General features: G+C 37.6%; 6 protein-coding genes and 1 long non-coding RNA gene across 7 annotated transcripts in view; 3 read left to right on the forward strand and 4 right to left on the reverse strand.

Annotated features, from left to right (window-relative positions):
• LOC103960840 (ATPase family AAA domain-containing protein 3) overlaps positions 1 to 174 on the forward strand; it is a 5,649-nt gene extending 5,475 nt beyond the window's left edge. Inside the window, exon 8 of the mRNA XM_048589319.1 lies at positions 1 to 174. This exon is cut by the window's left edge and continues 514 nt beyond it. The gene's annotated coding sequence lies outside the window, so the exon portion shown is untranslated.
• Positions 175 to 24,838: 24,664 nt separating this feature from the next.
• LOC103960870 (late embryogenesis abundant protein At3g53040-like) lies at positions 24,839 to 28,863 on the forward strand. The gene is made up of 3 exons (XM_018650792.2): positions 24,839 to 25,047; positions 27,424 to 27,539; positions 27,698 to 28,863. The coding sequence occupies exons 1-3, from the start codon at positions 24,839 to 24,841 to the stop codon at positions 28,861 to 28,863; spliced, it is 1,491 nt and encodes a 496-aa protein (XP_018506308.2).
• A 1,674-nt stretch (positions 28,864 to 30,537) lies between these two features.
• LOC103960839 (zinc-finger homeodomain protein 6-like) lies at positions 30,538 to 32,841 on the reverse strand. Its single transcript, XM_048589325.1, has one exon. It carries the CDS (start codon positions 31,751 to 31,753, stop codon positions 30,818 to 30,820), a length of 936 nt encoding a protein of 311 aa, XP_048445282.1. The 5' UTR covers positions 31,754 to 32,841; the 3' UTR covers positions 30,538 to 30,817.
• Positions 32,842 to 38,391: 5,550 nt separating this feature from the next.
• LOC125476347 lies at positions 38,392 to 39,839 on the forward strand. The gene is made up of 2 exons (XM_048582306.1): positions 38,392 to 39,490; positions 39,802 to 39,839. The coding sequence occupies exons 1-2, from the start codon at positions 38,392 to 38,394 to the stop codon at positions 39,837 to 39,839; spliced, it is 1,137 nt and encodes a 378-aa protein (XP_048438263.1).
• Positions 39,840 to 44,184: 4,345 nt separating this feature from the next.
• Positions 44,185 to 45,294, reverse strand: LOC103960868 (alkylbase DNA glycosidase-like protein mag2). Its single transcript, XM_009373361.1, is given in 5 exon segments — positions 44,185 to 44,731; positions 44,734 to 44,949; positions 44,952 to 45,038; positions 45,041 to 45,246; positions 45,290 to 45,294. Coding segments are annotated over 5 exon segments (828 nt in total). The 3' UTR covers positions 44,185 to 44,417.
• Positions 45,295 to 47,083: 1,789 nt separating this feature from the next.
• On the reverse strand, positions 47,084 to 53,464 carry LOC103948870 (epoxide hydrolase 4). The gene is made up of 4 exons (XM_009359955.3): positions 52,648 to 53,464; positions 47,815 to 47,904; positions 47,631 to 47,698; positions 47,084 to 47,460 (listed from the first exon to the last, which is right to left on the reverse strand). The coding sequence occupies exons 1-4, from the start codon at positions 53,296 to 53,298 to the stop codon at positions 47,310 to 47,312; spliced, it is 960 nt and encodes a 319-aa protein (XP_009358230.1). The 5' UTR covers positions 53,299 to 53,464; the 3' UTR covers positions 47,084 to 47,309.
• Positions 51,544 to 52,542, reverse strand: LOC125479668. The gene is made up of 2 exons (XR_007260160.1): positions 52,099 to 52,542; positions 51,544 to 51,993 (listed from the first exon to the last, which is right to left on the reverse strand). It is a non-coding gene; the product is annotated as an uncharacterized LOC125479668 (long non-coding RNA).
• Positions 53,465 to 72,089: the final 18,625 nt, after the last annotated feature.

Here is a 72,089-nt window from a genome sequence, read left to right on the forward strand (position 1 = left end):
GCTATGGAATTTTTTACCCCGGCTCAGTTGATAGAGAAGTAGGAATCCTGCATCTATCAAAATCCCATGCGGTAGAGATTTTTGACGTGTGTAACTTATTTTTTGCATTCGCTGTATTGAAATATGTCATTTTAGTCACTAGTCTTTTAATTAGTAGAAGCATGTTTCCCAACAGAGTTAAACAGTACTCACTCTCTCATTTTCCTTCAACTCGATATAATTCATCCCCCAATAAGAAAAGATAAAAAACATTATGTTTGGACGAGGAAATTTAAAAATTTTAAGAAATTTTTAAATGATGGAATTTAAAATTATGAAAACTATTATAGGCTTAATTTACTGAATAATATACAAGAGAGAGAGGGGGCTGGAGGCATAGAGAGTGAGGTGCTACAACAAAAAATTATTTGTTTAAATTTTCTATTTTTTGTTTGTTTGGCTAATCTTAAAAGAATAACAAAATTTAAATTCGAAATTTAATGTGTATCTAGAGTTATAAATATATATGTGAGAGGTGACAGTTGGGAAATGTACTAGTGGAGGTGATGGCAGCGGTGACAGCGATGGTGATAATATGTGGTGGTGGTAGTAGTATGGTGGCAACGATTATGATGGTAAGTGGTGGTGGTGGCAACGATGATGTTGGTGGAGGTGGCGACAACGACAACGATGATGGTGGTTGGAGGTGGCTGCGGCAGCGGTGCTGATGATGATGATAAGTGGTAATGGCGACGATGGTGATGATGGTGGGTGGTGGTGGTAGTGACAATGTCGGCGACATCGATGATGATAATATTTGGTGGTGGTGGCGGTGGTGGCGTTAGTACAGCAGCAACGTTTATGATGGTAAGTGGTGGTGGTGGTGGCAACGGTGATGTTGGTGGAGGTAGCGGCAATTACGGTGATGATCGTGGTTGGAGGTGGCAGTGGTAGCAGTGGTGGTGGCAATGGTGATATTGGTGGAGGTAGCGGCAATTACAGTGATGATCGTGGTTGGAGGTGGCAGTGGTAGCAGTGCTGATGGTGATGATAGGTGGTAATGGCAACGATGGTGGGTGGTGGTTGCAGTGATAGTGTCGGGGCTTGTAATGATGGTATGTGGTGGTGGCGGCATCAGCAATGATGATGGTGGGTGGAGGTGGCGGTGGCGAGGTGGTGGCTGGTAGCGGCTACATTATGGTGGTGGCTGGTGGCCGCATTTGTGGCGAAGGTGATGATTGTATGTGGTGACGGTCGCGGCGATGATGATTGTGAGTGGCGGTGACGACGTCAATGATGATTGTCAGTGGTGGAGATGGCGGCAGTGATGATAGGAAGTAACAGTTATGGCTGGTGGCGGTGGGAGTGACAATGATGGCTACTCATGGTTGAGTTTTTTGTTTTTTAAACTTACTCATAGAAATTCATAAATGATAACTATTTACATGGAAGTTTACTTAGAAATTGGAGTTCCCGAATTCTAAGTTTTTTGTCCACGTGGAAATTATAAAATTTTATGAATTTAAACAAAGGCATTGATGCATGTTAATTTATAAATTCTAACTTTTGTTCAGATTTCAAGTTTATTTTTCTCGTCCAAAGATAAAAGAATGGGTATACTATCATACTAAAAGGTTCGAGGCCTGCGTTTGATATGGAATTTTCCATGTCTTTACGTGGGGGAAGTGAAATGCAAAATTTATTTTCCATGTTTGGTAACATTAGGAAAGTAAGTAGGAAACATAACCTTTTTGTAGGATAAATGGGCATTTTCAATTTTCATTGGGAACATGTTTTTCATAAAAGATACCAATTAATGTTTTCATTGTAACTTAACATTCATACTTTATTTCCACTCAGTACTACGGTCTGATGATATTCTTTTTCACTTGAAAATAAGAGATCTTGAGTTCAAATCTCGTAGATGGCGAATTCGATACCAAATTAGGCTTCCCATTGTGTGGCTTAGTCGAACTCCCTCTTATCTTAGTGTAAAAATATCAATGTACTAAAAAAAAACATTCATACTTTATTTATCTAGTTTTTTTTTTGTCAAATATCATTCATACTTTATTGGCAATGCTATTTGTATAAGAAAAAGTGACGGAAAAATAAGTGTTCAGTCTCTAGTTAATAATGTTCATTGATTGTGACTTTAATTTTTTTTTTTTTTTTTAACAAATGTTATCTACACAAAAAGAGAGGGGGTAGACTTAGTCTCACAATGGACTAGCAATAATGTGGTTCAAATTCGCCTTTAGTGAGAATCGAACCTTAAGTCCTCTCACTTAATTACAAGTGACTACTGAGAATTTATTAGTTTTTAGATTTTGATTGAAGTCCTTAGCATTAATATTGTCAGTTACATAATTTTTTAAAATAAAAATTACTAATTGATTTATGGTTTTAATACTCACACATTTATTAAACTCCTAACTAATTTTCAATTCAAAACATTTTCAAAATAAAAAATTAGAATTAAAATAAGCTTGTACTCATTAATTTTTTTTTTATAAAAAGATTTCAAATTTTTAATCTTAAATGTACCAGTTCATATAATTTTTCATTTTTTTTATTCTTAAATGTATCATTCTTAAATATACCACTTTAATATATGTAAAATTCACCCTTTTTTTTTTAAAATACAAAATGCACATATATTTTTTTTTTTATATATAAAATCCATTCAATTTTTTTTTAATCCATATCTAGTCTTATATGAGTACATTCTTTTTCTTTGATTCAAGAATGTATCCATGTCAAATTTAATGGAAGAAATTAGCTAATATTATTAAGCTTATTATCTATTATATTTTCTTGTGTGTGGTTTTGAAGAATGTACCCATGTTTATATATATATATGACAATATATTGGAGGGTATAATTTATCTTTTAATATTATTCAATCAATCATGAGTTTTATTTCAAATATCATTAATATAAACAGCTACATATCAATTTTTAATTTTAAAAAAAATATAATAACCTACATAGAAATATATTATTTAAATTACCTATTAATAGAACCATATTTGTCAACAAGAACAGGGTGAAAATATTATTTAGTCTTCTATAACAAAAAGAAAATAATGGGCAATAATGTAATTTTACAAAACCAAATTTTGCTGTTTTTTTATTGAAGCCTCATATGTATGTGATTTTAGCATATATCTAATATAAAAAAAAAAGTTTTCATACACAAAGTGTGTAGGCATATGCTAATTACATTAATGTTAGTACTTTGATAAAAAATTGAAAATCAACAAGGTTATGATCAAAGAACATTGATAGTTAGGAATCGCACCAAAGTCTCCCAAAAGTGAAACAGTAGTTGACACTCTAATATATAAGTGGGTCACATATATCATGGTAGGGTCTATTTGTGCCATTTAAATAGTATGTGTTCACTACCGCTATGACATCATGGATTCATGTTCACTGCCGCTATGACATCATGTGTTCAATGATACAACATCATGGATATTTTATCATTAACCACGGAACATCATGGTAACTTACCTTGTATTCATACCATGCAAATTACTCTCCTCAAAAACGCCTATATGTTCTGACAATGTGATAGTTTCTTATTGAGTGATTACACAAACTTTACCACATGGCGCTCCCAAGAATAGTGGCGAAGCCAGGAATTTACAGCAATAGGGTCAAAAAATAGCTTTCAAAAATTGATCATACTTTCATTTAAAAATAGATTTCAAACTCAAATCCCAAATCCCACATACACCTATAGCTCTCACTCAAACAAAGAACAAGTAGATACGAAAATACGTAACAAATTTCTCTAGCACTAATATGAGTGATTGCTCAAAGGAGAGCAAAAAATGAAGCAATCCACTGCTGCCTTCTCTAAATAGTGCCCCATGTTTTTTTCTCACTCTCTGTGTTTGTTTCTCTCTCAAAATGTTAGACCCGACCGCACTCTTTTTCAAATGGATGAGTCGAATGCTCTCCCTGGTGTGGCTCTCATCTCTCTCTTCTGCTCACAAATTGGAGTTGTCGACATACAACTTTTCTCTGTTTTGCTGCTGCTCAAAACCAAAAGGCATTACAAATGCCTTAATATATATTGGATGCTGCCAAAACAAAAGGCTCTACCTTCTCTCCCATTATAAAACCGAAGTCATCAGCCTTTCTTTTTTTTTATTCTTCAAAAAACCAACGCAATGCCTCTTCCCATTTTTTCTCTTCTTTGCACCAAAAGAAAAATAGTGGCCCAACAAACTTATTGGGGTCAATGAATCCCATTGCACCCACCTTGGCTCCGCTAGCACCCAAGAAGAAATTTTTTCAAGTATATACAAGTCGATACTTCGCGTGTATACAAATCAATACAAGTGGAGACGGGATATACCTTTCCACGTCCACCATTTGTGTTCCATTTTCCAAACCAATTGAAGTAAGACTCGCGGACAACGAAGTCGTCAATTCTCTTATCTATAAAAAAAAGGGTCATTCACAAATGTGACACTCTCATATTTTCTTGTCACAAATACTGAAAATCCTGTCACTTTTGACCCTTTAAGCCCTTGGTCTTTTGTATTCACAGCTGCTTTTGCGGCCATCCTCTTCTCAGACTGCAAATTAAGACAATGCGAGAAGGATGCGGCGACGCGCGGCGTATGGTAAAACCAACAGGTGAGGGAAGGCAGCAAATTCCATACGTTGGCGCCCTTTTCTATCGGTATGAATATCTGCCAGTATGACCCGATTATACTATATTCAGACCAATGTATTACAAGCGTGAGGCGTGGGCAAGGCGTCCGAGGGGAAGCCCGGCCTAGGCGTGAGGCATGAGGCGAAGCCTCATGGAACCTAAAATTTAAATATATATTATATGTAAGTATATTTATAACAATATAATACTTTGTAAAAACAAATATAACTATAACTAAATCAAAGATAATATCATCTTCTTTATTACTAAGTCTCGTTGTACTTGGAAACTATGTCATATAGTCTCAAAATGTTATAATTATTTATTTTATTGTAAGCAATTACAGAGAACTTCAAGGAAAATAAGGATGAATGGTCACAATTATAGGAAAATTTCAAGCAAAATAAAGGCTTAATGTTGCAATTATAAGTAATTTAAAAAGAAATAAAGGCTGAGTGAAGTAGTTATAGGGTATTTAAAATGATATAAAGCAATAATTATGGGAATTTGTGGAAAATAAAGGGTTGAGTGAAGTATTTATAGGGTATTTAAAATGAAATAAATGGGCTGGAGTATTTATAAGGTATTTAGAATGAAATAAATGACGAAAATAAAGAGTTGAGTGGAATATTTGTAGGGTATTTAAAATGAAATAAATGGGCTGGAGTATTTATAAGGTATTTAAAATGAAATAAATGACGAAAATAAAGAGTTGAGTGGAGTATTTATAGGGTATTTAAAGACAAAAATTAAAAAACAAACTCAGCCTAAAAAACCCTAGCCGCTGTCTTCATCTCCATCTCCATCTCCTTCGCTAGTTTCTTGGTCTGCAACTCAAAAACAGCCCTACAACTAAAAGAAATCCAGATTTCTGCAACCTAAAAAAGAAAAAGGGGCGCCTAGTTGACGCCTCAGGCGCCTAGATGCGCCTCGACGAGCCTAGGCGAGTATTTCGCCCACTCCCACAAAACAGAGGTGAAAATGGTGAAGCCCCGCCTCCTAGGGCGCCTAGGCGCGCCCCGAGGTGAGTTTTTTAAAACACTGATTCAGACAGACATTTCATCTAACATTTCTTGGCGCCAAAAATAAAACTGTGTTTTCGAGACAGAAAGAGGGCAACAGAAACTGAAAGATGAGGAAGAGAGCGGCGTTGCTGCTGGTGCTATGGCTGGCTATGTCGATGGGGTCTTGGGGCCAAGATAAACTGAAAGGGTAAATTTCATATATTTTTTAGAAAACTTCTTCCTTTTTTGAATCACCTGCTCCTTTAATTTCTTGAAAAATTAATCCATCATGCATTTGCGTTTATGGAAATATTGTTCGGTAACGAAGAATACCAATCTACAGAGTTTGGTACATTGTCAAATTTTTCGTCTATGCTGTGTTGATGTGGTATGAATCGGTTGCTTTTGTACTATAACTTCTACCTATTGGAAGTGAAGCTTAGATTTTTAGATATATTGAATCAAAAGTAGCCCGCATTTTTTATGTGACATGTACTAAGTATTGTAGATTGGTACGTAAGGAACCACTTTTGTTTGTTCATAGGAAATCTTATATGAAAACAACGAATACCAATATATAGAATCCGGTGCAATGTTGATGTTAATTATGTCAATTCTGTGTTTGTGTGGTAGCATCAACCAAATATGGACAATGTACTAGTATTGTAGTTTGGTACACGTTGCGTATTTATTTATGTATTTTTGCGCCCTCTATGCGTTTGATTTCTTTCGTTGTTTATACTTACTACGAAGTGTTACACATCCTACAGCACTAATAGTCTAATAGTTGAAGATCTGCTATTTTTAACCACTTATCTTTGCCTTCCAATTCACTATATCTTAAAATTAATAGCTTATGAAAATATTGGTTGTTTTATTTTGTTCTTTTATATGTTGTGTTCGAGTATATATGTGTGTTTGCAAATGTGAATAACTGTATGATTATTTACGTCGTGCGAGGTTCTCTTTAGGGGACTTGGACTCAAAGGTGGGGGTGCAGCCTCTAAGCCTACGGAAAGAGCAAAAAAAGTAGCCTTAGTTCAAAAGTTTATGGACGGGGCTTTATACTCTCTCGCAAAACATCAAACAGCCAAAGCTGAAGAGTTGATGAAAGGAGCTATGGAGTACCTTTATAATGATAACACAATTAAAGATAAAGCACCCAAACTTGAAGAGTTCATGAAAGAAGCTATCAAGTTCCTTGAACAAGATATGATTGAAAAATCTGAAGAGATGATCAAAGGAGCTACGGTGTATCTTGAAAGCGATGACGAAGCCAAAGATGAAAAGAGCGGGAAAAGAGTGAAGTATCTTGAAAATGATAAAGTAGCAGCAGGAGTAAATAAAGTACGCCTGGTTGATGACTTTCTAAAAGAAGCCTTGCAATATCTTGATGCAGAACAAGAAGTCAAAGCTAAAGAGATCATTCAAGGAATTCGACTGTATGTTTCTCAATGTGACGAAATAGAAGATAAAGCAGCCTCAGTTGAGGAGATGATCCAAGCAGCTTTGACATTTATTGAACAAGACAATTTAGACGAAGCTGAAGATGTGATCTATGGGGCAATGACGTATCTTGACAACGACGATGATGTGAAACAATTATCGAAAGCGGGTCATGCCCAAGGAGTGAAGTATCTTGAACAAGTTAAAGCAGAAAGAGGAATAGAAAAAGCAATTTTTGTTGATGAAGTTTTGAAGGGAGCTCTGAGTTATATTGACAAGAAACAAGTATTGCAAGCTAAAGAGATTGTTCAAGCAACCGTAATGTACGTTGCTCAAGATGACACAATGAAAGACAAAGCGGCCACATCTATGGAGATGATGGATGGAGCTTTGACGTTTCTTCAACAAGACCAAATGAACAAAGCTAAAGAGATGATCCAAGGTGCTATGGCATATCTTGAAGGCGATGAAGATGTCAAAGAAGCAGATAAGCTACTCAGAGGCATGGATGTCAAAGAGCAAGATAAGTTAGTCAAAGACGTGAAAGATAAGGCTAAAGCGAAAACGAAAAGAGTGAAGTATCTTGAAAATAATAAAGTAGCAGCAGGAGTAAATAAAGGGCGCTTGGTTGATGACTTTCTGGAAGAAGCTTTGACGTATCTTGATTCAGATCAAGCAGCCAAAGCTAAAGATATTATTCAAGGAATTCGACTGTATGTTTCTCAGTGTGACGAAATAAAAGATAAGGCAGCCGCAGTTGAGGAGATGATCCAAGGAGCTTTGACATTTATTGAACAAAACAGTTTAGACGAAGCTGAAGAGGTGATCCATGGAGCAATGACATATCTTGACAACGATGATGATGTGAAACAATTATCGAAAGCGGATCATGCCAAAGGAGTAAAGTATCTTGAACAAGAGAAAGCAAAAAGAGGTATAGAAAAAGCACTTTTTGTTGATGAGGTTTTGAAGGGAGCTCTGAGTTATATTGACAAGAAACAAGTAGAGCAAGCTAAAGAGATTGTTCAAGCAATCGTAATGTACGTTGCTCAAGATGACACAATGAAAGAAAAAGCGGCCACATCTATGGACATGATGGATGGAGCTTTGACGTTTCTTCAACAAGACCAAATGGATAAAGCTAAAGAGATGATCCAAGGTGCTATGACATATCTTAAAGACGATGAAGATGTCAAAGAAGCAGATAAGCTACTCAGAGGCATGGATGTCAAAGAACAAGATAAGCTAGTCAAGGACGTGAAAGAAAAGGCAGAAGCGAAAGCGAAAAGAGTCAAATTTCTTGAAACTGAGCTATAACAGCAGTAGTTAGATTTACTTACTTTAGCATTTTCCCTGTTTTTGTCTTTCTTGGATATTAAGTTTTGTGCGATGTGAATAAAGTGTTCTAGTTAATTTGTTTTGGGCTAATAGCATTTTATTCCATCCATAATTAGTATACATTTCAAAATAGGTCATGTTTAAGAGTTTTTGAAGTCATTTTATTTAGGGAAATACTCAAAAATTGGACAATTTTTCAATCTTGGGACAGAAATAGGACATTTCGAATATGCACACGCCATGCACAACAATGTGATTTTTCCTACATCTTGAAATGACTTAATTGCCCTTTATATAAATGGGTTATTTCCTCCAATTTTCTGAATTCTCTCTCACTCCTTCTCTCTCTTCTCTCACTTTCTCCCTCACGCACTCTCTCTCCCCTTCACATTGTGCAAACACGGTGCACTGTCATCCCGACCAACACCTTCCAAATCAAAGCCACCACCAATTTCATCTTGTCTTCATGAGTCCAAAACATCTAGCCTTGTCACGAATCTCATCCTAATCGTTGGGGATCAAAACTCAAGCAGACCGCGAGTTTTTCGACCATTTTTCAACAACACGGCGAACAACCGAGGCTCTAGACCACCACCACTGGACTCGCATCGAGGGTGGGAATAAAACCCAGTCATTAAATGCTGGTGTTTTGTTGGATAATTTTTTTCAAGATTTTCTCACTGTAGGTACACAACATGCACATGATATGCTCACAAATCTGAGCCAACCCAAAAACCCAGAGCTCACAGTTCTCTTTTTGAAATTAGAAAAATGACGTCATCACCTATGACGTCACCACCATATACACTATAGGCACACCACATGCACATCATATGTACATAACTGGAGATCGAGAAACGAGATACTTTTCACATTAATAAGAAATTTTAATGGCAACCTATTGGTATAATGGATACAATCAAAACATAATTGTTACGTATATAAGGTTATAGTGGCAATTTGAAAAGTCTTGTTACGTATATCAATCACCGCTTAACCGTGCACGTGGAAGACATGATACTCGTTGTCGTAATTTCATGGACACGCATGATCCTTAATGTCCTCTAAGCTTTTTCTTAATTTTGTTTTTCGTCGAGGCCAACTAGGTTGTGGTCATACTTGCTAAATTCTAGGGCATAACATTCGTGCATCATAACTAGTGAATATTCTCGCTTCTCATATTAAGATGTAGCCATGCACACCATATGCACACCACATGCACATTACGAAAAAAATTTCACAAATTTTTGTAATTGGACACTTGAACCAGAAATTGTTCCATCCCAGTTTTGTAGCACGTCAAAACTTGAAATTTATTCCACAATCCATAGGCCCCAACATGAAACACAAACCCGCCCCAACATGAAACACAAACCCACCCCAACATGAAACACAAACCCTAAGTTAACTTCTAAGTATTAATTCATCTAATTTCGAAGAGAGTGAAGTCCAAAGATTGAGAAGAATGAGCCCTCATACATCTTATTTCAAACATAGGGATGTGAGAGAGAGGTGAAAAGAAAGCTGGGTTTTGTACCCTATTTTCTGTTTTAGTCGGAAAATTCTATTTTTTTTTACTACGACTGAAGCTTCAGCAGGCATAATAAGATAGGGTGTTTAGTTCCAAGTTCCTTCATTAATGATTTATGGAATAAATGAGTTGTTTATAAGATGAATTAATACTTAGAAGTTAAATTAGGGATTGTGTTTCATGTTGGGGCCTATGAGTTGTGGTATAAATTTCAAGTTCTGACATGCTACAAAACTGGGATGGAATAATTTCCGGTTCAAGTGTCCAATAGCAGAAATTTGTGAACATTTTTTCGTAATGTGCATATGGTGTGTATGGCTATATCTTAATATGAAAGGCGGGAATGTTGACTAGTTATGATGCACGTATGTTGTGCCCTGGAATTTAACGAGTATGACCACAACCTAGTTGGCCTCGGAAAAAAAAAATTAAGAAAAAACTTAGAGGACGTTAAGGATCATGCGTGTCCATGAAATAACGACAACAAGTATCATGTTTTCCACTTGCATGGTTAAACGGTGATTGATATACGTAACAAGACTTTTCAAACTGACACTATAACCTTATATACGTAACAATTATGTTTTAATTGTATCCACTATACTAATAGGTTGTTGTTAAAGTTTTTTATTAATGCGAAAAGCAGCTCGTTGCTCGATCTCCAGTTTTGTGCATATCATGTGCATGTACTGTACATATGATGTGTATGTGATGTGCCTATAATGTATATGGTGGTGACATCACAGGTGATGACATCATTTTTTCTGATTTCGAAAAGAAAGCTATGAGCTCTGGGTTTTTTGGTTGGCTTAGATCTATGAGCATATCATGTGCATGTCGTGTACATACATTGAGCCAATCCTGAAAATTTCATCCAACAAAACACTAGCATTTAATGACTGGGCTTTGTTCCCACCCTCGATGCGAGTTCAGTGGTGGTGGTGGTCTCGAGTCTCGGTTGTTTTCCGTGTTCCTAGAAAACTCGCGGCCTGCTTGAGTTTTGATCCTAACGGTCAGGGATGAGATTCGTGACAAGGTTAGGTGTTTTGGACTTGTGAGGACGAGATGAAATTAGTGGTGGCTTCGATTTGGACGATGTTGATTGGGATGACAGTGCACTGTGTGTGCACAGTGAGAAGAGGAGAGAGAGAGTGCGTGAGAGAGAAAGTGAGAGAAGAGAGAGGAAGGGAGAGAGAGTAGATAGAGAAATAAGAAAATGAGAGGAAATAACCCATTTATATGTGGGTATTTTAGTAATTTCAGCTTTTTGCATGGTGTGCATGGCCGGTTTATCATATTTTTGTTCCAAGATTAAGAAAGTGTCCCATTTGAGGGTATTTCCCTTTTATTTATGTCTTTTGTCTATTTGACCGTTTGATCATCCTTTAAACGAATGCCTTAATGGACTTAGAGAGATCCGTTTTCAAGTTGCGTATAAACGATATATACTTGCACAATTATGACTAAATTATGTATCTAGTTGTCGTTCTGAGATATGTAACATCGATTAAGAAGAATTCAAAACCTATTTTTAGTCTATGTGGTGCCATTGTCTTTCAAGTCAACCCAACAATGAGTCCTACGTCCTATGAGTGTTTAGTCACCTAATTAACGACAGACTAGAACTTCAAACAGTTAAAAGGCATAAATTGATATAGTTTCTAAAGATTATTGTACAATTTGGAAAAATTAAAATCAGATAATCCATTTTCAAATCAATTATTTCATATGCAAACACGGGTTAAAAAATTGAATTTTGACTAGTTGTTTTTCCATCAATCAAAAGTTCATCCCCACTACTGAGTTCAATTTCTCAAAAACATGATGTTGATTTTTTTATATTGTATATATGCGCCCCGACTTGTATTTTCATTCTGATATGGTTGTAAATGCAAAACTAAAATCAAAATCCGACTTATTAAATTGTCACTAGATAATAAACTTGTGTTAATTCAATCTAGAAAAGGTTGTCTTCAAAAAACGTCCCCTGACACTTTAAAAGTCAAATCGCGTTTCACTTGGCCATGTTAGAGGTTTCAACCTTTCTTTATTGTATAACAGCTCAGATCAACTGCCTTACAATTTCATGTGAATCTTGTGGTAGTACTTTGGGGTCTGGAGGCCACTATTTGAAAAAGCGGTATGGACAGCTGCGTAGGCGAGACTTAAGCGCTAGGCGGAGGAGGCTGAACGCTCTGATTAGGGTCTGGGAGTTTAAAAAATCGATAAAGTCTTTAGGGTGTCCTAGGCAGCTTTAGGCGGTCCTAGGGGGTTCTTTTTTTTATTTTTTATTTTACCTTTTTTTAGGTTAAAGGTTTGGAAATTTTGTAAAATTACTCTCGACTTTCAGTCGTATTACTTTATTATTTATATATCCTTCTATGTTGCATTTATATTTCCAAATACAATTTTATAATATATAAATATATTATATATATTTAAGTAATTGTACAAGTAATCACTTATTTATGTTTTATTATTATGTTATAAATTTAATATAAAAAAAAACTGCCTAGGTTCCTGCCCTAATTTTTTTTGAACAAAAATATTATATGCATTAAGTGGGGGAGTGGACTACACTTCACAATGGGCTGGTAATAATATAGTTCAAATTTACCTTTGGCGAGAATCGAACCTAGGATCTCTTACTTACAAGTGAAGAGGAATACCATTAGACCATAGTACTAATACTTTTTAGAGCATTCAATTTTATTTATGGGTGAATGAGTAATTAAATCTTTCAAAATGTGGGAATCACATGCTCTAAACTTACAAGTAATCTTTTTTTAGCGGTTATAATTAACGTCCAATGCAACGAGTTTCAAGAAAAAAAAACTTATTAAAGAAAATCATGGAGAATTTATCATTAATAGTCAAGATATAATAATTCATGAATGTTAATTTTTGTTAAATCTTTCTAATATGACCTAAAATTGATGTCAATTGACCAAAGTACCCTTAAAGTAATAAACCAACACCAGATGTAGATGTGGTTTTCTTTTCCTGTTCTTTCTTGCTTTCTCATTCGTTGTTCGTTTTATTTTTTAGGGTTATGATTTTTCCATATCTCATTCCGAGAAAGCAGAAAGAAAGAAAGAAAAGAGATTTGATACAACAAATTGTCTAATTTAAATATTAATTGTCGAAAACTTAGGCCCATTTTCTCTAAGCAGAAGTATTGTTAAAGCCCTCCTTAGAGGTACTGCTACCAGTAAAAACTCTTGATAATAAGGCGTAAGAAGGCTTTACGTTCGATGGAATCCCGTACTTACTTTTAGTCCCGAGATTATGATGAACAGTTCAAAAAACTAATTTCTGTATAGCCATGTGTGATAATCAATTGGTATTTTTTTTTCCATAAAACTGCAGCTTCTGCATTTTTTTTTCTTTTCTAAATAGTATTATTCCAGTATTCGTGTGGATGGAAATTGACAATACGAACTCATGACATTCGGCACATATGATCCGAATTTAGAGTGCACACACATTTGGATCAGTTTAATGGTTTTTCCATGACTCCCCATCAATTAATAATTAATAATGTATTAATTTATTCTTCAACTTTCATACTTAAGAATATTTGCAATGGGCAGTTGACATATATTCATGGTGCTCGGCTTGTTCGACGATGCTTGCAATGATTCCCGTTTGCAGCTTTTTGTCTCGTGGCCTCCTCCTTTGCGCGATGCATAAGATTCAAAAGCGTGTTGGCTTGTAGTTGTAATTAGATATTATTTTCTAGGGCAATTGGGTCTATTTAAGTGTCTTTTTGATCGCCACTCAATATTACGGTCTGGTAAGATTCTTTTTCACCTAAAAGTAATAGGTCTTAGATTCGAATCTCGTGGATGGCGAATTCGATACCAAATTAGGCTATCTATTGTGTGACTTAACTGAACTCTCAAATATCAATGTACTAAAAAAAAAAGTGCCTTTTTGGCCACATTTGAAATTTTTTTTATAAAAGTTGACATTTATAAATACATGCGTTACATTTTGGCTATAAATGGTAGAGCACATCACTTGCTAACCTGAAATCGTAATATCATTGTCGTCTCTAACTAATCAAAACTTTTGAGACCTATCCAACTCAAACTAATGATTTTTAGGTCTCAGTTTGAGACCCCACAAATTTATATTGTTTAGAAGTTAGTTGGTAGACTGGATTGAAGAGTTGTGTAATTTTACTGTTTAGAAGGTACCGAACTAGGAAGGGCTCTTTGCATTTTTATCTGAGTCCTTAATTAATTTTACTGTTTAGAAGGTAGGAAATTAGGAAGGGCTCTTTGCATTTTTATCTCAGTCCTTAATTTGTATTTGGATGACTCTGAATAAAGATAAAGGTGGCTAGTACTATGCCAAGACCCGCAAAGACTAATGATCAATGAAAATGATAATACGGACAAAACGAAATGTCACGAGCATGAGTAGAGTCTACAAAATTTGGAATCGTAGACCACCAGTAATAAGCAAAAATATTTGTCCAAATGAAGCTAAAACATCTGCAACCTGAATTGCTTCTTTATAAATATGTGTACACAATCTCATTTGATGAAGTAGCCAGAGACAATTCTTCTAATCCACCATAAAAAACCACAAGACCGCATTAAGAGTCTTAAAAAGATAGTGAATAAAAAAATGGAGTCTGCTTCAACTGATAAATGTTTCAAATCTCTGACCTAAGCTATAAGCACAACCTCAATGGAAGCAAGAATTTATGAAACAACTGAGCTTGCAAATTTTGCATTCGATTCAAAAGTACCAAGTGCCCCACCTACGATAAGCGAAAAATTACCCCAAACATAGCACGTTCATTGGCACAATACACAATCAATGTTAACATTGAGCCACCAACCATTGACAACTTCCAAACGACTGGAATAAAGGATGGGGCCACAATAGAAAATGGCAAGATATCCAATAAAAAGAATTGAGACTGAGCCATTGGCATAAAGCATGACCTCCAATAGAAAGGGTTGAAACCCAGCCACATCGAGGAGTTTTCATAAGGGGAAAAACAAACCAATCCTCTATGCGAGAAGCGAGCACACATGAAGATAGCCACTAGAGTGGAAGAAGTGACTAATTTTTCATAAATGATAACCTCCAATAGAAAGAGTGACTACTTATATAGTTATACTTAGTATATATATATACACACACACATACATACACTCACAAACTTGTATTGGGAACCATAAATGCACAATAGAAGGATTTATACATTAGAAAGTAGTACAATTGATTGAATACATTAAATAAAATATGTATTCAGAGTTATTTTACAAGAAAATTATCTTTGAATTCTTAATATTAAAAAAAAATTAAAAAAGAACTGTATAGCCACCTAACGACTTCACTGATTTTCTAAACGTGTAAACCTTAATCGTGGCAATTGGCCTACACCTAGCGCCTAGGCCCTGCTTAGGTAGCCGCCTAGACCACTTTTTCGAATAGTGCTCCAGCCTAACTTAGGGTTGAACATCATACATCGTGTTTCAAATGCACAAATCTTGCATTTTAGGCCTTCAACCGACCGATAAGCCGGGTCTCAACCTAACCATAACCACCAATACAAGCCATCCTCAGATTTTATCTCTATTGAAATTGTAGTAATCAATTAGGTGCTACACTTTAGTGACATTTCTATTTACTTGTAAATGAGAGAATTCAAATTTATAATTATGCTGAGTTTGATACTTAGTAACTAGCTGGTTGTTTTGCTTAACCAAATTCCTGTCTCTGTAATAAAATAGGGGTTTTTGAATTTTAATCCTTCAAAAAGATTAAAATTCAATAAAAACCTTGTGTTAGATTGGATATTGATTTTAGTCCTCTAATGTGTACTTAATTCAAATTCAAATTCATATTATATTTTTGTTTACTATTAATAGATATTACCTTAAAATTAAAATTTATTATTATACACATTTTAATTAATTAATTTTATTTTACTTCCTCTAATTATTGTACCTAAACGTCGGTATTATAATATATTTTAATACATTAGTGTACCGAAATGTCCATACTTAAATATATTGTAGGGAATTAGTGGCACATAAGAAAATATGCAAAAAACATAAGTGTACCAAAAAATTTTGTACCTAAATATATGATACTAAACTATTGTACCGAAATGTTGGTACCTAAATATATTAATAAACAGTGTACTGAAATGACCGTACCTAAACATATTATACTAACCTAGTGTACCGAAATGTTCGTACTTAAATATATTGTAATGAATTAATGGCACATAAGAAAATATGCAAAAATATAAGTGTACCAAAAAATCTATACGAAAATATTTTCTTACAAAAGATACTTACCATAATGAGAATTAAAATTTATAATATTTTCATACAATTTGTTATAGACTATTTTATCTGATAAGGGGAAGGGGGCCGGCGGCAAGGAGAAGAGAGATTTGAGAGAGATGTATTTGTAGAATTGTAGGGGAATGTGTGTGTTATCCCTCATACATAGTGCCCTTATTTATAGTAGTAAAGGAGAGAAGAAATTCCTTTATCCCCAAGGAATACAAGTTGTAATAAGAAAGGATAACTAGAATCAAATCTAATCTAGGATTTACACAATCACACTTAAACTAGGAAAGTTTACAACACTCCTCCTTGAGTGTGTAAATACTCAAGGTAGATTTAGTATCATGCAAAAGTTGAGGAAGTTGACTTGTTGGCACTGATTCTTAAGGAACAATGCTTATTCTCAATAAGGTAGGAACTTGCATAAGTAAGTGAGTCTCACTAAAAAAACCCTAAGGCTATGGCAAAAACCCAAGGAGGGACAAAATCCATAGTCTAAGGAAAAATATATGAGAAATGCAAAGCCAAAAGAAACGTCTACGAGACGTCATCAAGGATATGAACAGCCCAAGGTGGGTGCCTCGTTAAAGCCTAGTTAGGTAGCAAAAAACCAGTGGGAAAAATGATCCTAATCGTAGGGAAAAAGAGTACATTAAGATCAAGCAAGTATCTTCAGGATACTCCCCCTGAGTCTAACACAATTCCAAAGAGAAATAACATTGTTACAACTTAGAAAGTTTACGTATACCAATTCCATGAACAAGCTTCTAAAATGTCATCTTTGGCAGTGATTTGGTGAAGAGGTCGGCCAGATTGTCTTGTGAACGGATTTGCGTGACTTCAATCTTCTAATGCTCTTGTTGTTGATGTGAAAAGAAGAACTTCGATGCAATATGCTTGGTGTTGTCTCATTTGATGTAACCTTTCTTGAGTTGTTCGATGCATGTTGCATTGTCTTCAAAGATTGTCGTCGGGACATCAACGGTGGGGTAAAGATCACAAGAGCTTCGAATATGGCCCATAACTGCTCTCAACCAAAAGCATTCCCGAGTTGCTTCATGTAAGGTGAGAATTTCAACATAGTTAGACGAAGTGGCAACTAAGGTCTGTTTAGTTGACCTCTAGGAGATTGCGGTGCCTCAAACAGTAAAGACATAACCTATTTGAGAATGTGCCTTGTGCGGATCAGATAAGTATCCTGCGTCGGCATAACCAACAAGGCAAGAATTGACTCGAGAAGCAGGGGGTGCGGCATCACTCGAGGATCCGTAGGGATAGAACAAGCCTAAATTCGTAATACCCTTAAGGTAACGAAAGATGTCTTTCATGCCAGTATAATGTCTGCATGTAGGTGCATTATTGTATCTTGTCAAAAGATTAACAGCGAAGAAGATGTCGGGTCTAGTGCATTAAGCTAAGTACAATAAAGCGCCTATCGCACTTAGATAAAGAACTTCAGGCTCCAAAATCTCTTCATCATCCTCTTTAAGATGGAAGGGATCTCGTTTTGCATCTAGAGATCGAGCGACCATAGGAGTACTTGAAGGCTTCGCTTTATCCTCATTAAAGATACGCAACATCTTCTAGGTGTAGTTCGATTGATGTACTAGGATTTCATCCGAACAGTGTTCCATCTCGAGACCAAGACAGTATCGAGTCTTACCTAGATCTTTCATCTTAAATTCTGACTTCAGGTGCGTGGCAGTTCTCGCGAGCTCTTCAGGAGTTCTGATGAGATTCATGTCATCTACATATAGTGTAACAATCACAAATCCGAAATGTGACTTCTTAATGAACATATAAGGCCATAGTTCATTGTTCATATATCCTTGACTAGTCAAATACTCACTCAGACGGTTATACCACATTCTTCCAGATTGTTTCAAACCGTAAAGTGAACGCCTCAACCGAATTGAGAGCGTGTTCCGGGATTTGGAAATATTTGAATCAGTCAATGTAAGTCCTTCGGGAACTTTCATATAAATTTCCATATTAAGATCCCCATATACATATGCAGTTACTACATCCATCAGCTACATACTCAGTTTTTTGGAGACTACCAAACTGATACGTAGCTAAAGGTAATCACATCAATAACGAGTGAATAAGTTTCGTCATGGTCAATCATGAGGTGTTGTGAGAAGCCTTGTGCAACAAGACAAGCTTTGTAATGCACAATTTCGTTCTTCTCATTATGCTTCCGAACGAAAACCCACTTGTAGCCAACGAGCTTTACATGGGGAGGAGTAGGAGCTACAAGTCCAAACACCTTATGTTTCGCAAGCGAATCGAGCTCGACTTGGATTGCTTGTTTCCAGTTTGACCATTCAGTTCTACGTCGACATTCATCAATGGAACGCGATTCAATGTCATCGCTCAACATGATCTCAGTAACTATTACATATGCTAATGCATCGTCAACAATCATCCCATTTATACGCCACACATCATCTAAGCTAGCATAATATACCGAAATCTCACGATTCTCGGGAGGAGGATTTGTCCCTTCAAGGACGCTTCCATAATCTAGAATTTTCTCATGAGTTGGATAAAATGAGTAAACGATAGTTGAATTCACGGTAGGCTCTTTGGGACCTTGTATTCTAGGTTTCCTCTTCCATGGGTGTGAATCCTTTGAACCAAGAGGTCTGCCACACTTTTGTGTAGAGGCAAATGATTGGCTAGCTGCTAATGTACGTGGATCACCAAGATTGGCGCCCCGGGCCTCCAGGAGGGAAGTCCGTCGTACATTTGGTACATCCATCTTTGTAGGCGTATTTGCAGCTATAATATATGATATTGTCACTCGCGTTAGATCGGTGAAAGTATCTGGCATGCTCTAAGCTATACTCTGGAGATCTAATATGCGTTGCACTTTAGTTTCAGACTGAGCAATGCAAGGATCTAAATGAGACAAAGTGAGGGTTCACGATAATTCACGACGTTTTTCAGGAACGTTAACGTTCTTATCTCCCCCTAACAACGGGAAGACTGTCTAATAAAAGTGACAATCCATGAAACGAGCGGTAAACAGATCACCTTTCAAAGGTTCCAAGTAACAAATAATCAAAGCAGAATCATATCTGACATAGATTCCCATCCTTTGCTAAGGCCCCATTTTTGTACGTAAGGGCGGTAAAATTAGCACATAAACCACACAACCAAAAACGCACATATGCAATATGTCGGGTTCGTATCTGGTAACCAACTGAAGGGCACTGAATGGTTGTGTCGCAACAAGCCTCAAGCAGACCAACTTTGATGCGTGCAATATTGCATGGCCCCAAGTAGCAATCGAGAGCTTGGTACGTATGACCAATGATCGAGCAATTATTTGTAAACACTTAATGAAAGCTTCTGCCAGGCCGTTCTGGGTGTGAACATGGGGTACGGGATGTTCAACCTCAACCAACATGCAATAGTCATAAAAAACTTTAGATGTGAATTCTCCAGCATTATCTAATCGAATAGAGTCGATTGGATAATTAGGGTGGTGAGCCCTGAGATTGATAACCTGAGCCAACAATTTGGAGAATGCAATGTTCCTTATAGGGGTGCAACTCGGTCAGATTGGGCGGGTTAGAAGGTCAACCCAACCCTAACCCAACTTTTACAATTCGGGTTCGGGTTTAGGTTGGGTTTTAATCGGATTCATTCGAGTTCAGGTTGCCTAACTTTTTCAAGTTTTAATCGGGTTCATGCAAAGTATGAATTAAAATACAAGAAATACCAAAGCTAGTACCAAGAGGAAAAAAAAAAAAAAAAAAAAAAGAGGAACACTTCATTGTCCAAAGCTAGTACCCAACTCAAGTCTTGTCTTTCGAAGCTCATGTAGAAAAATCAAAGTGTGGTTGCCAGAAAAACAATTGTTTTCTGCAACTCTATGCATTTTTCTATCATAATCCATCAAAAGTCACTAGTGAATCCTCCACGAAGGTGTAAAGGTCATTGAGAAACATGTTGCACAACTCAACCCAATCGGGTTTAGTTAATCCGGTTGGGTCGGGTTGGACAAATGATTAACCCAACCCAACCTAACCTAATCAATGAACGGGTTGAAATCAGGGTTGGGCTCGGGCAGGTTATAACTAAAAAAAAACCTGCCTGTTCGAGTTTAAAGTTGGGTTAAACATGGGCGGGTTCGGGTTGGCCCAACTAAGTTGCACCCCTAGTTCCTTGTGGACAATAAGCAAACGTGTGACCAAAGTGTGGAAGCGTCAGCCAAAATCATAAAGTATCTAAATGGTTCGCAGGGAGGGTGAATTGGTCCACAAATGTCTCATGAATTTGTTGTAAAAAAATGGGAGGATTCGAACGAATCTTGTCATAAGAAGGCTTAGTGATAAGTTTTCCCATAGAACATGTTTGACATGTGATTCCTTGGATCAAACCTAAACTTCGGGTTAGTGGATGCCCATATGATGATTTGAAGATACAGCATCGTTATTCGTCCAGGATGTCCCAAATGATCATGCCAAAGTGTAATTTCATGTGCGGTCCCAGTAGTAGAGCCGGCCACATAGTGGCATTTTATGGAGCATATGGTCATAGTATACAAACCACTTGGGATACATTCCATTTTCTCTAGAATACGTTTCTGGCCATATTCGTAGGAAGGTATGCACAAAAATTCAACTTCGTTTTCTACGTGGGTTTCAGCATGGTAATTGTTATCTCTAATGTCCTTGAAACTTAACAACGTTCTACCGGAACATGGAGAATAGAGTGCCTCAACAATGGTCAAGATTATACCATTGGCCAACATTATACATGCATTACCGTATCCTTCTATCAGGTTGGATGGGGCTGAGAAGGTTGTCAGAGGTGCATTCGCAGGTATGAAGTTAGTGAAATAAATGCGTTCATGCAAAACGGTGTGCGTGGTTACACTATTTGCCAAACAACTAAATTCCCCACTAGTCATACCTAGAATGAAAAATTAATTTGAATCGGTCACATGCATAAAAGTTCTAAAAACAAATATCAATTCAAAATAATTTCATTTATTCAAGGATGGTAATTAATTAAAACTTAATATCCAAAAACAAATCACCAACAAATAATCCAAACATAAAGGAAAATTATTCAAAAATCAATAAAAAACAAAGGCGGGTTCGGCCACTAGGTGGAGTTCGGCCCCATTGTGCAATTTTAACTAGCTAAAATTGTTTATGTCTAAGATTCTAATCTTCCATAGAGGTGGTATCCTCTTGAAAGTCAGAAAACTCCATCTTTGTAGTCTCCAGTTCGCCCACTTGCACGAAGTTTGATTCAAACTTCTTATGACGAGAATGATATTCAGCTACAACTTTCTGGGGAGCTCGGCAAACACGGAACCAATAGTCCTTTGAACCACAGCGCTAACACATATCCGCATCCATGGTTTCAGTGCTTTTCCTTTATTCTTAAAGTTCAGGGCCTTGGAAGCGAGGTTTGGGCGCTTATGGGCTTTGTTTCCTCCATTAGATAGGCCTTGACTTTGTTGACCTTCGTGGGGTGGCTTATGGCCACCCCTACCACACCTCTTTTGGCATTTTAGGCGTTGATTTGGTCTATAATGTGTTTCAGGCGCAGTAGTCACCCTAGTAGGTCAAGCTTGATGATTCTTCATCAACATCTGGCTCTACTTTTAGCGAGAAGTAAAACAGAGATCAAATCCGAGAACTTAGTGAAATTCTGAGCTCTATATTGTTGCTGCAGGACAATATTAAAAGCAGAGAATGTCGAATAGGTTTTCTCTAGAAGATCCTTTTCAGGTTAAAGTTTCGTTACAAAACTTGAGAAGTGATCGGATTTGACAAACTTCAGAATTATATTCATTCACAGACTTAAAGTCTTAGAAGTGTAAATGTTGCCAGTCATGTCTTGCTTTAGGCAAGAATATGTCATTTTGGTGATTGAAACGATTAGCCAAAACGACCCATAGTGCGTACGGATCCTCATTAGAAAGATATTCAGTTTGCAAGGAGTCATGGATTTGTCTTCGGATAAAGATCATAGCAATGGCTTTCTCAACTTCCCCAACAGGGTTGTCCGTCTCTTCTTCAATGGCAGGACACAAGTTCTTTGCAGTGAGGTAGAGCTTCACATCTTGGACCTACTTGAGGTAGTCCTTCTAGAGACCTCCAAAATGGAGAAGTCGAGTTTGTTCAAATTCGACATGTTCCTGTCACAAAATAGATGGACAAGATGCGGTTAGTGTAATGGAGAAAAATCAATCCATTCACATAGGAGTAGAACATACAGGTTCTAATAGACATGTACTGGCTTAATTTTGCATGAAAAAACTTCAAGTTTTCATGGGTGATGTTTTAAATGAAAACTTTAGGTTTTCAAACAAGGCATGGCTCTAAGAAACTTTAGGTTTCAAAATAATTATGAACTTTAGGATCATATGTTCCTGTATGCAAACACAAATATATACACCGAAATATGCAACAATAAAATATGCAAATAGAATTTCAGGTCTATAATTATAATTGAATTAATTATTTGGACTTCGGGCCAAATTTAAAGTGTGGGTGAAAAAATATAAAACCCAAATTGTTAAACAATCGAAGCTCGGGGCCCAAAAGTATAGGCCAAAGCCCACGGGTAGGCTAAGCAATTTCAGTCCGTGTGACTCAGGCCCAAAAAATAGGATTATGGTGTCTCGGGTGCAGGTTGCAAGCCCATGGAGAGAGGGAGAAAAACAGCGGGCCGCAGAAAGTGAGCCTAAAAGATTCACATGGGCCGCTTCAAGCAAGCCCAAAAACTTTTTTTTTTTTTTTTTTCACAGGTCGAAGGAAACGGCTTTGCGGCCAATACAGGGAGCCCAAAAAGGAAACAGGAAACAGGCCGGAAAAGTGAGCCCAATAGGGCTCAGGTTGGGTCCAAAGACACCCCAGTAATAGATGGGTGCGTTCGCCGGTGCCATCGCTTCAGAAGGTTGTGCTTTGGGACAATAGTGCTCGGGGCGAGTCCATGGGTCGACGAAGACCTCAAAGATGAATGGGGATTGAAAAAAATTCAATCATTCTAACAAAACCTTAGAAATTTGAATTAGGTTTTTAGAAAATTTTCGATGAATCTCAATCGAGTTCTGGTGTGGGACAACTTCTGGTCATCGGCAACATGAACAAGACGTTCAGGGTGGTGGCTGCAAGCTATGCATGTGGTCGACATGGACAAGGACACCATCAATGGTGTCGAGTTTTCTGGGTTTCCACCTAGAGCTCTCGGCTCCGGCACGGCTCAGCCATAAGTTGCAGGCTTGGGTAAGCACTTGAGGTCATGGGTTTGAAGAACCCAGGCCGTGGTTTCCAATTTCTTTTATTTCCCTTTTTTTCGATTCAATTCATATATAATTCAATTTGAAGCATACGTAATTCAATAATTTTAATGCATGCATATATATTTCATGGCAAATATCAAATTCACATAATTCAACAATTATGAATATAATGTATACACAATTTATGTAGAATCTAAAATTCGAAAAACATAAAGTTGGGTCATGCATTATGGTGAATGTTTATGCTATCAGGGCTGCAAAAATATCGAGATAAAAACCGTTATTTTGAAAGAACCTGATTGCGTGATGATATGGATGAACTGGTTTAATACAGAAACTCTCCTTGTCCAATTCCTAAGCACATTGGTTAGAACGTGTTAATAACGTGTTGTAGCCTATTTTATCTAACAAGGGGAAGGGGGTTGGCGGCAAGGAGGAGAGATTTGAGATAGATATATTTGTAGAATTGTAGGGGAATGTGTGTGTTATCCCTCCTACATAGTGCCTTTATTTATAGTAGTAAAGGAGAGAAGAAATTCCTTCATCCCCTAGGAATACAAGTTGTAACAGGAAATGATAACTAGAATCAAATCTAACGTAGAATTTATACAATCAAACTTAAACTAGGAAAGTTTACAAAACAATTTAATTTATGAACATCAAAAAATTGTTATAAAAAAAAAAGAAAAAAAAAGAGACATTTAATACGTATGCTAACATTAAATAGAGTCTAAAAACTAAAATCAATTTTTAATTTTCTATAAGACTTTTTTTTTTAAACTTCATCTTATTTAAGGATTAAAATCTAATTTTCTAAATAAAATATCTCCTTCCCTTTAAAAGTAGAATTTTTGCGGCTAAACTATTAAAATGTGGTAACTGGTCATAGTATTTTACTAAATGGAAAGTTGAACGCGAAATGCGGCCACACAGGCTAGACAAAGAAACACGTGGAGGGAAGGAAGCGGCATTACCTCCTTCTGTAACGGTCATAACTGCCACGTTGATCCGAAACGCGCCACGTTGAGAAACTGTCTGATCGATGGACGCCCAAACTTCTCTCTCCGACTTAATTTCCCCATCAGAAGAAGCAGCAGCAGCGGCGATCATCGTCAGACGCATATTTACATACACCTCGTCTGAATGCAATAAGCTCTTCAATAATCTCACGCTTCCAGTAACATTTCAAAATATTCTTACTTACCCACAAATATTCAGTGCTCAAGAGTGAAAATTCGACCAAAATAGAAAGAAAAAAGATTGGTGATCATGGGGAAGAAGACAGTGTTTTTAATGGCGGCGGTGCTGTGGATGAGTATGGCGGCTGGAAGTTGGAGTGAGGATTCTGCTGTGGACAAAGCCGGGGACAATTTGAACTTGGCAGGTGGGAATGCCAAACACCAAGCTTACGAGACCGCCCGAGATGCCAAGGAAACCACCGAATCGTGGGTTGGTCGGGCCTTTGGCAAAATCGCAGAGTAATCTTTTTCTTATTTTGTTTTCAACTTTTAATTTCCTTCCTAATGCATTTTATTTAGCCAAATATACACAAATGAAAATCGTCACAAAATTTTAAAAAGAGCTCGCGAAAATTTCGAAAGAAAATACAAAGTCATTAACTAAAACGGAAATAGAGGGATTCGAACCCTCAGTACGAAAAACTCGTACAACAGATTAGCAATCCGACGCTTTTCCACTCAGCCATCTCTCCTCCCAATTGGAGAGGGAAATGAACACTTTGAGAAGACACTGTTTCACTCTTTATATAGAAGTCATTGCTCTTTCATGACAATGGGGTATCATTTTATTCATTTCCTTCATAATCATCTAAATATTATCTCTAGAAAAAATCATTTTATTTGAAGACCGTTTAATCATTCTCATTCTTATGAATGCAACAAGTTGATAGTTTATCATGAAGATATTAATTAGTACCGTAATGTTGATTTGACTCACACTTACTACAAATGAATAAACAATCGAATCCATTTTTTCATGAGATGATTCTTAGATGATGATAAATGAACAGTTTCCCTAATAACGTTTATACAATAATAATGTCGTTATTATTGAAGGATGAATGGCTCACTCACAAGTATTATCCATGAAGGAAATACTAATTAAAGTCATGTATGTTTAGAAGTGTTCTAGCTCTGCTCAGTTTTCTATGCTAATATAGTCTTACAAACTGTTGCTTTTTTTTTGGTTGGTGATAGATGCTCATATTATTACTTTTGGTAAAACATGTAAACAATGTTTGATATATTTTATACTACTTGAGCTACTTTTGCGCGCCACTGCATACATTGTTGTGTGGTTATTTTCCCAAATTTATAGAAATTTAGTGCAACCAAGTGTTTAAAATATCGGTATTGGTGAAAATATAGCTAGAAAATTTTGTGAAAATATCGATGGGTATATCGTATATCCATTGCCTTCGATGGAAATGATAGAAATTTGTTCAAAAACATGGAAATTTAAAATTATTTTTTAGGGAATGTCATAAGAAGCCACAACACATGTATGAATCAAGAATTAATGATTGGATACTGTGTAAGCAATAAGTATGTGATATGTGAGAAGAAAAACTTCCTTCTAATGACAAGTAATAATATAAAGCATTTCACTAGAAAGAATAAAATATACATAACTTAATTGAAATTTTCGTCATGAAAGCAATACAAGTTTTATTGAAGTAAACTAATACCATAAAGAAAGAATTTAAAAAATAAAGAATACATAGGTGTTAACTACATTGTAAAAGATGAAGAATTGGTACAGAGGAAGAGGAAGGTGATAGAGAGAAACAAAAGAAATTCTAGAGAGAGAGTTTAAAGAGAGAAATATGATTTGTATTAACTCATTAAATAAAGATCACACACATTGTTTTTATAAGAGAAATCCTAATAACCTTACTAACTATATTACACTTGTACCCTTAATAATAGGCTCATGGATATTTCGTGCAAACTTTTTGCAAATTGTCTGTAAACACTGAATATTATCTGAAAATATCAAAAATATCTAGGAAATTGACTGATTTCTGAAAATATCGCAGATATGAGGTGAAGTTTAGACTTCACCCCCCCCTCTTTCATATCGTTCCCTGAATTTTTGGATATTTCCTTGGAAATATCGAGCATATGCAGGATATTCCAAACATTGGGTGCAACAATATTTCATTTGTTCATATAGTTTTTATATATGCTGACTCATTTGGGACCTCGTCTATTTACAACAAGAAAATTCAAATTCAATGTTATGCATCAAATTATTTGGTCACCAAAAGTCAGGATAACAAGTATCTTATGGTTTATTTTTCACAGTAGATTAGGAAAACACTCGCGGAATTTTAAGTTTTATACAAAACTACCGTAAGAGCTCAATTGATATGTGAAATTCTTTTGGTGCCGTTCCCCTATAAAAATTCAGTTTTTATCTTTTTTTTTTTTTTTTTTTTTTCCTATAGGACTGATCAGTTTGAAGGGTTCTTGAAGTGTAATGTTATCAAAAGCCCTTGTTTTGATAGCGCTGTTCACGTATGGTGACTTAAGTAGATCCGAGAATTTACTTAACCTCAATTGTATGAGGTTGGTCAATCAGTCCGTTTTAATGGTTATTAGGAAGTGTTTTTTTGGGTTAACTATTAGGCTGAGTTTTAAGTATTTATATAAGGTGAAATGTCTTAGATTTAGGCCAAGTGTATAATATACTAGGTATATTGATCTATTGGGCCTCTTTGCTAACAACTCAATCTCTGAGCTTTTAGGTTCAATGCTCTATATATAGCATGCTGCGTACATGTGTGAATAGTTGTTGATTATTGATAAGCTGTGTGATATGGTGCTGTTCAGGGGGCTTGGATTTAGCCAAGGTAATGCAAAAGATGCAGCCAACAATGTGATGGAGAAAGCTGGGGATGCAGCATCTACGGCTACAGATAGGTTAAGAACAAGCACATTTGGAACACGTAATTATCAATTTATCATATTGTTTTCTGAGATGAAGTACTTAATTAGTCAATAAATAGTTCTTCAAACAAGTATAATTGATTTCATGCTTCTGGGTTTTACTTTATGTTCTCCCTAAATGGATCATCATACTGATCCCTGATTTTGCAAATGGCAGCGGATGCAGGAAAGTTTGTTCATGACAGGTTTGACTCATCTATAAGAATGCCTACCGATAAGGTTGACAATGCCAAAGAGACGATGAGAGGAGCAATGGATTCAGGAATGGAGGGAGTAGCAAATGCCTATGGTGAAGCAAAAGATACAATGAATAAAGCTGTCGGTGCCGCTTCTGATAAGGCTCGTGAAGCAGTGGAGTATGGAAAAGAAACAGCTGTCAATGCATATAATACTGATAAAGTTGACAATGCCAAAGGGACGGTAAGAGGGGCAGTAGGATGTGGAGTGGACAGAGCAGCGAATGCCTATGGTGATGCAAAAAATACAATGAATAGCGCTATGGGTGTGGTTTCTGATAAGACTAATGATGCAATGGAGTATGGAAAAGAAAGAGCCGCCGATGCATATAATACCAATAGGGTTGAGAATGCTAAAGAGACAGTGAAAGGGGCATTAGGTTCGGGAATGGACAAAGCCACAAATGCCTATGGAGAAGCAAAGAATACAATGAATAGGGCTATGGACACGGCTTCTGATAAGGCTAATGGTGCAATGGAGTACGGAAAAGAAACAGCTTTCAATGCATATGGTAGCGATAGACTCGATAATGCCAAAGAGACGGTGAAAGGGGCAATGGGTTCCAGGACGGACAGAGCAGCGAATGCCTACGGTGAAGCAAAGAATACAGTAAATCGGGCAATGGATACGGTGTCTGACAAGACTAATGATGCAATGGAATATGGCAAAGAAAGAACTGCCAATACATATGATGGAGCCAAAGAGACGATGAACATGGCCTCAGATAAGGCCTATGATGCCAAAGAAAAGGTGGCGGGAGGAGTTGATTATGGAAGGGAAAGAGCAGTGAATTCTTATGATGAAGCAAAACAAAAGGTTGGGGAGTCATACTCGTCTGCTAAGGATAGTATGACTTCACATGCCAAGGATAACTATGAGGCTGCCAAGGGAGGAATCGATTATGGAAGGGAAAGAGCAGCGGATGCATATGATGAAGCCCAACAAAAGGTTGGGGAGTCATACACGTCTGCTAAGGATAGCATGACTTCAAGTGCAAGGCAGAACTATGAGGCTGCAAAGGAGACCGCCTCGCAAGCTGCTGGTGATCTTGGGGCTACGATGAGGAATGCAGGTTCGGGGCAGTAAGGAATTAATTAATTTTCCGCTGGCTGATTCCATGAAGCCATCTGTGATCAATATATATGTTTTTTCTTAGTAGCTAGGAAAATGTTGGGAGTTTTGTGGTGAGTTATATATGTTTCTTGTTTTCTCATACTCTGCCTTTTAGAGTACGTGTATTATTCTAAAATCAATTTTGATCCCGTATGCATCCGAAGAACTTGAGTTTTGTGTCTTTATATATCATGTAGATTCTCTTATTAACATGCAATATCATTTGTCTCCTCAATTTTGTCCTCGATGTAGGATTCATAACAAGATAGGTTCTTCAAAGTCCCGAGTCCAAGTGGCTAGATCAGTGTCTTCCCATCTGTCTCTGGTTTAAGTTTGAATTTCTTTACGCGTAGTTAGTGACTTGGAATGTATATAAAATAGGAATTAATATATTTTATATACGTAGTTAGTGACTTGGAATGAATGTATTTTATGGTAGACAAGCATATGTATATTTGCGTACAGCAACATTAAATAACATGGGGCATAGTATGTATATTTTTCTCCAATATATATGGCCTCCCTATACTCCCTAGTAAGTCTTCATCTCTCTGATTCATGCATGTGCTAGCTTTTCTTGTTTGTCTTCCATATTATTATAGTCAGCATGGATAAGGTGGAGAGGGGAGTTTCGAGCGCATGACTTCAGATGTTAAAATAAATACTCTTAATGATGAGCTACAAATCTTTTACACTCAGAACACTCAAAGAAGTTTTGACCAGGTCTTTCTAGGAAGGTTTTTAAGTATATAAATTCCTAGTGTAACTAAGTGATGTATTATAATACGAAATGGACAACCGGTTAATTAGTATATCTTTGGTTGCAAACTTGCGGTCGATAAATAGGAAAGATATCAGGGAGATGTGTGGCCTTGTGATAAGAAAGATACTAGCTGTGGAGATGTGTGACTATATGATACGAAAAATACCAAGGGGATCAGAATTTTTGTACCGCAATTCCAATTAAGCTTCTGAAAAAATAATATGAATTTATCCAAAATTAAGTTTGTAATATAAATACAATTTATGCTGGATATTAATCTTTGCCCATCACTAGATGTAATCGTTCCAAGAAACCCTTTCCTTCTCTCCATGTCATTTGATCCTTCACCATGTTTGATAATAATTTAAGAGATTTAAGGGCTTGTGTTTGATAATCAATTCGTTTATAATTTTTAGTCTTTATTTTTGTGCTATAGATGAAGAAGTACATTAAAAATGAGTGATACACATAGAAGTACATGAAAAAAAAAATGAGTGATACACGTTAGTAGATGAAAGATGGCTGAATAGAGATGTAGAACAAATTTACGGGAAGACAAACAAAATGAAAGCTAAAAGCAAAAAAACTATTTGAAATTGTTTTCACTTTCAAGATTTTGTTATCATTCGTTTTTTATTTATTCTCCTCTCTACTATCACCCTTCTTTTCTTGTATCTCAAACGCAAAAGTGAAAACTAAAATAAAGAAACGCAGTAGTTATCCAACAAGACTTGATTTAGCATGAGGATATTAGCATCACGACAAAAAACTGATTTCTCGTTCCTCTTTTCCTTTCCTTTTTTCTTCCTTTTACAGCTTACCCTAGTGAAAAGCTTAAGCTATTGATGAGAATGAAAAAGAAAAGTTGCATGCGAGAGCATTTCTAAGCACAAGTAAATTCGTTGGTATTATTTACAATGTTTCTGAAAGCAACCAAACAGAAATTCCAACAAGATAAATTAAGAAAAAAATAAAATAGCTAGATCAAGTGAGAATTAATTAATATCTACCACCTCAATATCTCTAGTATATATGCACATAAATAATTTCTGATCTAATTAGTCGCTAAATTTATCTATTAATTTCCCAGTTACAAATCAATCAATTGTATCACAAGGACTTCTTTCTAATTAAACATCAATTAATTGTGAAGTTTTAATTGGCTTACATTTGCTTCTTCTTCATGGCTTGTCTGTTATTGTGCATCCATACCTTGAACACCTGCCTCTTTATACCCACTTCAGAACACAACTTCTCCACCTCTTGCTCATCCTGTTTGTGGATCCTCCACCCCAACTTCTCCGCCACCTCCGTCATCTTCTCCTTCTGCTCTTGACTGAACTTCGTCCTAAATCGCTTCTTCGAACCTTGTGCATCCGCCGCATAATTTGCACCGCGAAACAGATTATTATTCATGTTGAGATCCTCGCTCGAGGACTCAGCAGCCACCCCACCACTGCTGCCAAAAGTCATCATCATCGCCGGACTAGGCCCCCTAGCCGCTGAATGATGAACAGGAAGCGACGGTGGTGTGGAGATTAGCACCGGCAATCTTGTAATCGCCGAGTCTCTACGGCTATTGTGTTGTTGATTTATGACATAGTAATTATTTGATACATGTTCGCCATCGATCTCTTTTCTGTGAAAATTTCTATGACACTCGCAAGCTGCGCATTTTAGGGATCCCGGAGTGTCCTCATCTCCGCCCGGCATGAACTCTCCGCATCCATCGAGCACGTGACCGCCGCTGCTGGCGGCGTGATTTTTCAAACACTCCCTATACCTAACTCTTGATGCTGCTGTACTTGGCGGCGGGTGCGGTGGAGCTGGTGGTGCTGTCAAATTTGATCCGCTAGCAATTGTTGTTGCAGCACTTGGGGTGACAATAACTGGAGTTGGGTCAGGATCTCTTCTTGATCTGTCTAGGGTTTGATGAGGTGGGTGGGTGAAGAGTGTGGCGTTGTTACCATGATACCCTGCTGAAGGAAAATCAGGAGAAGAAGAAAGCTTGGAGCAAGAAGAATCCCTATGGGGAGGAGGAGTATAGGTAAAAGTGCTTGGCATCCTCCCTATTACCTTATCTTGCTCTCTCAGTTCCATTAAAATCTGATATCTTATGTAACTATTATTATACTTGCCGTGATCTCAGCCTCCGTAGAATTTTCCTAAAAATAAATGAGTAGTGCGTTTACATTACCTATCTTCGTGATCTCAGTTATGATTTTCTCATAATTTATGGATTTTTTTGTAATTTTCTCAACTCTAATTCATACTATAGTACCCAGCTAATGTAAGAGCAAAACTTAATCAAAGATATAATCACTAACTTAATCTTATTATTCTTCTTTATTTTTTATTTGTATTTCTGATTTTGACATTTTTGGGTGCTAAATCCACCAACCCATCTCACTAAATTTCAACCCTATTTCCAAAGAGGTAAGAAGGTGGGTGAGAGAGATATATTGATGGATTAGATGAATTAAAAGATTGAAAAACTCACATAATTAACAGAAGAGCTCAAAAAAACAAAATAAAAGACAAATCTTGGAACTTAAACAGGAAAAGAAACTAGAGGGGGGCCTACTGGATTAGAGCTAAAATTAACCTGACCTCTTATAAATTACACTGTAAAAATTGGAGAAAGATTGTTGAAGTTGCACCACCATTATTGAAAGCAGGTATTATTAGCTGGTTCTGGACTTTGATTAAGGAGAGTATAAATCTCGCTAAGCTAAAGCTAATTAATGTAAGATTAATATCTCAGAGAGAGGGAGAAAGAGAGAGAGAGAGAGAGGACTGTTTCTCTTTGGAAGTGAGAAAGTGGCTTGTGTTTCCTACCACCCATCCAACCCCATAAAATCTATTTGAGAAACAAGAACAGGTGGTTTGGTTTGTACTCAAAATGAGTGATGAATACACTCAGAGAGAGAGAGAGAGAGAGAGAGTACTTCTTTTGCAGAAGAGCCGACAGGCTCACGTTAGTCCTCTCCCACAGCCTGAACCCTGGTCCAGTTCCTAATTATTGCTCTCTGAAACCCTTAACCACAACCAAATTAATGTGTTTTATGTGTAAGAGAGAGATAAAAGGAGGGAAAAGAAATGTCAGACTTGACGTTACACTGTTTACCTGGAATCTTCCTGCAACCTGAAGTTCTCAGCTTAAATCCTCAAAAACTGTTTGAGATTTGATTAGCAGACGTAAAACCCCATTAGACAGGCTCTAAACAAGGGTTGTAGCTAAAATGGTAATGAAACTTTAAAAGGCTTTTGCTACAGACTATTGAAAAAATCAAAGATAAAAAGAGTTTGTATGTTAAGTGATTAAGACTCTCTGTTTGTTGTATTATGTCAAAAGTATTTCTTTTTACAGTTAAGTTTTGTAATAATCACTTATATGTGTGTTTTAGTTTTAACTGAAGTCATTTCTATATTTACATTAACAGTTGAGAATCGCCTGTATTACAATGACACTACATTAACAAATTTTCCAAAGAGAAAATTAGAGGGGAGATTTTCTTTTGGTCTTCTTTTTTTGTAAATTTTCTTTTGTGGGTGGTGTGAAGGGAACTAAAGTGAGAGCAATGGTATGCTGGTCCACATAACAGCATTTATTTTGTTTTGTTAGTGAGTGTGTGTCAGAGGTTGTCTCAATCGACCATGTCATTCTAACAAAAGATTGATACCCTCTTGTATTTTGATAGTCGAGTCATTCCACTTTACATGATTTCACCTAGCCTTACATGATTTCTAAGTGAGAGAGTTGTCCTAATTAGCCGTATCGAATCTCTTCGCTTACTCGTCTACGCGATCATTTACAAGTTATCGACACTAAAACAAGGTAAAAAGATCGTAACAGTTTCTAAACACATTAGCTATTACATGGCATTGTGATCTGTGCGTATATTATCCTATAAATGCTTGATATATATTGATTGGTCCATATGTCGACGACGACGTAAATTTTAAGCTAATAATTGTCTAACATGGTATTACCATGCTTTCGTTTTCAGTCACATGGAAGAAAAAGCCAAAGAACTAATTAAGCAACAATTATCCCGTAAAACTGAAAGAATATTAGGAGGAAGCTCAGTCCAAAGTTGTTAAAACAGCTTCCTAATTGTTGTCTAACTATTAAGTCAAACATTATATTCCACCATAACAATCCACAACCCTGCTCACCGTTTATACATCATCTAGCTACTACATAATATTGTTAGAAGATATGACAAAATATTTAACGCCTGAAGAGTATGCCTTAATTCGGAAATTATCACTACAACTAATCCAATAGTTTCTTAAATTGTACAACTACCATGTTAGTTAATTAATCAATTGATTATTTCCGTAGTTATCTATATCTGTCTTACAAACTTGTTAGGTTTCCACACTTAAGAAGGCTTGAGATGTATTAAAACTTAAAATCAACTAATAAAATAAATAAATAAAAAATCCTGTCGAACTTAAATTTGGGATTCTTTTTTTGTTAAAATTATGTGGCACTTAGCACATACACTTCATTAAAAATGATCATATATTACTAAAGCTACTCATCCAATTTTAAATATCCCTTTGAGAACAGTATTCAAAGTCTCTAGCTAACAGCTGTCCCAGTTGTTTGCTATTCAACATCTGTGACATAAAAATAAATTAAAAAATTTTCTGGATAAGTATATCATATGAATGAATTATCAAGCATCTAATCTAACCAAGTGTTTGTTTTTTATTTGATAAGTATACAATTTAGGAAACAAGAGACCCTCTCTGCCATCTGCATTGCTATCTTTGGACAACTAAAAGGGTTTAGGGTTTAGTTTTATATTGGAAGAATATCTCTTTGATCTGTCTAAATCATTATTTTAAGCAACTATCTTTGGTCTGCTTGAGGGATCAATTTCCAAGTAGTTAAGCCTCGTAAATTAACAAAAGGGAATAAGATCTATGATTAAACTAATCAAACCAGCTTTTCTTCCCTAATCAGTGCATGCACGAGTAAACTGATAGGGCTTAGGAGACGGGGCAGAAGCTAGGCCGGGTGTCAATATTTTATTTATTCCTTTCCTGTCTATCTCTCTCACTTTCTTTTTGTTCATTCAATCTGGTATCTCACAGGTGAGGAGCCAAGGTTGAGTGAGGTTTTGAAATTCATAAACTCAACTCAATTACTTATGCGCGCCTGAGTATAAATTTGATACGAACTTTGCACGCATCAACTATAAAAAGCTATTCATGTTTGCGTACAAAATGATCGTTAGCATTCCTCTGTTCTAATTAGCCAAAGAGATTTCAATGGTTTCGTTTTGAGGTGGTTGTTTGTGAAGTCAAACATTTTTCTAAGGTACAGTCTGTTAAGTTGCTGTCTATTCTTTTTTTATTAATTTTCATCCCTAATCAACCAGTTTCTCAGTTGGGTTTGTTTAAAATATGTGATACTTCCAATGCTATTAGCCAAAATTAGATTGTGAAGTGACATTACAGATGGGAAATAATAGACCAGGAAAAAGAAGGATGCTTCTTCTGCTTCCATATATATGATCAGATAACCACATATTGAAGCCTGGGCAGTTTGCATTTTCCTCTCACTGAGGTGAAGAAAATAGTAGTAAAAGTCAATATTCTGAGCCCAATAACATGTATATATTTTACATAACTTTTGGAACTCAAAGAGAAACAATGCTATGAGAGTGAGAGTCAAAATTTGTAGAAAAGATCTACCATTACCACGGGAGTTCATGGTTTCTTACTAATTTGAGGGCTCTGAGTGTAATTCTACATAGCAATGTTGGTTATGTACGCGTGCCTATGTTAATTCCAATGGTTGATGCTTGTGAAGTCCATAATACATATGCATTAACAATCCATAACAACTTTCGCATGAGCGACCGACTGTATATCCTCCTATAACCCTATGAAATTCAAATGATTACAATGCTTTATGGTTATTGGTCTATTTTGTTTTTGTAATTTTTGCTTTATGGTTTTGGAAGGTGAGGTCAAGGAGGGTCCTAAGCAATTTGGACGGACATGGGACACCAAAGGTGCCGAGAATAAAGATAGCAAATTGTACGGATGGGGCTTTTTTGCAAGCTTAAGAAATTTGTAGGATCTAGGTAAAGTGGTCTACACAAGCAAATGTAATAATACGTGGTGTTATTCACACACTCATTCTTCAATTTATTCGATCCGACAATCAAAAATTGAAAGGGGTGTCTGAGAAGTAAAAATATGTGTGTGGAAAGCACAACCCTAACAATATTGAATATACGTATTTTAATTAATCATGTCAACTTCGCACATGCACGTTTTATCGTGTGAGTGTAGTTCTGAACAAGAACTTAGGTAGAACACGACTTCAGCGTCACTGTAAAATTCAAAGTTACTAGTATCAATGATCTTGTATTGTGTCTGTAATTGTGACTCAGAATGGTGATGATAAATCTTAATGCCTATTTTATAGTTTTTAAGATTTTTTATTTTTTTATAAATATGATGATCGCGTGATACTACTTTATAATTGTTTTGTTCTTGGTGTTTACGCGGCTGGGAATCTACTTATCTAACGAAAGGCGATGACTGGTGTGTACGAAGCCCACCAATCACCTTCACCCACCTACTTGTTTTTTTTCTTATTTCATTCATTTCAACAAGGCACTATATTGGTCAACTATATGCTCATTAGCCTTCCCTAATTTGCAGTGGTGCTATTCCAGTACTTCTGCACCTTCTCAATAGTCAATACCCTAATTCACACCTAAACCAATAACCCTACATTTCTTTAATTTAATTTTGTTTTTAACAAGATTGTCGTTGTAACATTTCCATGTAAGAACAGCTAGCTCATATACATAATAACTGACCTGTGACGGATTTCATATCTATTATATTTTTGCTCTCTCATCACTTAACTCAGATAATAAAACAAGCAAACAAAAGATGGCATCTTCTTGTAAAAATTAGGATATGTGGAAGGCTATATATTATTTTCAATGGAAACAAGAAAAGAAAAAGAGGTAAAGAAATTCATCAAATATACTCTTAGTTAACAGTTTATTTGAATGGAACTTACCAAAGTGATGATTATTTACTACTATTGTGATTTTGTCTCGTCAAGGCGAAACGGGTTTGGGTTTTCAAATGGTGTTGGGAAATGACAAAAGAAATGTGAACATGTTATTTCCCATAAGAATTAGGAAGTAGGTCTCTCTTTGTAATACCAATCAATTTAGGATTAGGAAATAAGTGAGTTTTCCCTACTCTAAAAGGATTTAAAAATCCTATACTTGTATGAAATGTAACCTTCGTCTATGTACTATAAATAGTCTTGTTTGGTGCTGATTATTAACTTGAACAACAAAGAAAATACAAGGGCAGAGAGCCAAGAGTGATAGAGAGATCTAAAGCAAGGTTTTGGGTCTTCGCATAAGGGTTTTCAACAAGTTCTTGTATCCAAGTTGTTATTCTCTATAGTGTAACCTCACTAAATTTTTTGTGTTTGTGTGTGGCGTGTTTACTTTATTGTTCATATAGTGCAACCTCACTAAATTCTTTGTGTTTGTGTGTGGCGTGTTTACTTTATTGTTCATATATTCGTAGAGCATCATCATATGAGTTTGCATAACACCAGAGATTATCGATAAACAAGATCAATTAAGGGGGAATTAAATTCAACAACTACTGCAATAGCTATTCGCTTGTCATGTCAATTGTCATGTGTCCCTATGTGGGATTAGAATAGTAACCTATAGTTGAATATTGACTCGTGTGCTTAAACATGTTTTGAAACCGAACAAGGATTGTCTGCCCTCCCGTGTCCTCCTGTTTGTGTGCTTATAGTTAAGCCACGTCAACATTTTATATTACTATTCATTTTTGTCTTATTATCTTTATAAAAAAAAAAAAACAATATAAAATGTTGACGTGGCTTAACCGTGATCACATAAAATAGGAGGGCACCGAAAGTGAAAAGACAAACAATCCTTGTCCTTTGAAACCACCATACACAACTTATATGGAGCAATCACAATTATAATTATAACTATATATACATATGCTCTGAACAATTTTATTAAGAGTAACGCTACACTTATTACATTTATTATCTATTTGTATCATCTCTCTAATACATGTAGGACCCATCAACACATGTGAGTCATATCTTTATTAGAGAAAGGTGGTACAAATATATAGTAAGAATAATATTTTTGTTTTTTGGATGGATAATTTGGGCATATAAATTGTGTCACCATATGATGTTTCTTCTCTCTCTATTATTAGGAAAGTAAAAATATGCTCATCTTTGGCTTCGTACACTTTCAATTTTCCTATTTCCTTTACTGAAAAAAAAAAAAAAAAAAAAAAGAATTACAATTCTTGCACAATTTTGTTCATATGCATGCATGGTTTCTGAATACAAGTTTGTGAAGAAAAACAAGCAACATGACTGTGTACGTGCTCAAGAGGTACTTAAACACAAACATATTATATGTTAAAGAAGATATCTTGGATTAGTATAGTGAATCTTGTAAATCTGTACTTAGCCTTTACTTACCTGATAAGGTTTGACTTCCTTGTTTCTAGGCATTAGTTTAGGATTAGGGTTGTGTCTTTCGTATATATATTGTAACCCTAGCCTTCGGCATTATTATGAAAAGCATTCTGCAATATCACGTTTTCTTATATGGTATCAAGAGCCAACGATCTAGCAAAACCTCGACAGATATTAAACCCTAGCAACCATAGCCATGGGTGAAAAACCAGAACAGTCAACCTCCTCAGGCATGACTTTGCATCAGAAGTGGGAACACCCTAATCATCCACTTTATCTTCATCACTCGGATCAGCCTGGCGCCATTCTTGTACCGCAGCCACTCGTGGAAGACAACTATGGCACATGGGCGCAATCCATGACCATGGCCTTGATGGTTAAAAACAAGTTAGGGTTGGTTGATGGAACAATCGCGAAGCCAACTGATGCACAGGTTGAAGAGTTACAGCAATGGAACCGGTGCAATAATCTGGTGAAAACATGGTTGCTCGGTTCCATGTCAAAAGAAATCTCAGGAAGTGTCATACACTGCAAGGATGCGCGGCAGATGTGGCTTGACCTGCAAGAAAGGTTTTCTCATGTGAACATAGTTCAACTGTTTCACATAGAAAACGAAATCCATAATTGTGTGCACAGCAACATGACGGTGAGTTCTTACTTCACAAAACTCAAGAGTCTTTGGGATGAACGTGACACCTTATGTTCAATCCCGACATGCCATTGTGAAGCAAGGAACGAGATAACATCATATGTTGAGACTCAGAAAACAATGAAATTCCTTATGGGCTTACGTGACTCATATGCTACAGTTCGTAGCAACACCCTCTTGCTGGATCCATTGCCAACTGTTAACAAAGCATATGCACTTGTTCTTCGTCATGAGAAACAAGTTGAAGTATCAAACGGAAAGGGCAGCACCGTGCAGCCTGAAGCTGCTGTGTTTGCAGTGAGGGGCGCTGGTCGAGAACCCGAGACAGAAGATGGTAGTCAGCGATGCGCCAAATGCAACAAGACCAATCATAGCACCAAGAATTGTCGTGCTCATCTCAAGTGCACGTTTTGCGGTTGGAAAGGACACACTTTTGACTCTTGCCGCAAAAGAAAAGCAGCGGCTGAGACTGAACAAAATCGCCCTTTCAAGGGCAACCAAGTCACGGGTCGTGACAAGAAGGATGCAATGCCCAATTTTCCTTTTTCTCCAGAGGACTGCAAGCAGATTCTTCAGCTTTTGAACAAAAGCAAATCCTCATTTGCTAATCAAGTGGGTAACTCTTCGAATCATGAAGAACTCTCAGGTAAAGCTTTTTCTTTCATGCGTAATGGAAGGCAAGTTATTTGGATTTTGGACAGTGGGGCCACCGACCACATCGTATGCAGTCCTGAGTTTCTCACGTCCTCAAAACGTGTTGAAAATCATAATGTTGAATTACCAAATGGTTCCCTTGCTAATGTAACCCATGTCGGCCAAGTGGTTTTCTCTCCCAACTTTATCCTTGACAATGTTTTATGCGTACCATTGTTTAGGCTAAACCTCATATCTATTAGCAAGTTAGCTTACGATTCCCTTTACATCACCATTTTTCTCAAACAATCTTGTGTCATACAGGACCTACGTTCGGGGAAGATGATTGGGACGGGAATTGAACGGGAGGGACTCTACCATCTCGACCCACCAAGGAAGGGATCCTGCAACACCACCACCACTATGAGTTCTCCTTTTTGGCACCAACGCCTTGGGCATCCATCACCTAAAGTGTCCTCGTTACTTCCCTTTATGCACAATAAGTCATGTGATTCCAATACATGTTTAATTTGCCCATTGGCTAAACAAACCAGATTGTCTTTTCCCTTGAGTTCTATATCTACTCGTTCATGTTTTGAATTAATACATATTGACATTTGGGGGGGTTATCAAGTTCCTTCCCTCTCAGGTGCCAAATATTTTCTTACCATTGTTGATGATTACACACGGTGCACCTGGGTTTATTTGATGAAACAAAAATCTGACACACAAGATATTCTTGTTCAATTTATACACATGGTTGAGAATCAATTCAATACAACAGTTAAGGTGATTCGAAGTGATAACGGTCCCGAGTTCAAACTTGTCACCTTTTATCAACTCAAAGGGATCCTGCATCAAACCAGTTGTGTCAACACACCACAACAAAATGGTGTTGCTGAACGCAAACACCGTCACCTGTTAAATGTTGCTCGAGCCCTCCTTTTTCAAGCCAACCTTCCTAAACATTTTTGGGGGGATGCTATTCTCACTTCGGCCTATCTTATCAATCGTACACCCACACCACTTCTCCAAGGGCAAACACCATACCACAAGTTGTTTCACAAGGCACCTCATTACATGCATTTACGTGTCTTTGGATGCTTATGTTTTGCATCCACCCATGCACAAAAACCCTCTAAATTTGATCCCCGTGCACGACGGTGCATTTTTGTTGGGTATCCTTATGGCCAGAAGGGTTACCGCTTGTTTGACCTTACACTTAACAAGTTTTTTGTGTCACGGGATGTCCTCTTTTTCGAAGACCATTTTCCCTACAACTTACCCCACCCTTCCGCTGCTTCCCCTCCCACTCCTCCTTCCCTTCCCGTAGCACCCTACTCGCCATCCTTTGATCCAGTCCCTATATTTCCCATAGAACCTCCCATCGCTTCCCCCCCTGACATCGCTCTCCCTGTTGAGCCTACTTCCCCTTCCTTACTTTCTCCACCCCCATCCCCTCCGTCTTCCTCTCCTGCTGCACCACCGCCACCCCGGCGTGGCACACGTCCTACCAAACCATCTTCTTTCTTGCAGGATTTCCATGTTGAGACCTCTCTCCCGTCCCGACTTGCTCCTTCCTCGAATATGGTTCAGGTATCAGGTACTGCTCACCCTCTGTCTCATTACTTATCTTACAATCGCCTCTCCCCTATGCATAAGCATTTTGTTACTAACGTCACCACCATTCGAGAACCCACCACCTTCCTGCAGGCTGTCCAACATCCACAATGACGTGATGCCATGCACCACGAACTTGCTGCTCTTCAGGAAAACCATACTTGGTCCCTTGTTCCACTTCCTCCTCACAAAAAGCCGATTGGCTGCAAATGGGTGTACAAGGTTAAGCTTAAACCTGATGGGACCATCGAGCGTTACAAAGCTCGGTTGGTTGCCAAGGGCTATAGTCAAATCGAAGGGGTCGACTATCGTGAAACCTTTGCTCCAGTTGCCAAGTTAACCACTGTCCGTGTACTCCTTAGTGTTGCTGCTGTGCGTCATTGGCATTTACATCAACTCGATGTCAACAACGCCTTCTTGCATGGCGATCTGGATGAGGAAGTGTACATGAATTTACCTCCTGGCTTTGGACGAAAGGGGGAGACTCGTGTTTGCAAGCTACACAAATCCTTATATGGTTTAAAACAAGCCTCAAGACAATGGTTCATTAAACTTTCCACTGCCCTCAAGGCTGCTGGATTTCATCAATCGTGTTCTGACTATTCATTGTTCGTCCGAAGTCAGCACGGTAACTTCATTGCTTTATTGGTATATGTTGATGATGTAATTTTAGCAGGAAATAATCTACAAGAAATTGAAGCCACGAAGCAGTCCCTTTCACAACAATTCAAATTAAAGGATTTGGGACAACTCAAGTATTTCTTGGGGTTAGAGGTTGCACGATCTACAAATGGCATCACCTTATGTCAACGCAAATATGCATTGGATATCTTAGATGATGCGGGATTTTTGGGTGCCAAACCTTCACGGTTTCCTGTAGAATCAAATGTTTCTCTTACACAGATGGAAGGAGAACTTCTTATTGATGCTTCATCATATAGAAGACTTGTGGGTAGGTTGATCTACCTAACCATAACCAGGCCGGACTTAGCTTATGCTGTGCACATGTTAAGCCAGTTTATGGACAAGCCTAGACAACCACACCTTGAGGCAGCACACAAAGTTCTCAGATACATCAAGAGTTCACCGGGACAAGGTATATTGCTGCCATCCAAGGGATCCTTGCAGTTAAGTGCATTCTGTGACGCTGATTGGGCCAGGTGCAAGGACACAAGAAGATCAATAACAGGTTATTACATTCAACTGGGTCAAGCACCGATATCCTGGAAAACAAAGAAGCAAACTACTGTCTCTCGTTCCAGTGCTGAAGCCGAGTACCGTTCCATGGCAGCCACATGTTGTGAGATCACGTGGTTAAAGAACATTTTGAGAGATTTAAAGGTGAGTCATTCACAACCAGTCATGTTATTCTGTGATAACCAAGCAGCCATATACATTGCTTCAAACCCGATATTTCATGAAAGGACAAAGCACATAGAGATTGATTGTCATTTGGTAAGAGAGAAGATTCAAGAAGGAATGATTCGTACGGCATACATACGAACAAGTGAGCAACCAGCAGACATCTTCACCAAACCGTTGAATTCTACACAGTTTGAAACATTGCTCAGCAAGTTGGGTGTTATTAACATACACTCCAACTTGAGGGGGAGTGTTAAAGAAGATATCTTGGATTAGTATAGTGAATCTTGTAAATCTGTACTTAGCCTTTACTTACCTGATAAGGTTTGACTTCCTTGTTTCTAGGCATTAGTTTAGGATTAGGGTTGTGTCTTTCGTATATATATTGTAACCCTAGCCTTCGGCATTATTATGAAAAGCATTCTGCAATATCACGTTTTCTTATATTATACATATACGTTCAATGACAATATCTTAGTAGTTAGTTTGGACTGTGGTAGAGGACCTACAGGCACTCAGTGCTAACACACATTTGACCGTTTAGATTTGATCCAACGGCTAAAATTGAGCAACTGCAAACTGTTGGATCAAATCCACTAGTCCAAATATGTAACGACACTAAGTACCTGTAGGTACTCAAGAAGCAGGGCAAACCAAACTAGTTGGAGCGATTTGATTCGGCTTTGACACTACAAATCTTGGGCTGAAACAACCAGACAGTAATTCGTTTGATTTGGTTAGCTGTCTGTGTAGTGGCACTCAAATACACTTGATCCTAGTCAATTCAATACTCAATACAAAAAGATTAAGAGCACTATCAACCATCAAAGGCAAGCTACGGAGTCCTTTATGGGAAATGGACAGTGCAAGAAACAACTTCAAACAAAGCTTAATTTACCAATTGAATACAAAAGATCGACAGAGTCCTTTATTCACCTTAACCAAGCATGCTACTGCAGCAAAAGGATGAAGTTAACATACAGTGACTACGTATCTTAACTGAATAAGTTTATACTGTATAGACTAGGTCACCAACGCTTCAAGTACTAGCAAATTTTCATAAGTAATCTAAACTGAATATCTAGTTTGTTCGGTATCATTCAAAATTGCATGTACATGAGAACACATAAAACATATACATGGTACGGAATACCTTTTTATTGGAGAACACCATCTCTGAGCATAACTAAGGGTTATTTCACCTCCCACATCCGTTTACTCTTGAGACCAAAACGTGCTAGCTAACTAGTAACTCTTATACTAAAATCTTGGTTAGAAGCTAAGATACCAGCAGGTATATAGCTCAAACCCAAAGAAAGTTTAGTTACACAATGAATAATGTAAACAACTCAAAACTATTAAGCGCGCTACACACAACACAGAATCTAAATAATTGGGGTCTATCTCAAGACTCAAGAGCTCAAGTCCAGAAAGAAAGAAAGAAAGGAACATTTATATCAACATAACAGATCAAGGAACTGAAGATCCCCTTGTTGGCCATATGATTGAGATGGTAGCATGAGAACTTGAGATCGGCACGGCAGCATAAACATAGACATAATCTACAAGTGGTGTTTCATTTATGATGCTAATAAATCCCAATCAAATCATCAGTCGTCACTCGTCATTCAATTATCAAACATGACATCACACCTCCAAGTGATGCTACATTTGGACAACTTCCAAAGAGAACTAAATCTTCCATCTCAATCTTTCACAAGCAAATACTGAAACATCACCTTTCATTACACAACCAATAGATTACAGAGCAACATGATTTCAAGTTTCAGACTTTCAGTCCAAGAAACCAGTGAACTAGAACAGAAATTCAATCCTACAACAAATATACACAAACTACAAAGTGATTCAATAAGAATGCAATAGATTACCAACTTCAGAGGAAAAGGGCGATTACCCGGAATTTGAAAACCATATGAGCAAAGCCTCCTCAATTGCTGCTACAGGACCCCCTTGGCCTCCATGTACCTCCACATGTACCAAGACCCAACAGACCTATAAGGTTTCCATTTCTCACACAGCTCCTCCATCTCCAACGGTTTCGGCAACTCCTTCAACCCATACAACAACTTCACTCCTTTCCTCACGCCGAGATCGCCGACCGGCAGCACGTCCGCCGGGCGAAGCGAGAACATCAAGAACATGTGGACCGACCAAACCCCAATTCCCTTCACCAGAGTCAGCATTGTGAGTAGAGCCTCATCGTCCATTTCGTGAATCGACGAATCGGACAAAGTCCCATCGCTGTACTTCTATACGAAGCTTTTCGGTCCGAGACGCCGATTGTCCGGAGCTTCTGGGCCGAGAGCGACAAAACGACGTCGGTGACCACCGAGGCCTCGCCGCCGCAGAGCGAAACGAACCGCGTGTAGATCGATTGAGCGGATTTGGTGGCGAGCTGCTGGTAAATAATGCTTCTTGCGAGGGATATGAATGGTGGACGGTTGGGATCGAAGGACGGCGGGGTATAGAGCCGATCAGGGCCGTTAAAAGCGGGTCGGAGCTCAGTAAGTGTTGAAGGGCGAGGTTGATTTCGGATTGGGAGGTTAGTGAGATTAGGATTTGGGGAGCGCGGGGGATGAGGAGGAGGAGGGAGAGGGCTTGGCGGTGGGGGTCTTGGAGATTTTTATGATTTTGCGGGGCCGGAATGGGATTTTGGAGGAGATGGAGGGGTTTTGGGAAACTTGCGTTTGTATTTGAGGTTTCGATCGCTTAGCAATTGCGGCGGCGATGATGGCGGTGCCGGTGAATCGGTGACGCTCTGCGCAGCTGTTCTAAGAAACGAGTTTAGCAAAAACCTGTGTTTCGTAACCGCATGTTGGCGGGTAAGTGTAGGGCCCCTGGTCCATTTGATATATTGGGCTTTTCTGTCCAATAAGCTTTGACCCGGTCTAGGCCTGCTATTATGGAGTGGGTTAGGAATTTTGAAAGTTGTACAGTGTAGGGCTGGGCACGAGCCAGACCGGATCCAGGTTTAAAAGAGACGGGTTGGACCGGGTTAGGCTAGGGACAATATTTTTTAATATAGGAACTGGACCTAACTTGGCCTGGTTAAAACGGGTCGGTTCGGGCCGGGTTTACGGGTCCTTTGGTTTTTTTTTTTTTTGTGGGAAAAAAAAAAACCTAAAATTTGCACATATTCACTACCAATGCCATGTGCAGATTTTACAGTTTTCCCAATCTAATTGTGAAAAAATGAAGCATCACATCGAACTCCCATTTCCACATGCATCGAAAAAGAATATAAGAATCCTAATTTCAAAAGAATAATACAGAAATTTGAGGCACCTATGCATTTCCACTTTCATTCAACACTTCCAAATACCAAGATTAAAGTAAAATAACAAAATCCCAAACAATAGAAATTGCAAAGCCAAAATATTTACTCAACAAAATTAACCAAAGAAAGAAATTCAAAATTTCAAATCCAGAAAACCAAACCAACACAGCAACAAACTAACTAAGAGCTCGTTTGGATGTGCTTTTAAAATGACTGAAAACGCTTTTGGTGAAAATGTTTTTTGAACCAATCCTTAGTAAAAATGTAAGTTAATTATGGAAAAGTACTTAAAGTGCTTTTGGAACCAAAAACATTTTCTCTAAAAGTGATTTCAGTCATTTTAAAAGCACATCCAAACGAGTTCTAAGCTTGCAGAAAAGCACAAAAACCCTAATTAGAGCATATTCCTCAACTGAGTAGCCGTCTTCACTCGACATACAGCCTAAATAAACCGATAATAGTTCAATTTTCGGAGAAGAAGACTTACGGTAGTCGGCCAAGTAAAAGAATCTAGGCTGGTAGCAGTGTCCTCAATGGTGGTGATAAGGTGATGGTGGTCGCGACGGAGGTGGTGTTGTCGAAAAGGAGAGAATCAAGGTTCTGGGACCTGGGTTATCTGGGTGTGCCCACCCCTAGTACAATGAGTGGGGTTTGCACGGAGGAAAGGTGTATGACTGTTGGATTAATCCAGTTGATGAGACTACAATATGTGTCAAATTCTATATCAAGTGGTTGTTGTTGATATGTTACTGATATTTCATAGATATTGTTGATATAATATTGAGTTTGGATGTCATTTTGTACTACGGTTTAGTGGTATTCCTCTTCAATTGTAAGTGAGAGGTTTGAGGTTCGAATCTCGTGGATGGTGAATTTGTCCATTGTGTGGCTTAGCTGAATTTCTCATTCTCTTAATGTGAAATATATCGTTGTACTAAAAAAAAAATATTGAGCTTGGACCTAGCTTGGGAACTGGATGTTCACCTATAAAACAGTAATGGATTACTAAGGCCTAATTGATAATTAACTTAATCATTAGTGCGAGTCGAACATTATACTTTTCTTTATAAATGGAGGGCAATATCCCAATACTTTAGTGACAGAAAATGCCCTATCGGTAAATCCTCTTGAAAGGTTTTTTTTTTCCATGTATTTTTCTTACATGTTAATATTGAACTAATAACGAAATGATTACCAAACCAAAAAAATGGCAGACAAACTTCTCAAGTGAAAGTTCCCTTAAATGGATATATATATATATATATATATATATATATATATATATATATTTCACCTAATCAACTAATTCTAGTGGCAAGTATGAAGTGGCACATAAGAAAATATATTCAAATTGTATCATTAAGTTTAACCAGATGGCAGAACTCAACACGAAGATAGTCTTCCACATTACTTGTAACAATAAGCAGTGAATTGATTCATGCAGAAAATAGTACATAAACTAATAAAAATATATAGTAGGAGTGAGAAATCACTCTCTCTTTTCTGGGCTCCATCTTCTTCATGCTGCAGGGAAGCAAGTAGGAGTGAGATATCACTGTCCCTTTTTTGGGGCTCCATCTTCTTCGTGCTGCAGGGAAGCAAGAAATCGCTTGAGACACCTGTTGTAAACACAGGGCCGTTCCAAATGAACCAAGTGGCCTGCCTTCTTTATGCCTTCAAATGTTGCATTTTCTCCTAATTGCCTGCATATAAATAAACACTTTACCAAATCAATAGGAAATACGGTTTACGTCAATAAATAATTCATTTTTTGGCATAAGTTTAACATGCGTCAATAAAAATAATTTTTCTCCAATAAGTTAATTTTAATTAATTAGCAGATAAATATTATTGTCAATGTCATTAAACCTACACTTTCATGTTGTGGGCAAGCTCCTGGTTGAATATCTGATCATTTTCACCCCATAACAGATGTATTCTCTGCAAACATATGAAAGAGACATAAAAATTAATAGAATAATTGGAATAAAATTAATCAAAGAGAAAGATTTAATTAAGAATTAATACATAAACAAACTAAAATTGGCCAAAATAACCTGTGGGAATTTGGGGATGGTTGGGTCCTTGGTATCAATGACTAAAGCTTCAAGGAGTTCTGCCCTTTCCTTCCTGTGGGTGAACATCACCTATAAATTTGGATGTACCAAAATATTTCAGCAAATGGTTCAAAGAATTTGCTTCCTAAACCGCATAGTGTTATTGATGATATTTTCTTCCTAATGTGTTACAAACCACTTGGATAATCAACATTCACATACACACACACACACACACACACACACACACAAACCACCTGGATAATCAACATTCATATATATATATATATATATATATATATTATAATGTATTATATATCATATATGTAGCACCTCTGATGAACTTCTGACGAAAAAGTGAGGCATGCTAATTTTAATTCGGCACCGTAGCATATCTGAACATAGAAACTGATTCAACTGTTAAGAAAATATTATATATGCTCAACAAATACCATCTCCACGAGGTATCATCCTTCTACTACAACACGTACGCAGCCACACCACTTTTCAAATTCTCCACCCACTTTAGTTGCCGATGCTTCTAAACAAATATGAACAATCCTTTGCGTTGACTATGCTTGCCATTATTTTTATTTTTTTGTGCAAAAATTAAAAGAAATGCATAACCATAAGGGAAGGAGGTTAGCGATGTTTGATTCCAGGACGGATCTTTTCCTTGCGTAGAGAAATTTTCTCGAACATTTTTGTTTTTCGGCGAGCAAATAATCGAGTTGCCCTGAGCATAATCACTTTGCCATTCGGTCTTGTTTGTCAATGAAACATTGTTCTGACAAATCATCTTCTTAATTAATTTTTATGTTTGGATCATAAACTTGAACCTTTTCTTCTAGGCTGACCAACTTCTTAGACTCAACCAAACGTTTAGGTGCCCTAACTTCTTCTTCGGCTAAATAGACAATCCTCATAGGACGATGCTTGATTGGGGCCGGAGTGAGTATTCCCGCACCCTCAGCCTTTCGAACTAACCGTACTTAAAATGAAATTGACTTGTATCCAAGATTCTAAAAGACGTTGGGTGCTAGTCGGGTGGCAGGTTGGGGCTTAGCGCCTAGACGGCTAGGTGGGGGCCTAGGCAAATTTAAGTAATTTTTTGTATATCGTATAAATAAGTATTTACTTATACTTAAAAAATACATAATTTCATTGGATACATAAACTCAAACTAGAATGACATATAAATTATAAAGTATTAGAACTAATAAAAACATGAGGAACAAGCATATAATGTGTGTTCATTTAAGTATTTAACAAGTCTCTTACAATTTATTGATAAAGAAATGCAAAATGAAAGTTTCTATTTTTTGTCTAAGTAAGAGTCACGACCTAGGCCGGTCTGGACGGGCTAGGCGGCCACTTAAGTAGGTTTAAGTGCCATTTCCTAATTTTCAAACGCTTAGGGAATAATCGGGGTATTGACCAACCACCTACCGCCTACCACCTAGTGCTTAAGCGGGAATTTTTAGAACAACGCTTGTAATTGTATCCAAGAACAAAAGGAAAGTGGTCCTCATCTAGCCATTATAAAATAGGCTCTATCTTTTTTTACCCATTACTCTTGGAAGTTGATATGGGCTTTTACTTTTAACATGTGGGAGAAGGATTTTCTCATCCCTTCATGTGCATCAATAATCTTTTTCACCTCTTTTGCCTTTTAATGTTCCTCATTTTTTTGAATGTGTTTCTCTAGTTGAGGTTGAATCTCGTCCAGTCGATTGAAGTTGAATTGGGATACTGAAACATCATCTGAACTTCGTAATTTTTAGCACTTGATCTAATCGAGCGTACCAAAATGTTGACCTTGAAAATTACACAGCATACGTGGCATGCATGTCGAAGTAACTAAGGAGCTAACTACGTCCTTTGGTGGTTGATTGCTGATGTGGACGTGCTAACTTACCACCGAGCTCGGTCGGGCGAATGTCTTGAATGCAATAGAGGAGGTGAAATGCTTATGACTTCTAAATCGAGAGACTTATTTCGAAGAAGAAACACTCTCGGCCTTGAGTTCTATAATCTGGAGACAAGGTTATGCAAATCACTATGAAGTTCTGGACTTTTGCATTGGGTTCAACAGCCTTGACAATATTGGCAAGAATATAGGTCCGCGAAATTGGTACCAAACTATAGAGACAAAGATACTCAAAGGAAATGAGTGTCTCTGCACATGACTTGAGAATATCCAATCATAAAACACTTCATTTCGCCGAGAAAGCTTATGACGTGACCTTTGCTCGGTGAGACAATGAAATACTCTTCGTCGGTAGCGACTTAAGACCGTTAACCGGTCTAACTTGAGAAACTCGTCATTTAACCAAGCAGTTGAGACTCCTTTGCCGAATTGATTATACAACTCCAGCGCTGTCTAACCAGATTGTCACCCTTGATAGCTGCTTGTGGAAAATTTCAGTCTAACTAGGCAATACTCGTATGTTGTCCTTCAACCCAAATTTGCCTAGCCAGACTATATTCGTGCTGATAGTTAGTAAACAATTAGTGGTTTTCTAAAAAAAGAATGAGAGAGTTTGCGCAAAGCATTGATTTATGTGTTGAGTTAAAGGTCCTTCTACATTACAAACGAGCTTGTATTTAAAAAGTACCACGTTACTTGACGGCTTGATCATTGTATAGAGTCCAGTTGCAATCCTAACTCGTGAAATATTATCTTGATATGTTGACTCAATCCCTGATTCTCTGCTAAGGTGACTTGAATGTTAACCAATCATTTTGTAACCCTACTTAGAGATCATGATCATGATCTCGTAAGTTCAACCAATCGACATTATCTGCAGTAAGGAGAAAGAGCATGGGCTTAGCCACACAATAAGCTAGCAATAATGTGATTCAAATTCATCTTTGGCGAGAACCAAACCTAAGACTTCTTACTTACAAGTGAAGAGGAATACCACTAAATCATAGTACTAAGACCACTTCCAACCCATGGGATAAAGCTGAAAATATAAACTTTAAAACCTCCCCCAAACCATCTCCAACCATGTGCTAAAATAAGCTATGGGGAGAAAATATATCTCTGGGCTAGATTTCCCTCAGGATTTAAGTCTGGCTTAAATTATTCTGGACCCACCAAACTATCATAGTTCAAACATTTTTTTTGTTTTTTACTTATAATCTAATGGCTATGATCAAATGAGATTAAATCTAATAGTTAATATATATATATATATATATATTTGACGGCCCAAAATTAAATCTAATGTCTAAAATAATTTAGGAAAATTATTTAAATCAAATTTAACTTAAAACTTTATAAATACCTATATATTTGTATGATTTTTTATTATTTATCGAAATTTAAATATTTTTAAATTAAAATGTTCATAAAAATAAATTAAGATAATCTACATAAATTTTATTTAAAAAAAAAAGTTACCAAAAACAAAAAATTAAGCTAAAATCATTATTTAATCATTACAAACTAAAATTTAAGACACAAGAATTGAAGATGATCTAAGTGGCATAATCACTACCTTATCTTTTGGTCTGACAACCAGGGATTCTTCCATCATAGGATAAAGCCTAACTTTCAACATAGAATACAACCTATCAGATTAGTCATCGTTCAAGCCAATGAGTTGAGTGTTTTTTGTACCGCTCCTTGACTTATGATGTCATAACTTCCCATCTATTCCATGCCCTTAAATTGTTTTTATCCCATATATTTTCCCCAGAAAAATGTCAAAATAATTCCTATAAACTTTTAATAGATAATTATCATTAAAAATCACAACTTATCTATTAAATAATAACTAAAAATTATTTTAACAGCTACTCTATCCAATGGCCTACAACACATGAGCAGATGACGAAAAAGTGGGTCCAAACACATATTAAATTTGAAGAAAAAACAAATCTTTAATGGTGCATGGTTGCATGGAAGAAAAAGTTTGCATTCTACGGATTTGGATCCCCTCCTAAGTAAGAGAGACGAATCCTCCTGACCAAAATATACGGATCGTTAGATTTTGATCCAACGGCTACAAACGTAAGATTCTTTTAAAAGTTATAATAATTATAACCGTTAAATTAAATTCTAACGATCTGTGTATTTGGATCAGGAGGCTCCGTCTCTTTTGCTCAAGAGAGGATGCAAATCCGCATTCTTCTAGTTGCATGGTTATCCATTCCACTATCAGTTATAACCTTTAATTTGTCTCACCTCCTATTTATTTATGAAGTTTTAAATATTTCAACTACTCTTGATAAAACGTTAGTTGCATGGTTATCCATTCCACTGTCAGTTATAACCTTTAATTTGTCTCACCTCCTATTTATTTATGAAGTTTTAAATATTTCAACTACTCTTGATAAAACCTTAAATCTGAAGATCGCATCGAGACGATAACTATTTTTTAAAGAACAATACTTGGTTACTGAAAAATAAGTACGAATTCTTATTCAAAATTCTTAATATTTTAATTACAAAGATTTGTGCTTATGATCAGAATAGTTCATATTATGAATCACACTTTAAAGATCATCTTTGTAAAAAATAAATTAAAACTAAACTAGTTTAGTCAATCTATTATAGCAAATACATAGACGGTTCATAATGCTTTTACTAATACCTTTCATTTGTTTTTAAATAATTTGATGATTAAACGACCTTAGTTTTAATTAATTTTTTGTAGATGCGATCTTTATAGGGTGATTTATAATATGAACAGTTCTGATTATAAACACGAAATTTTATAAATTAACAACGAATAATTTTAAAAAAATTTAAGTATGAGTTTTTATTCATTTTTTAGTAGTTTTTTTTTTTTTTTTTTTAAACGAGAAGTAAAAATTCAATACCTCAAGGAAGTCCTTGTGAAGCCGATCAGGAAAATACAGCTTCTTGTGAGCAGCAACAGACAGCAGAGCCTTGAGCCCCTTCACGGAGCTTGGCAGTAGAAGCTCCGACGACGACGAAAACCCGAGCCTCTCCATCGTTGCGTCGCTGACTGAGCAAGTCATGGCCAAGATCGACCCGGACACTACCATGGACTCCACCAGGTCCGGGTACAGCTCGGCCAACTTAAACGCCACCATCCCGCCGTAACTAAACCCAACCACCGCACACCTCTCCACCCCGAGCTTCCTCAACCCCGCGGCCACACACTCCGCTTGGAAAGTCGGCGACCGGTCGGGGTTGTCGGTGGAGGAGCCGCCGAAGAAGAGGAGGTCGGGGACATAGACGGAGTATCTTTTGGTCAAAGCACCAACCTGGAACTGCCACGTCACTATCCCCTCGGCGGCGAACCCATGGATGAGAACCACCACGGGCTTCGTTGGGCCCGACACCATAGCGGGTTTTTCCCCCTTCTTGGGTTTGTTGAGGGTCTCGTTCGGGACCCAGAAATTCATAACCGTGCACGGTTCGATCTCGACCGCGTAGGGTCGGACCCCAGCCATTTTCATAAGGCCATGCAGCAAGGGTTGCTGAAGTGCCACTAGGTTCACCATCTGTTTGTTTTAGTCCTGAATGAAAAAAATGACTTGTCTGAGTGATCTTAAACTCCCAAAAGCGTATGAGTTTGAAATTTGGGTCGCATGGAGGGGTTTAAAAACTAGCTAGGACACGAGGGTTGGTGTTGGGTTGTTATAACTTGTCACTTATGGAACGTAAAACTTCTCCAAGTTTTGGAAACTTGGAAATTTCTCTCTTTAGAAACAGTTAAAAATTCATAGATTTTGTAGGTGAATGAATGAGGACAGCTCAAAGGTTAAGCTGCCCCATTGACATTGGATGAATCTAAAAACCAGATGTACCGGTCCCAATGTTTCTTACACGAAATCTCTCATTTTCCTTCTCGAGTACAAATTAGACTTGTTTAATCAAAACCTTTTCTTTTTCTTTGGTCGAATGTTTAATCAAAACTTGGGTTATGTGTTATACAATTTAATCTCACAAGTAAATATTTTAGGCACAATATACTTGCATCGACTTAATTCATGAGTGTACTTTTTTGTCCATTAAGATGTAATTAACTTATTTCAAATGCAATCATTTATGTATTAACAAATAAATTGTTCGTCATTAAAAAGTTGATTGATACTAACATAATTGAATTGTTCTATACTTATAAGTTTACATAGGTTCTAAGAAAACAAAGATTTCGATTATAATACTTGTAAATATATTATTTAAAGAGTGTGATAATTAACACTTCATGTATGCGTTTATTAATATTACACTGTCTTTACTTTGGCTTTGTTCATTTGTGTGGGATTCTTTTTGGTCAATGGTTTGTGTGGGATATGGATTTATATTTTCCCTACTTCGGTGTTCAGGTACAAGGTTGTTTGGCTTTTGGATCAACTGCTCCGCCTACTACTGTGGTCAGCACGTTATATAGGGGACCTTAACCTTTTTAATGGTTGGTATTGGCATTAAGAATGTTCAAACATGACTTTCCCTTGTCACTTCGAAATGACGATCGCATTTTATCTAGGACTTAAGCTTTTACCACATCGCATAAATTTACATAATGTCTGGTATTATTAGATAGAGTGTAGTAATTGATGTATAGGATTGAGCCAAGTGTACGAAGATTAGAGGTTCAGTTAGTTCACTCATGCATGTGTGTATAAATAGCCTAAGCTTGTATTACTTGGTCATTAAGAAATATATCAAAGAAGTTAGTTTCTCTCTCCTTCTTCTACAAGATTCTCTTTCTATATTCTTGAATCTCAGTACTAGTTAACATTATTATTGCACACTATATATGTGCTTGTTTGTGTTAGCTCGTCAATCTTTGTCATTGCTATATTTCGAGAGTAAATAAATATGTAGATTAAAAGATCTTAGCTAACATTTCAACTTTAGTGAGTTCAGTATATATTTCTCTTTGTGAATATCTCATCATGTAATATACTATCAACATAATGTAATTTTGTAATACGTGAGACTTGGATGTACACAACAAAAGATATTATAGCGGTTATACGTAAATTATGTTCTTCTCATATGGAATGACGTATCAACCCTAGTTTAATCCTTTGATGTCTTCCAAAAAAACATGGTTTTCCAAGTTCTCTTCTTCTCAAAGATGATTCCTTTAAAAATAAACTCGTTTATTTAGACAATACTTTGATCAAGAAACCCTAATTTTTGGCATATATATGAGTGAAGTATCTTATGCTTTAACATCTCTAAGTTTGCCAAAAAGATATTAAAAATAGAAAGAAATGTTATTGACATTAATTGCATCTATGGCCATTTTGAAAAACAAAACAAATTATCCGCACAAGTGATTAGAAATACATACAAAGATAAATATTATATAGTTGCAAATAAGTTACTTTCCTCGATGATATTACTTTCAAGTCCATAACTACTAGTTTTTTAAGGTTTTTTTTTTAAGACGACTAGTCTTATCAAGAAACGCTAAAACCTATAGCATATATTTGGAGTGAAGTATTTTAGGACTAGTTTGGTATTTCTGTGTTAAAAAAAAAGAAAAAAAATTGTTGTATTGTGAGAATAAACAGTTGTAAAATAAAGTTGTTTAGTGTTTGGACTTTTTTTTTTTTTTTTTTTTTTGTAAAAGTACTTTTAATTAAAAAAAAAGGTAATGTCTGAGTGTTTGGTAAAATTTTATGTAAATTGCTTTAAATATATTAAATAACTAAAAATTATATGTCATTTAAGTCTTGTTTAGTACGCCGTATTAGACAAATAGGAATAATAGTGCGAGACATGTATTTGGTGTAGTTTTGAATTAAATAGTCGGCCAATTAAATATCATGGGCCCACTTTTTAGTCCGGTTCACCCCTGCTAATAATAGGGAGTTTTAATGAAAAGCTCACGGTACTGTTCAATTTAACGAAAAATCACATTTTTACACTAAAAAGTTAATTCTAGTACTATTTACTTTACACTTTATTTTGTCCTTATCATTAAAACTTAAAATTTTCAAATCATTTTCATTAATTTTTCTTAAATAATACCCTCCAAAAGCCAAGGCTAATTTAGCGGGAATTAACTTGGTTGCTAAACAATTCAGCAGCCACATCTAGTTACACACAATTTTGGATGAACACATGTCCAAAACTCAAAAGCCAAGTCTTGTTCAATTTAGCGGGTTCAAAACTCAAAAGCCAAGGAAAATTTAATCGCGTTGTCTCTTCGCTCTCAAATGGATCTGTGCCTTCCCCGTTCTCTCCTCTATCCATAACGAACTCCATCTGCTGTTCTTCGTTCTTCTTCGTCCTCTCGAATTCCATCTGCTATACTTCGCTCTTATTCGTCCTTTTTCTCCACTCCCTTTCTCTGATCTCCCTGTTTGCTCTCTGTTCCGTCTCTTATGAAATTGGTTGGTCAATCTATTTCTTAGAAATTGATTTCATTTCTTCATCAATTTGTATCTTCAATTTAATTATTTTGGTTGGTGAATCCATGTGGGTTTTGGGAGATTAATTGAAGAAATGAGGAAGTGGGTGAGATTGATGCGCGGGAAAGATGATGAAGAAAGGATAACACGACTGTGAGAGGAACCTGGGTTTCTTTCCTTCCATTTTTATGTTTTGTTTTTTAATTTTGTCGGTGCAATGAGGAGTAATTCTTTGTTTTTCTTTGGTTTTCTTCATTTTTTCCATTTTAACATCAATTATTCGGTGAATTTTTTTTAGAAATTTATTGTAGTCCTGTATTATCCATTATCCGGTGCATAGATTTATCCGATAAAGCACCAAATTTCCGATTAATTTAGTCAGTACTATCCGATTACTATTTATCATATTTGACTGAAATAGTCAATACAATCCGAGCTGTCAAATGATGCCTTAATGTAACCTAATAATTGTCAAAGACAATAATGTAGGGGCAAAGATTGTAATTTTGTGAAATACATGGGGGTATACTTGTCATTTGAAAGTTTCATTAAATGAGCACTAATTACTATGTTTTGGAAAAAGAAAAAAAAACACTTTTTGTAGAAACATGGTAGATCGGAAGCACTTTTGCTCATCATCCCTATTTATCACCGTTAGATAAGTTTGAATTTCAAGATTTGTGTAATGGATAAACACAAATCTCAAAATTCAAACTTATCTAACGGTGATAAATAGGATGGTGAGCATACACCACACTAAATGGTGGTGAGCAAAAATGCACTCTGGTAGATCATGTTTTTGCTTCTCTACCGTCATTGACAGTTTTTCTTTTTTACCAAACACATTTAATGTTCTAAATTTTTTAATAAGTTGTTTTTTTTAAGCACCACAATCTCATACCTATAAACCGTTGTGTATTTTCATTAAAATGTTATGATAGTACAAGCATGCTTTTATACAGTTGCTATAGAGAGAAGAAAGAAGAGATAGAGAGATAGATTTAGCTAAGAAGATTGTATTTTCATTAAAATGTTATGACAGTACAAGCATGCTTTTATACAGCTGCAATATATTCATTTCTTACATAGCAAGTTAGAATGACTAACAACGTTCCCTAACTAACTCAGCTGATATTTGACAAGTGGCACACTCTATAGTCATTGGATTACTATCCTCAACATCCCCTCTCAAGCTCAGTGATGAGAAATCCAAGATTGAGATTGTGACAGTGAGTTTGGTAGAGAGGTGCAGATAATCTTTTTGTTAATATATTCGCATATTGTTCTGTAGAAGGAACAAATTGAACCTGTAACAGCTTTTTAGCCACTCTTTCTCTAACAAAATGAATGTCCACCTCGATATGCTTTGTTTTCTGGTATAATACAGGATTACAAGTCAAGGCAATGGCTGACATGTTATCACAATAGAGAACAGGTTGATAGGGAATCGAAACTTGCAAAAATGCTAGCAACTGTTTTATCCAATCCAATTCAGCAGTGGTGGATGACAAGGCTCGATACTCAGCTTATGTACAATGATATTGGATTGGAACCTAAGAACACCACAAATCATGCTGTTGATCTTCTAACATTGGGATCACCAGCCCAATCTGCATCAGAAAAGGCTTTAACATCTAAGTCACATTTGATATGCTTGACTCCCAAGTTAATATGCCGTTCAAATATCGAAGAATGCTTTTTACTGCAGTGAAATGTGAGTCCCTTGGATTTTGCATGAATTGACATACCTGATGCACTGCAAATGCAATATCAGGTCTAGTAAATGTGTCACACCCCGAACCCGAGGTCGATAATAAAAACTTGAACCCAAATCCGAAACGTGAGTTAAAAACTAAAAAAATAAAAGGAAATTGAAACGGGATGGAAAATAAATTCCTCTTATAAAAATAACTCATGATACTTAAACAAATCAAGAATTCTTTACAACCTACAGTAAATAGATGAATAAACTTTCTCTACTCCAATCTAATTTGATCTCATCCTGCCTATCCTCTTAAATGTCTGGTTCGTAAACCTGCATAACAATAGAGGGATAAGCTTCAACAACTCAGTGGGGACATAACCTTACCATAGTAAAATTGACAATACTAAATTAAGTGCCATGAAATCATATAGCAAAATATCAAATCATTATTGATAACAATGCATGAATGCGATGCAACCTCTTCGGCAACCCTCGTTAATTTATATAAGTAAACATGCAGACTTGCACGTCTCATACCATGCATTTTACCACTACAGTGGTGGTTCGAATGTTCTATTATAGAAACTAACCCTCGTACGATATCCCAAGTTCATAAGCCCCTTTTGCTAGTCATCTAATCTAATTCATTGATCTCCAGCCCAAATCACCCACATTGACAATTTATCCCACTGATATCCTATTCTAATGTGTACATCGGGCTTGCCTGGAACTGGTTTCACAATGAATAGATTTAACTACACAAAAGATCCTTTCCAACTACGCTCATTTCTCAAATTCCAATCTTAACATTAAAGTTCAACCACATCTCACAACATGAGTGATGCACAAATAATGTCATTTCATCTTTCACATGTATCACAATATATTCTCAACTAATAATGTTCCAGCAATAATTCCATAACCAATAACAAGTAAACACATAACTGAAGCAATTAGCCAATTAATATTCAACCACATTAATCAACCAAAAAAATCAAGAATATTATAACACTTCACGAAATTTAATAAAATCAATTTCCGTGAAGGTCTGCCTTATTTCCCCTACCTAGATTCCAAAGCTAAAATGAAGATCCATGTCCCTACCGTCCCAGCTAAGCTCCACGTACTTAAGCAAACTCCTTGATTACGCCTAAATCATCATATATTTCTTCTACTCTCTTTTCTTTTCTAATCTCTCTATATATATAAGTAATCTCTACATGAACTCTTATTGCATGCACAACATACTCTTCATATTTTCCATTTCATTCTGTATCTATCCCTGCCTACATTGCATGTTGCTGTTCTCCCCAAAACAAGAGGAGCGGCTCCTATTTATACTAGTAATATGGCGGCTAAAAGAGTCCTTTGATTGGATGGGCGGCACATGATAGCTTTGGCTCCAATTGAGTAACCAAAGTCCCTATATCAACAGCTCATGCTAAAACGTCATGAGTCACATGCACTTGTCCATTGTATGCAATTCCAATGCCACCTCCAGCTTTATTGTTCTCAACTCATAGTTAGCTTTAAAAAGCTTAGTCATATATCTACAAAGCACATGAAAACATTGTCCTCCAGCTCAAGCTTGTAGACTTCCAGGTGTACCAATACGGCTTAACTATAAACACCAAACTCAGTGCTCAGCAAACAAAGGCTAGAACATAAGTTGTATATTTGTATGTAATAAATAAATATATAAACATGTAGTTCAACCCATAAAAGTATATACATACATATATATATATACACACACACACACACACACATATGTTACCCCTGAAATAATCGATATATATATATATATATAAAGTATGGGTTCTTACAAAATGTTAGGTATTGCAATGCCCCAACTATGCTTTTATATAAGTTTGGATTATTATAGGGTTTCTCATCATCAATAACCAATCTTTATAAGGCATTCATGGTGTAGCACACGATTTTGAATCTTCCATTTCTGTCTTGGCAAGAAGATCCCTTACATACTTTGCTTGAGACAAATAAGCCATAAGGTTGAGATATAACCCATATTCCCAAAAAATAATGGAGATGGGAGAAAGCTTGTAAATTTCTCATTCCAAGCCCTTGGGGCTTGCTTTAAGCCATATAATGATTTGTGTAACTTGCACACATAATCTGAGTGATGAGAATAAAAAGAAAAAGAAAAAAAAGGAGGTTGTGACAGGTAGACTTCTTCTTGCAATATGTCATGCAAGAATGTATTCTTTACATCTAGCTGCCTTAATGACCATCCATAGTGAGTTGCCAATGATAATACAAGTCTAATAGTTATTGGTTTAACAACTGGACTAAAAGTTTCTCCATAATCAATCCCTTCCTTTTTGACTGAACCCTTTTGCAACAATCCTAGCCTTGTATCTCCCAACTGAGCCATCTGCATTGTTCTTAATTTTAAACACCCATTTACATCCAACAAGATTTTTGTGATCTAGCAGAGGCACTAAGCTCCATGTACCATGAAAGTGTAATGCAAAAAGCTATTCTTTCATTACTTCAACCTAAATTGAACTTTTCAGTGCAGACTTGTAAGTTGCAGGTTCCACAGTAGTCAAATGAATATCTCCATTCTTATGAACAATAGTTAACCATGCCGCTCTTTGATCTAGTTTGCATTGGATGCAAATTCAGTGGAGGAATTGGTAAGATGACTTGAAGGCTCTCAGGTTGGAATTCAGGAATCGTAGGCTTTGAATATGAGACATTCTGATCATTTGCAATAATGGATTGGGATGGCATTGATACAAGTGTTGATACTAGTATAGATGACACAGATACAGATGAAATATGAGATGCACCCTCAATGTTTGATAGACTAGATTCTCTAGATGTTTAAGTAATGAAGATACTGAGCTGAGGTATAACCAAGACATTTTCCAAATTTGTTACTAGAGTTAATGTATTTGATATTGTGAGTGATGGTGAATTTCTAGGTTGATGATGTGCATACTCAGTGTCTGATATGGAAACTCTCCTTCATCAAATATTACATGCCTAGATATATGAACCCTCTTTTTAGTAACCACATAACACATATAACTTTTATATTTTGATGCATATCTTAGAAAAATGCATTTGGTGGTTCTAGGTTGTAGCTTTGATGTGTTTAAAGATTTTAATAGAGGGTAATAGAAGCATCCAAAGATCTTTAAGTGGTGTACATCAAGTGCAGATCCATATAATGCTTCAAATTTGGATTCAAGGTTTGAGGAGGCATTCTATTTATAAGGTATAATGAGGTTTGAACTGCCAAAGACCAAAAATTTGCAGATAAACTGAGATGTTTGCTATAGGGTTATGGTTGTCTCAATAATGTGGTGATGTTTCCTCTCTGTCAGGCTATTTTGTTATGGTGTATAAGGGCATGATAATTGGTGCTTAATACCCTTGTCTACAAGAAAGGCTTGAAACTGTTTCCCTAATATTCACCCCCACCATCATTCTACAATGTCTTTATTGAAACTAAATATTAAGTTAACACAAACTAATAGAACTTAATGAATGTGTTACAAACATTAGCTTTATTTGTGATATCAAAGACTGGAGGTTACTTGAGAAATAACAAGATTAGAAGGATGACCTAATTTGTGATATCAAAGACTGGAGGTTACTTGTTTCCTTATATATGATGCAGGTTGTAAAGCTTTCTTTGAATGACTGGAGGGAATTGGGATAGGATATAATCCATTATTGTAGAGACCTTTGAGCAGAATTCTTCATGTGGCTTTGTCCTGAATTCAAAAGCAAAATGCATCGAATATCAGCCAACAGTTATTATCAGAGCAAGTTTTGTGATATTTTAGGGACATATAGAATAGAATTTAATTTCAAATTGTGAAATGGAGCTTGCAATATGGAAGAACCCTTGTGAGATACATGCAAACCTTCTTCACTTGCTGTTTAAATCATCTCATTTGATGAAAAAAAGTGTAGCTAGGGACAAATTGTTCAAATCACCTGTCATGTGGCTTGTTGCTCCATAGTCCATGAGCCAAACTTATGGTGATCAAGACTCCATAGGTGGTGCAAAGCAGAGACATGCATTGCAGTCATTAATGCAATGTTATTTTTGATGTTGGCATTTCTGAAGTGACAGAATTGAGCACTATGATTTTTCTTCCTACATATCTGGCAGTAATCATTCACAGATTAATCAACATTCATGAATCTGCAAGTGTTTGCAAGATGACCATATTTACCACAAATCTGACAAGGTGCCATTGAGGAATTGCTGTCTTGGTGGTGAAGTGCCAAAAATTCCATGAGCTGCATTGTTGTAGAATGGCTTATTTCCAAATCTTAATGAAATTTACCCATGCCTCTATTCTTGTTAAAGAAAGGCTTACATGCAGATGAACTCCCTTGATTATTATAAGAACCCCCAAAAGATGAACCTTGAGATTGAGACCCAAAAGTGGAAGACCCTTTGGATTGACCTCTATTTGCACCAGCCACCATTACAGTTTGGAATGTTGGAGCTTGAACATTGTCAATCATTCCTTCTCAAGTAATTGAGCCCTAAAATTCTAGATTGAAATCGCATTGTCCCTACCTTGAATGATAGACTTGATGGTGAAAAAATCAGAAGGAATACCATTAAGAGTAAGGATAACAATGTCATCATCCTCAAACATCACACCAACAGTAGCCAAGTAGTCCCAAGCCTCTTTAATTCGTTGCAGGTATTTTGTAATCGAATCAGACCCTTTCTTGATATTCTAAAGATCGAATTTATGTTGAAAAATACTTGTACGAGTAACTGTAGAGAACTGTTCCTTCAATCTTGTCAACATATCACAAGCACTGATACTCCCAATCACATAGGAAACAGCCGGAGATGAAAAAGTAATTGTGATTAATTGCATTAACGCAAGATCATGCATCTTCAAAATCTTAAATTCGTCACTTTCAACCGAGGAAGAAGAATTGCTTGAATTGCTGGATGCAGGTGTGAGCAATCGAGTAGGGTAATCAGATGAACATCAATAAATCCCATGAGACCATGCTCTTCAAAAAGAAGTTGCATCTGAAAATTCCAGGTCAAGTAGTTTGTATCATCAAGTTTATGATAATTATAACAAAAAATTGATGCGAAAGTATTAATATACCTTAAAAATTATGAGTTCAAATTTGATAGTTGATATGAAGTCGCCACTTGCAATTAGCATCTGCACATCTAACTTCCAAACAATTTTTAGTCGATCGATTCACTTTGAACTCATAATTCTTCATCATTAGAACCATAGCTAATAATAGCAAGTGGGGACTTCGTGTATTAGTACTTTTAAGGATATATTAGTACTTTCATATTAACTTTTGGTTATAATTATTACAAATTATAAAAGGTAGCTATAATTCTATATTGGGTCCAAATTTTAATTATTTTTCTAAATTTTCATCTTTTTTGTGCATAATATAAAAAGATTTTAACATTAGCTGTTCAAATGCATCCAAGGACTACAACAATGCCACTTATTAAATGAAATCAATTCTACATTTTTTTTACTCTCCAATCTTCAAATTTAATGACTCTTCCATCTTCAATTTTAGTGACTCTCCCGGTCTTCCCCACCCTACCTCGTCCTTAATTTGTATTTCCTCAGTTATGACTCTAGATCACACCCTACCCCGTCCTTAATTTGTATTTCCTCAGTTATGGCTCTAGATCATAGAAAAATGGTGGACTGGGGTTGGAATGTAGATTCACAAAGGTATGGTTGAGATTGTAGACTTTGTTGAGTCCAATGGGAATTTGGCACTTTTATCTTATCGACGAGTGCTATGATGGGAAACGATACTTGCCCCGTGTGGCCCAATTCTAGGTAAATATTGGTGGAGTTCTCACTTTGAACGCCGTGGTTTAGAGGTGAGGTTGAGGGCAACAGTGGTCTTAGATCTTGTCGACAATGTTGATTTCAGATCTCATCGGAGTCGTTAAAGTCAGATCCAACTAGTGTCATTGAAGTCAAACTCAACGTAATTTAAAATTCACCCATGCATGTAAATTTCAGGTTCCAATTGCTTGCCACAAGTGTGTTTTCTTTTTTATTGAGCGTCTAAATTATCATTATTAAACGTTGATCATTACTTTTCACATGCATATACCAAGGATGGGCAAGGGCCAGCCCTAGTCCAAAATTAGAAGGACTGAACCGGACCAATTTGAGAATAAAATGGGGTGGGGTTGCTGATCGTGTTATTTTAAAAATGGAACAAGACCGAACCTGGCTTTTTTGAAATGGGCTGGTTCTTATAGGTCTTTATTTATTTATTTATTTTATAATTATTCAACTTAATATTGAAACTATTTCAATCAGGTCTGCAATCTTCATACATGGTTACTAAGTCTGCAATCTTCTTCTTTCTCTCAAATATCTCTCCCTTTTTAATCGGGCTTTACTTTTGAGACAGTTTTTCTAGTCTGACATCGTAAATTCACATTCACATATTGTTGTCTCTAAAAAATTACAAAACCTACGTGGCACTCAGGCTGAGTAAATAATAAGCTCACTACGTCCTTCGGTTGAATACGGGGCATGCCAACTCGTCGGCCGAGCTCGGCCGAGGAGTAAAATTTGTTGATGTTGCATTGAACGCGTTGCTGACTTCTTAATCTTACAATTGGGGCTGAGGAAGGAACAAGTCTCGACTTTGGATTCTCGAGCCTGAAGACAAGGCTACTAATTCTGCTAAGTTCACGAATCGTCGATGCCGGATTCGGTCATAGTGATTATATTCATGAGAGTATAAGCACGTCGAATCGACACCAGATTATATGGACACAAGTACTCAAAGGTAATGTATGTCTTGATGGTAAATGTAGTTCGGCCGTCGGAATGTCAAACTCTGAAACTCATTTGTGAGTATCCAATCATAAAATCACTCGGCGTTCAATGTGCCGAATGTCATAACTCGTAACACCTTACTTCGCTGAGAAGGCTAATAAGATGACATCTGCCAACAAGGATCTGGAAACCCTTCTCGACCGAGACTTGGATAGATAACCAGTCGGCCTCGACGCAGTGCTGTTTATCCAAACTGAAGATGTTCGCCGGTTGCCTCCACAGTGCTGTTTATCCAAACTAAAGATGTGTTGGCGGAAAAAGAAAATGAAAAAATCTCAAGTTGTTTGAGAGGTTTACACAAGGCAATTGTGTGCTGAATTGGAGAGGCCTTGAATTGTACACTCCGTTCTCTATTTATAGTAGCAAGAACAAATCTTAACCATACTCGAACTAGGACTTCTTACCCCAATCCATCTTATTTCGGCCAATCCTACTTCTATTAGGATTTTGAATTCAACCTCTTATTAGGCCACTTTCACTTCCACTTTCCGGTATCCTTATCTAGCCGAGAGTTCTTACTGCATCAGGACTTAACCATTTCATTCATCCTTTCCGCACTAGGGCCCACCTACTTCCTATTCATCTGGAATATTTCTCCCAAACAGGGCTTAGGCGACTTTAGTTAGGCGGCCCATGAACTGGCTAGTTTGTAGAAATCATCGAGCAACGCTTCTGGGCCGATAACAATTCCATACTCGGCCTAACATAATAATTTTAGGTCCAAACATTACCCCCTCACTTTTGAGGTCATCGACTGCTAATCCTCGATCGAGTCTCGACCTTGAATAAGCGAAAACGTCATTTGCCATTAGCCTTAATCGTCTTGATAACCACCGCCATGCGCATTTATGAAATATGATTGCACGATCTCTATTTTTCCTGATGTCCTGCCACGTGTCGATTTTTTGATAAACCTAACAGCCCTTAATCATGGCCCTCGAAAACGTGCGCCCGCCGAAGCGTCTCTTCCTCATCAATGCATTAAATCCGTCGCCACACGCAATCGTGCGTCCTAAAACCTCAAAAACCTCGATCCTATCCTTGGAGATTTCTGAGATATCCGAAACGATTGGTAATTTCCCGGTTGATTTTTCCCTCAAATTTGAAAATCAAAACACTTCAGATCATCAAACGTTTGACCTTCCTCTCGAAATGCCTATAAATATCTGAATTTCTTTCACTTGCATTTCACACTTCCAAAAACCTTTGAAAAATATCTCCGCCATTTTACTTTCGAAATCCCAGAAACACAAACTTTCATCCCAGAAATCCTTCCAAGCATTCCTCCAAAACTTCTCCAAGCTTTCCAAAATGACTTCCAACGCCTTTATTTCTAAGCTCAACGACGAATGCAGCAAGTGCAAAAGCTTTATCAATCGGAGCGCCATCAAAACCCTGCGCTTCGAGAGTGACCTGAGCACTACTCACCAAATTCTGGGGCCACTCTTCAATGATGCAGTACCTTCGTCCATCACCACACTCTTCAAGGCTCACTGCCTGACACCCTTATTGCAAGGGTTCAACTAGTCAAAGTGGGACCTATCGAAGCCCCAAGAAGCTTGGCATACGACCAATGCCAACTGGCCAGCTTGGGTTGTCTGAATGGGAGATTTCTTCGGCCAATAGTGGAAGGCTCTTGGTATCTACGATGCCATCAAACTCTCGACCATGGAGCTAACCATGGATAAATAACTCATTATAGCAATGCTGAGTCTCTAGTGCTCATCCACTAACATCATGGTCCTTCCCCTTGGCCCTCTCGGTCCTACCATCCTCGATGTCTCAGCTATTCCTGGGACTCTTCCATTTGGCATCCTGATAGATGCTGCTCTCTTTGGATGCCCGTCGAATCTCGACCTTAAGGCACTCTTCGACGATCGAGCTGTCGAAACACTATGTCGAGATGGTCAAGAGCCTTCGAAAGAAGAGGTTCAAAAGCTACATAAGAACTTCTTCAACTACAACACCTTTATCCTTCACTTCGTTGGCCGAGGAGAGGCAAGTTTTTGGAAGGGAGAACACGAAACCTTCCTATTCTACTGGTACAACAAATTTATTTGTTGCACCAGGTTAAACAAGTGTTTGGTCGAGAATATGCCAGTGGTCATACTTTGGCGCTTAGCTTGGCCGTTCTCGCCAATCTTCTCCGTTGCCTGGCTGAGGCGACTATTGGAAAAATTGACCCAAACCAGAACGGTCCCTTCTGGGTCTTCCAACTCTGGCTACAAGTTTATTTCGCTACACTTTGGTTAGAAATCACTGCCTTTCAACCTACTACCTAGCTCGTCCTCAATTGGCATCCCGGTCGCCGTCTCCTCACCAGGCCGAAGAAGTCTTTAAATACCTCTTCGGCCTAGATGTCCTCTCCGACGATGAATTTTTAGTGTGTCGTTGTCAAGAACACCCTTGCTCCACCAAGCTTCCAACATTAGCCTGGAGTGATAGTGAAGATGCTGCCATTCGCCAGAATTAGGGGTCGATCGTGCTAGTACGCGACCTTCCCCTTGGTTGTGATTCTCGCCGAACGAGTTGGGAAGTCTACCACCCCCACTTCACAGCCCGACAACTCGGATACTTCAAGGTTGTCCGGTACCTTTACTCACTTCTCGTTCCCTCCTCAACTGAGAACGCCTTTCTGGCTCGTCAGAGAGGGAGTGCAGAGACTCCGAGGAAGAGTTTCAAGATCGATGCAAAACATTTCACCTCTGACCAACTTTTCCTGAATCTCTCGGCACAGACATCTTCTGCAACTGGATGGGAAGAGTACACTGGAGCCTTCTTTGAGGTTGAGGTCGAAAACGTCACCGAAAAAATTTTCAGCGATCAGCTAAAGAAAATCTCTGCCCTCCAATCCAAAGAGCCTACCCGAGGTAGACGACTACCTTTTCTTCTATTTCTCTTTTCTATTGTCACTGAACCTTACTAATGTGATCTCATTTTCTCAGATGGTTGGTCGTTGAAGAAAGCGAACATGATCGCCGCGGCTGCGGCCAAGAAGAAATCTGCTCTATCTAAGAGAAGCAAAATTGCTGTGTAACCTTCACAAGGCAAACGGCCTCGTTCAGAAGCTGAGGTGGCTGGCGAAGCTCCCCGACCCTCAAAACGGGTCAAGAACTTGGCGAAGAAGGTGGAACGGGAGATCCACGTGATTTCCAGCCACGCTACTTGGACAACCGTAACTAGCAACTCTCTTCCTGCCCTGATCGTCCAGGCCCCAACGGAGGAACGGCCAACAGTATCCTGCCAAGCAACCCGAGCCGTCCCTAGGGTCGTGGCTGATCTAGGGACTGTTCCGCTGATTGAGGGACCTGTAGTCTTGAGGCCAACGGCTACGCCTGCCTTGGAGAAAATAACCCTACCTGTCGGGACTCCCGAAAAAACAGTCGACGATAATCTTGGAAGAGGTATAATTATGTCGCTAGTGATCTTCTTCATTTTATCAGATTTACAAGTCTTAACTATTTTTTTATGTCAGGACGATGAGGGTAACGAGGGTGACGAGATTCCGCTGACGAGTCGCCCTCGACCAACCAAACTTTCTTCCGCCAATCTTCCCCCCGTGGTCGAGGCGGCTGTTCAACAGGATCCTCCTGTGGTCGATCGTGGGAAAAGACCCCTGGTCGAGCCTGAAGCAACGGTAGAAACGCCGCTTCATCCACAAGATAAAAACCTCGACATTCCTCCATAAGAAGTTACCTCGGTTTTTATAAGGCTCGATCTCTTTTCTTTATTAATTTTACTATTACGATTCTAAATCCAGGAAAATATTAAATGTCAGGTGCCCAATCGTTCATTTCATCGACAATTCTATACGCCGAATGGTGTTATCTACATTTCTTGGCCACCTCAGTGGCCATCAAACGTAGATAAACTTCATTGGCCACGTGAATTGAGAAGCAATCTTAGACACTGGGCTCGACCATTAAGCTTTCTAGGTTCGAGCAATGAACCAGAGGACGAAGTCTCATTTTCGCAGGTTTAGAAACAAATTCTATCTGCTATGCATTCTATATAATTTTCCTTTTGCTTACAAATTTTCTTTTTCTATGCAGCCTTCGTGGGAGGTCGAGCTTGACGCTCTTCTTCAAAGCACTACTGGCGCGGCTGGTTCTTCTGTTGCTTCGGTCGAACCAGCGGAGACCGTGGCTGAGTCCCAGGTTTTTGTCAAGTTATAGGAGCTTCTGTCCCTTTTTGCCTCTCAGGTCCTCCAGTGCAAAGGTCTTGACTCTGTAAGGGAGTGCCTGAACGACCTTGCAAATGGCGGTTTTTCAAGCACGGAGAATGTCGCTTATTTGTCTGATCTTCTGGTGCGGACTTGGCAACATTTCACCACTTTCGAACAAGCTCTCCGAGCCGAAGACGACCTGAAGATGGCAAAGATTGTGCATGAAGCCAGCCGGTCAGAGGTTGAGGCTATAAAAGCAAAGAAGGCGCAGCTGACCGGGTTTGATCGCCAGATTTTTGAGCTTCAATGTCAAATCGCTGAGCTTTTACAACAACGGTGAGTTGCTGCTTCAGAGCTTGAGAGGGATTTCGAGGCGAATAAGGCTCGACTGACGTCTTTCGTGGCTGGCATAAAGCAGATCCAGCAATTTCAACTCAATAAAAAAACTAGGCAGGCCGAGATCATATTGAGCGAAGTAAGGTGGCTAGAGTTGAAGGCTGCTCTTGAAACCTTCCTCCTTTCAACCCCTTAGATGTTTAGAAGGTCTTTATAAAAAATGTACCTGTACGACCTTTTGTGAATTTAATAAAACGATCTTTATTCTCACATCTCCCATGTGACTGGATAGTATTTTTTCAAAAATTTCCTATTGATTGGCAATTTGTGAATTAAACCAGTTCGATCTTTGAGACGGTAGGCCCCATTGACGAGAACTTTATGTACGACGAACGACCCTTCCTAATTCGGTGACCATTTACCAAACCTGGGGTCTTTAATTCCCACGGGCACTAAAGTTTGCTAAACCAATTCCCCCTCACCAAATGTTTTTTGTCTAACCCGTTGATTATAAGCTTGCTCGGCAATCTTTTTTTGCGCCACTAGTAAGTTATAAGCATCAAGTTGCGCATTCTCCAAATCTTCTAACTCTTGCCTCATGGCCTGACTGTACTCGGCACTGATCAAACTACTATGTTCAATTACTTGCAACGAATTTATACTAAGCTCAACTGGTAATATTATGTCGTGTCCATAGGTTAAGGCATATGAAGTTGTTCCGGTGGCTAATCAGAGTGAAGTTCGATAGGCCCATAATGCTTTATTTAGCTTCAAATGCCACATTATCGGCCTCTCTTAGCATTTTTTCAAGAATACCAAACAAAACTTTATTACTTGCTTCGGCCTGCCCATTCGCCTGCGGATAATACGGTGTAGACTACTCGAGTCGAATTTTTAGGTTCGCCGTATACTCTTTAAACCTGTCGGCCATAAAGATTATGCCACTGTCACTTATGATCGTTTCTGGTACGTCGAATCGAGTCACAATATTTTCTTCTACGAAATTGCAGACTTCTTTGGACGTTAATTCATCGTATGATCTAGCTTCGACCTACTTTGTGAAGTAATCGGTTGCCACTAATATCTATGCGTGTTTTGCTACTCGAAAAGACGGTGTGATTTTGCCAATTACGTTCATTGCCCATCCTCTGAACGGCCATGGTTTGGTAATCGAATGGAGTAATTCGGCTGGGACTTTCTATGTAGGCCCATGAATCTGACATTGTATGCATCATCAGGCGTATTCAATGCAATCCTTCAATATACTCGGCCATAAATAGTCGTGTCGATGAAGCAGCCAACGCATCTTACGCCCGGATTGGTGAGCTCTACAGATCCCTTCGTGCACATCGGCTATTGCTTGGGCAGCCTCTTGTGGGCCGAGGCACAATAATAATAACCCATCCTTACCTTTTCGATATAATTCATTCTGGTACGACACGTAATTCATGGCGTGGACCCTCGTCCTCCGGTCATGTTTATCGTAGGGATTGTCGAGATATCGTAAAATTGCCTTTCTCCAATCGTTCGGTAGTGTCTCGACAGCACATACTTCTACGAGGTCTCCTCGCTCTAGTAACAATGGTAAAGACATCACTCTCCTGCATATGACGAGATTACGCTGAAGGACTTACTGATTGACCAAGGCTGGGTAACATTGCAGTTCTGTGGGTGTTACCCGACCTAACTTGCCCCTCGTAAGTTGTGCTCCGGATGTTATTTGGGCGAGTTCGTTTGCGTCAATGTTTCAAAAACGGAAAATGTGCTCAAATGTAATCCGCTCAAATGACTTGGCCAAATAGGTGGCAACCATGTGATACGGTGCCAAAGTACAACTCATGCAACGAAAAATGTCGTTTAATTGGTTAATCATGAGTTCGGAATCACCAAGGACGAGAACACGGGTTGCTCGTAAGTCATGGAGGATGTGAAGGCCGATGACGAGAGCTTCATATTCGGCCTAATTATTTGTACAGCTAAAGTCCAACTTGAGAGAGAAATACCAACGGTAGTGGTCGGGAGATTGAATGATGATGCCAACACCAGCCAAGGTGGAGGTGCTAGAACCATCAAAATGCATCGTCCAGTAGTTGTCGCGTATTTGGACTAAACCGATATCGACTTCGCTGCCCTCGAAATCCATAAGGAGAGGGGTGTTGGGCCAAAAAATCGGCTAAGGCTTGTCCTTTGACGGCCTTTTGGGGTACGTATTGCAAACTGAACTCTGATAATGCCATTGTCCATTTCCCAATTTGGACTTTTATGATAGGCCGAGTAAGCATGTAATGAATAACATCTATTTGGGCAATGACCTGTGTAACTGATGGGAGCATGTAGTGCCGAAGTTTTGATGCGGCAAAAAACAAAGCTAAGCAAAGTTTCTTGACGGGTGAATAATTGATCTTGGGTGAATTTAGATTTCGGCTGAGATAAAAGATAGCTTGTTCACGCCCATCATAGTTATCTTGTGCGAGGAGACAACCGATGGACTCATCGGCTGCCGAAATGTACAGTTTGAGAAGCCTACCGCGGCGAGGTGGTACTAGTACTGGTGGTGTGGTAAGGGAGGCTTTGATTTGCGTGAAAGCTGCTTGATGTTCTTCACGCCACTCAAACTTATCGGAGTCCTTAAGTTTCAAGAGTATAGAAAATGCTTTCATTTTGCCTACCGAATTAACTATGAAACGGCGGAGAAAATTTATCTTCCCGAGTAGCGACTGGAGTTGCTTCTTGGTCGTCGGGGGTGGAGCGCTAATAATTACGTGAGTTTTATTTTCGTCGACCTTGATGCCATGATGGTGTACAAGAAAACCCAAAAAATTACCGACCAATACACCGAATGCGCATTTGG

This window comes from the organism of the source record quoted next, unplaced genomic scaffold (genome assembly GCF_019419815.1).
Source record: "Pyrus x bretschneideri cultivar Hongxiangsu unplaced genomic scaffold, Pyrus_bretschneideri_v1 Contig1, whole genome shotgun sequence".
NCBI classification, from domain to species: domain Eukaryota; kingdom Viridiplantae; phylum Streptophyta; class Magnoliopsida; order Rosales; family Rosaceae; genus Pyrus; species Pyrus x bretschneideri.

What these genes read in the sequence shown, in the direction of transcription:
- LOC103960870 (XM_018650792.2), top strand. Translation starts at nt 24,839, where the DNA reads ATGGGGAAGAAGACAGTGTTTTTAATGGCGGCGGTGCTGTGGATGAGT. An exon ending in GCCTTTGGCAAAATCGCAGA is followed by an intron (nt 25,048 to 27,423) that starts GTAATCTTTTTC and finishes GGTGCTGTTCAG; the next exon opens with GGGGCTTGGATTTAGCCAAG. An exon ending in AACAAGCACATTTGGAACAC is followed by an intron (nt 27,540 to 27,697) that starts GTAATTATCAAT and finishes TGCAAATGGCAG; the next exon opens with CGGATGCAGGAAAGTTTGTT.
- LOC103960839 (XM_048589325.1), bottom strand. Translation starts at nt 31,753, where the DNA reads ATGGAACTGAGAGAGCAAGATAAGGTAATAGGGAGGATGCCAAGCACT.
- LOC125476347 (XM_048582306.1), top strand. Translation starts at nt 38,392, where the DNA reads ATGGGTGAAAAACCAGAACAGTCAACCTCCTCAGGCATGACTTTGCAT. An exon ending in GAATCATGAAGAACTCTCAG is followed by an intron (nt 39,491 to 39,801) that starts GTAAAGCTTTTT and finishes TGTGTCATACAG; the next exon opens with GACCTACGTTCGGGGAAGAT.
- LOC103948870 (XM_009359955.3), bottom strand. Translation starts at nt 53,298, where the DNA reads ATGGTGAACCTAGTGGCACTTCAGCAACCCTTGCTGCATGGCCTTATG. An exon ending in TTCACAAGGACTTCCTTGAG is followed by an intron (nt 47,905 to 52,647) that starts GTATTGAATTTT and finishes CCAAATTTATAG; the next exon opens with GTGATGTTCACCCACAGGAA. An exon ending in CCATCCCCAAATTCCCACAG is followed by an intron (nt 47,699 to 47,814) that starts GTTATTTTGGCC and finishes ATATGTTTGCAG; the next exon opens with AGAATACATCTGTTATGGGG.